General features: G+C 31.4%; 1 protein-coding gene across 1 annotated transcript; it reads left to right on the forward strand.

The window, feature by feature from the left end:
• The first annotated feature begins 4,228 nt into the window (after positions 1–4,228).
• On the forward strand, positions 4,229–59,876 carry LOC111708331 (protein kinase C-binding protein NELL2). The gene is made up of 34 exons (XM_023481663.1): positions 4,229–4,319; positions 6,854–6,945; positions 11,287–11,356; positions 16,072–16,132; positions 16,358–16,469; positions 19,592–19,639; positions 21,854–21,946; positions 22,264–22,330; positions 27,172–27,235; positions 27,443–27,468; positions 27,644–27,689; positions 31,693–31,766; positions 32,972–33,079; positions 33,525–33,566; positions 36,392–36,473; positions 37,159–37,205; positions 38,311–38,357; positions 42,495–42,655; positions 43,218–43,257; positions 44,272–44,341; positions 45,288–45,328; positions 46,918–46,963; positions 49,985–50,023; positions 50,254–50,314; positions 50,481–50,517; positions 51,352–51,400; positions 52,508–52,577; positions 54,137–54,203; positions 55,345–55,440; positions 55,705–55,780; positions 56,270–56,386; positions 56,862–56,930; positions 57,436–57,504; positions 59,129–59,876. The coding sequence occupies exons 1-34, from the start codon at positions 4,231–4,233 to the stop codon at positions 59,151–59,153; spliced, it is 2,301 nt and encodes a 766-aa protein (XP_023337431.1). The 5' UTR covers positions 4,229–4,230; the 3' UTR covers positions 59,154–59,876.
• The last annotated feature ends 1,532 nt before the right edge of the window (positions 59,877–61,408 follow it).

Raw genomic sequence — 61,408 nt, forward strand, 5'->3', positions numbered from 1 at the left:
TAAAAAGAGAGGAAAAGGCGGATTAGGTAGAAATCAAAATTGTCCACATTGGATATTCAGATCATGTGATCGGTATAAAGAATATAAATAAAGTGTTCAGCTCTGTTGGGTTGGAAATCTTGAGATCAAGCAATGATACCCTGCAGGGATTACTTTAACTATATGGGATCAACCATTTATTTTCAAACTAAAATTACTCCAATATAGAGATCAAACGATTAAGATTAACGATTTCCTAATAAAAGCTGCGAAGTCTAAGTTACCCAAATATTGAGAATATGTTTTACAGGCAAATAGAGTTGAAACGAGAGAGTAGCGCAAACCCAATGTCGTAGCCCATAGAGTTATAAAACGAAGAGGTGAAGCTCAGCTAAGATGTACACATACCGACCTCACTATTAATTTAACCATAGAGTGGTCGGTTGTATAGATCACAATATGTTTACGTATCTAACACTGTACACTTGTATGTAAAGTGATCGTATTTCTAAGGGGTGGCTTTATGTAGATATTTGAATATTAGTATTGATATTTAGATAGACACTTAATATGGATTTAAATAAAGAAAGAAAATCTAAAAATTGGTCAAATTCCATAAAATCCCTCTTAGAAATACGATCACTCTACATACAAGTGTACAGTGTTAGATACGTAAACATATCGTGATGTATACAACCGACCACTCTATTAATTAATTAATAGGGAGGTTGGTTGTGTACATCTGAGCTAAGCTTCACTTCTTCGTTTTATTACTCTATGTCGTAGACTTTACAGGGTTACATGTTTCAAACTATGTTATACAGATATAGAGATTAGTAAATTTGAGTTTGTGGCAAAGACTCCATTCCTTTGTGATTTTGAGAAAAAGAATTTTGAGTCATCTTATCCCCTTTTCCCTTATCCCCTATTTTTATGAAACTATTGTGTCATTATTAATCTTCCTCACTTCATCTTGAATTTCATAATGAACGTGCAACAAAGTAATCATTATGCTATGATGTTAAATTAGCTGTACATAATACATTATAGCACGTGTGCTATAAAGTTTTGATTGGCTCCCGGATTTTCTCCAAAGAATTTAGGATACTAGGCTTTTAGGGCGCTTCGCGCCCATTTTCTATTTAAATTGTGAACATGTTCTTTTTGTTTACATTTTAAAACAAAGAAGAAAAATTTTTTGCGGATTTTTAAAAAAAATTTCCGGATTTTCAAGAATTTAATTTTTTTTTACAAAATTAAAAACCTTTAAAACACATTTTTTCAAAAATTATTATCATATATAAACCTTCTGCTTTGTTTCAAAGCTTTTTTTATTTAAAACTTTGGCACGACGCGCTATAAAGTGTTTGGACTTAAATCTCTATATCTCGAACGGTAACCCTTAAAGTCAGTCCAGTCAACCAGAGATCGAGTTCGACATTCAAATAAACATGTAAGGGCTCGGAAGGCTATAACCCTGCTTTAGCTGAAACAGGACAGGACGGCGAGAGCTGCTTTAAGTCAAATCTACGTGAAAACTTAATATTCTCAATCTCATTACAATTGGGACTGTTAATTAAGTGATATAACATCCCGCCAATATGAGGTAATAATTAGTCACTAATGTTTTTCAGAATGAATTTAAATTGCCTACCGCCGATTCAAATTTAAATCATTTAAATCCTTAGTTTATCTTTAACTTTAAATCGGTGGTTCAAATTTGAACCGGCAATGGGTAGTTCAGCGACATAGCTCAAATTCATTAAACTCGGTCCCTGGATATGAACAAATTTGTCATGAGAAGTTAATCCGATGTTCAATATTGTCCCGGAAATAATCCTGAGTTATCTCAATAGTTTATTCCTAAACTCTATCCCCGGCCCCCCGGCCTCTATATCGGTAGAGGCTGAAGGGAGGTAGGGGGAGGGAGGGGGGGGATACCGTATGAAACCAGTCAATTCTAAGCTTTCAGAAGAACAGTTCTATTTTCTTTCTTATATTTGCATAATCGAAATGTTGATCAAAGATTGTTCAGTGTCCGAATTTAATAAATTGGAGCCGCGTCTCAAATCCCCCAAAACCGGTTTCAATTGAGCGCCGGCTTAGATCTTGAAAAATTTAATACAATTTGTTCTTTGAAATATAAAAAGTAAAAGTGGAAATAAAATTTAAAAGTTTGTGAATTTGTTCCTTCGAACCGGATTACAGAGGTTCTCAAAATAAAATGGATAATGTTTAAAAAGTGCATTAAACCCTTTTTTGTTTCTATTGCAACTACATGGTTTCTCTTGAATCAATGTTTATAAAGATTTAATTAACCATCGTACTGCATTTTCTAAAAGTAATTCGTAAACAATGCTCGGGAAGACTTTTGTTTATACTCCTACCAAGAAACATTTTTTTGTGAACAAAGTTAATTTTTTGTTGTCTTTGTGGGTATTTTTTACTCATATGATCATTATAAATACATTCCATGGCTCGAATATAAATGTTATAAAAGTAACTTAATATGCACGAGTAAATGAAGGTTAAAAAATGTTCACAACCCCCCCCCCCCACAAGGGCGAGTAATTAATAATATTTAAAGCCATCAAATGATGCATGTTTTCATTCTAATTTTCGTTAAAAAAATAATTTTTCAAATATTGTTAAATTTTGAAAATCAAATTCCGATAAAATTCCTGGAATGAACAATGTAGAATATTTTTCTGGTAAAATTTTCTAAATTTAAGCAAAAGACCTTTAAACAGACACACAGTTTTTTGGTGCGATGAAATTAAATATTTAGGAAAAATAATCCTAATAGAAGCAGACCGTTGAACAGAACCAATGTTTTTGGTGTTATAATATTTCAAAGGAGTCACCAAATTTTTCATGAATACCAATGTTAACCGTATTCCTACTGGGGGGGGGGGGCGTCAAGTTGACCCCAACCCCCTGTAGTATTTTTTACATAACTCAAAAAGTATTGGTCTGAGGCAGTTGAAATTGTCTGACTTTTCCTAAATACCCATATAGCCCTCCCTTTAGGTCTAAAACCGGGCTTTCATACTAACTGCCTGAGTCCTCAGACACACAACCTGAATGCCTACTTTTTCCTGAATCAAACTAAATCTTTATTTTTACCCACTTTCAGTTGTCAGATTTTGATCATTTTTAGCTTTTTGGAAAGCCTATGACATAAGAAAACGGATTGCAAAAGTTTTGCAAAGAAATGTTTGCGAACTGTTTGCATACAACCCGTCAAAAGAAATTTTCTCATTTTTAGTTTTTCTTAATTACACATCAGGTTTTTTAAAATTTTGCAAAATTTTTTGCAAAATTGAAATGGTATGGTCAAAGGCTTTTTAAAAATGTATATTATATCATTATTTGGACATTTTTTTGCAAAATTTTTTTACTATTTAACAGGATTTTGCAAAACAAAATACAATTTTTGAAAATTTGCAAATTTTTTGCAGATACTAAAAGTAGAGCATGAGAACTTTCCCATGATGTATCATTTGTCATATTTGGACATCATTTGGATTTAGGGGATTGGGTTCAAATTGACCCCCCCCCCCCAGTATATCCTGGTTTTCAAGTAACCCAGCAGGGATAGGGTTAAAATCAACCTGATTATATAGATATACCACTTTTTAAATTGCAATTTGCAGTTTAAAAGTTATTCACCAAAATAATTTTATCCAAGAACTTTCAAAATTAAAATGAACTTTAAAGAGAAAAATGGACGTTTCTAAAATTTTTTTTGTAACAAACATATGATGACTCAAAAACACGTGACAAAGCTAAACATCATGATTTATTTATCGTTTTAGTTTTAGACTTTTTTCGTGTGTGGCTTTTAATTCTTCTTCTGTCTATATATATTTAGCATGTCAGTTAGTTTGTTTGTACCCAGTTAACGTAAAAATGTCTAAAATTAAAGGGCCAACATTTTTTGTAAGATCCCACGTACATGACCCCAGTGAAAGTGTATTGCATGTATTATAATATAGTTTTTTTTGGAAATTCACCAATGAAAAAAGAAATTCAGCGAAATTTTGCATTTTTATTTTCTTTTAGAGTAGGAGGGTCGCGAAGTGGCCTGGAAGCCTTTTTTACTTGTGTAAACCTTCAATACATTTTTAAATGCTGCCATTATAAATTTTTAATTATGTTTTTACTACTGCACGCAATCTAACCATATAACTTTTAATGCAACTAAAAAATGAAGCAATGATTTTTTTTCGATCATTGTTTTAGATAAAAATGAAACTGTTTGTTTTAGTTTATTTTCTACAAGCTTATGCTCAGAATACTTTGGGTATTTGCAGTACCTCATTCTACCCACCTGACAGGTAGTTCCATTCTACCCACCTGCCAGGTAATTGCATTCTACCCACCTGCCAAGTTGTTGCATTCTACCCACCTCCCAAGTAGTTGCATTCTACCCACATGCCAATTAGTTGCATTCTACCCACCTGACAGGTAATTCCATTCATCCCACCTGCCAAGTAGTTGCATTCTACCCACCTGACAGGTAGTTCCATTCTAACCACCTCCCAAGTAGTTGCATTCTACCCACCTGCCAGGTAGTTCCATTCTACCCACCTGCCAGGTAGTTGCATTCTACCCACCTTAATCCTGGCAGGTGTTGCATTCTACCCACCTGAATGGTAGTTGCGCGCATTCTACCCATCTGACAAGTAGTTGCATTCTACCCACCTAACAGGTTGTTGCTTCCACCCACCTGACAGGTAGTTGCATTCTGCCCAAGTAAGTATCTGCCTATGGCTATAAGTTTGTACAATCTCTAATATTCTCAAATATTTCAAATACGATATTTATCCAATGTTTATACTTAAATATGTTATGAGTAGAAACTTGTCCCTTGGGTAAAGTAACCTATAAAGGATATATGTACAGGGTGTCCCACGAAACATGACAGTTGATTACTAGTTTAGAATGTCGTCTTCCAAATACTGGATTAGATTAATAAAGGCTTTTTGCAGTTTAGTTCCGTAAAAAAAATCTTTTACTCCAATAAATCTTAATCTGAGATCGATTTTACTAAAATAAAACTGCCATATAAAGTTTATTATTATTTTCTTTGGTATCAAACAACTTAACAAATTATGGAAGAAGACATTCTAAAATATTCAGCAACTGTCATGTTTCGTGGGACACCCTGTACATAAGCTTGAATAGCATTAGAAAAATACATAGAGAGAAAATAAAACTTGGGTGGTACCGTGGTGATAACCAGGAAACAGTGGACAAATTGTAGTCTTCTTTTCTCCTTATGATAATGAAACACAAGAAACATTAGTATTAGCAATTCAAACTAACCTAAAACTAAGGAGCTGATACATTTGGTGTATTGTCTCATTATACCCTCTGAACTATAAAATGTATTGTACAACTTTTTTATAGCTACCTTAAAATTGGTACATCACTTGAACCGAACAAACTACCAAAACCAATATAAAAAATTTATGATTAAAAGAAAGAACGAGACTGACAATCCGTCCACTGTTTTCTTGATACCACTGTATGATATGTCCAATTTAGATCGAAAGGCATTATCTCTTATGTTGCTTTGACCCAATAGCAAATTGTTGTGTGTGCATTAATATCGTGACTTGGACTAGAAACGCGCCCATTGATCATTTTAATTGCTAGGATTTTTAAATGTGATTTGTCAATATTCTTTATCGTTAAAGGGACTGTAAAGGAAAAATTAAAGGGGGTATAGGCTGAAAACTAAGTTACTTAGGAGTTAATCGAAACCCTTGCAAATTCTATCTGATGTTCCTGACTCGAGAAATTGATAAAAAACAGTGTCAAATTTATTAAATTGATAATATAATTATTACTTCCGTATCACGTGACCAGAGTTCTGGTCAAATGATACGGACGTAGTTATTATATTGCTTTGAAAGCGGAGAAAGTTAAGGATGCTCGTAAATTATGAGGAAAATCCGGGAACAGGAAAACTGGAATCCATTATTATATCTATTAGAAATAAAAAATAAAAATTACAAAATTATAATAGATGCAAACCTAAGTGACTTAGGCTCCTCTGGGATATCGTCGTTTTCAGATTGGTTGCGTATTTGCTAAATTTGATCTGTTCAATCCTAATATATTTATACAAAATTTGGTGTATACCGATTTTGGTATAAGCTAGACACAGTTTTTATCCATTTTTCTAGACAGGAACATCGGATAGAACTCGCAAGGGTTTCGACCAACTCTTAGGTTTCAGCCTATACCCCCTTTCAGTTTTCCTTTACAGTCCCTTTAAAGTTACTGGAGTCACTTTGAGTTTGTGCAAAGTTTTCCTAGAATTAATAAAAAGTTTCAAAGTCAAGAAAGCTACTCGCAGCGCCCTGAATTCTGAATTTTACCATGTTAAAGTATTTTATGGGGAAATATATATTGTTGGATCATTTAAGAATAGAATTAGTGAGGTTTATTTCACAATATCTAGAATTAAATCTTTTCTTGTAAAACCTGTTTACTCCACATAAACAACATCAATTGGAAACATTATATTTTCTGGATTTTCAAACAACGTTCAAATGAAAAGTTCAGAATTTGTACACTGTAATATAATAATCCTAGTATCTTAAGACACACAAATGCGTTTTTGATGTACTATAATTTTATAATATTTTATGATCAAACAGCAAAAGTAAAATGTTAGAACATGAGATGGTATGACATGAAACTTAGTTCGTTTCATTTAGAAATAAAATTAATTTGGAACATAATCATGGAATTTTATCGATCAATTAAAAAAAAAAACTTTTTTTGAAAATGCTGTGAACAAAATGCGAGAATTATAAAAAAATGACCGGATATAAGAGTTAAAATAAGATTTATTTAGGCGCGTTGTAAGGTCTTCAGTGGCGGTGAAAGCAGTTGTAACGGAGAAAACTCAAACAACAGCTGAACTGTGGATACTTTACGTTTACAAAGGTAGATTTCGGCATTCTTCCAAATATGGTCGTCTTCAATGATAATGTGCATTCCACCTGCTGCGTCCTCATAGGACTCTCTGGTCCCTAGATCATGCTTACAATGATAGATCACAACATTTTTCCTTTTGTGGTCGTCTTCAATTCAATGTGCGTCCTCAATGTGCGTTCTAACTATTGTGTCCAAAATGGACCCTGAATTCTAAACAATACATTTACAGTGGGAGATTGCGGTTTTCAATCAATCGTGTTCGTCTTCAATTTTATGTGCGTCTTCATTGTGATTCCTCAAGCGTGCATTCTAACTATTCCTAGTCATAAATGTGCGTCCAAAATAAGTGTCCTAATTATTTGCGCTTCAGTGCGGCATCTTCTGTAACGATATAATCATAAATTTTGGCAGCTAATATGAAAGACAATTGAGTTTCCTTTTTTCTAATCAAATTATATATTTGTTACTCAACTTTTATTCTTTAAAAGTGACCGTCATTTTTTCTGCCAATTTTTTAATAGTTACAGTAAGTTAGTAATACAAAATTATATTTTCAGCGGGTTTACCATTGAACGACTTTTTGATAATAAACCATACACCTAGAATTCCAAACTGTTGGGTTTGAGGATTTTATTTTTTTAATGAGCTTGTGTGATTAAATAAATTTTTATTTTTTTAATACACTCTGTTATAATTCAATAGATTGCAAAGGTTTCCATGCGTGTGCTAAGCTCTGCATTTCTGTCCATTTGCATAACAAGTGTGCAAAATATATTTGCATTTATGCAATTTTTATGATTTTTTCCTGAATTGGATATTCTTCGAAATCTATGAATTCTATTTCCTGGATGAGGGAGGGAAGGAATCATTTCCTTGATAGCAAAAGGAAGGCAAAAACTATTTGAGCCTCACTCACATAATGTATATGTAAAAGCCGCGGCTTAAATTCAAATTCTTTAAATTATAATAAAAAATTTAAAGCCTCTACACATTTTTAAATTATTATTTTAAGATCTTCAAACGATTTTTTTGATCTGGATTGATAAAAAATTGAAATAATAGGTTTTTTAAAAATTAAGTACAATATATACATATAAATGTATTTAAAGCAACTTATACATATGATGTGATCACAGGGGGGAAACCCTATTCCTTATTGCTAAATCTCGTATCCACTTTGGACACTTTTGATTTTCTACTTAATCCTCTCTTTTGGATATCCCTACTGTCTTTGCACCAATAAGAGTTCATTCATTTGCGCGCCATAATTTGGAAATTTCTTAGCTTCTGGTTGGCGGTTCAGTCTATACAAACAACACCTGATTTGTTGAAGTTTGGACAATATCCCGGATTTTAACGAAAGATTGAGTAAGTCTTCAGATTAACAAAAGAGTAGAAAAAGCATTGATCTCGATATCCAAAATTCTAAAGTTTTCAGCTCTGAACAAATTTCTTGTTAAAGATCGAATGTGGTGTTTACAATGCATTCATTTAAATTTCCTTAGATATATAAAGATGAAATTTTATCTTAAAGGGACTGTAAGTGTAAGTTCAAGGAATCCTTCACGCAAAGATGTTTGCAAAAGAATCGAAGAAAGCAAAGACGATTTTACAAAGAAAAGACTAAAAAGATTAAAAATAGTAAAAGATATAATTAAACATGAAGAATGTCAAAAATCGACGCGAATTAAAAATATGCTTTAAAATGCCCGTTTTGCCTAGAACCTTTATATTTTTCATAACCTATAAAGCCTATTTTAATTTTTTTTAACATTACAAATATATCATATTTATTTCTAAAAGTTGTTAGTTCATCGTCAAAAAATACTAACAATCCACCACTGGTTTGATTATAAATTAAACAATTAATATGAAACTTTCCTTTTCCTTTTCTTTCCTTTTCCGTTGAATTCCATTTTTTATTTTTTATTTTTTTATTATTTTAGAATTTGGGGGAAATATTCCCACAACCTCTATTTCGGATGTTTTTAAATATTTCCTAAAAATAATCTTTAGGAAAAAAATTCTATGAAAGAAACTTTTTTAAATTCAATATCCTGAAATATTTGGTATTTTCAATCGATTCTGGCGTTTTAGAGATTCAGCAATTTTCTTCTCATTTTGTAAATCTGAAACTGCAAGTTAAAAAAAAAGAAAAATATCGATTCCTTGATTTTTTTTACTTTTATACTTATACACTGTAATACACTTTCTGTCGATTAAAATCTTTCTTAATCGTTACCTTTCAATCAGTGGTTCAAATTTAGAACGGTAGTTCAGTGATGCAGCTCAAGTTCATTCGATTAGGTCCTTGTATTCTAAAAACCTTGGTTTATTCTAAAATTTAACAATCATATTTCTAACCTCCTTGGTTTAGTTTATTCCTAAGATTGTGCAGAAACCCTAATTCCAAATTAATTAATTAATTATATGGTTGAAAATACTCATAATCCTCCGGGCTTCCAGGGAATAGATGAGAATAATGAAAATCAAATAAAATCAGTCAAGATTTGGAATAATTTTCTATTTTTCTAAAATATTGGTAAATATATAAATCAAAATCAAGTTTCGGCTTTTTATAAAACTGGATTAAATAACCTGCTTTACCTGGAGTTTTCCTTATATAATTAAACTTACTCAACTAAGAAAGGAATTGATGATTTGCCACACACTCTGATTTTCTAATTTTATTTTCATTTCGATTGAAAAAAAAATATTTTGGTAATATCCTAATTTTTTTAAAGAAAATCCGGAATTATTCAAAACTTTTTAGCACACGTGCTTTTATGTACAGCTAATTTAACTTTATAGCACGATTCGCACGATGATTACTTTATAGCACGATGATTACTTTATGAAATTCACGATGAAGTGAGTAAGAATGATAAAGTACAAAATAGTTTCATAAAACTTATTGCTTATCTCATCTTCTTAAAAAGAAAGAATTCAAATTCCTAGTTTTATAATTACTTTTATCTTCTGCATATCATTTAGCTTAATTAGGAAAAGTTTACATCAAACATATGGTTCGATGAAACCATTGGGTTTTAATTAGTATTTAGTTTAATTTAATTTTATTCAATTTAAACTTTATTTTTAAAACTTGTTTAATTGTTAAATGTTTTTAAGGGAAGTAAATATATCTGTTTGTTTTATATATCCATGGTAAAATAAAATATTATCTAAATCCAATTTAACATTTTCTAGCTTTCTGATCTGATATGGTTAACTAACAATTTTGCTTTCATAAAACTTTCTTCTGCATTTTTATAATGATTTTAGATATGGCGAAAATTGTAAACAGAATTCATTTTGTTTTTTATCAATTGGGTTACACAACATAAAGGAGTTCAACAAACTAGACAAATTGTCCTTGATACAGTGCGAACCAGAAAACTCTGAAATAGAAAGACGTCTTTTAGAATCAAGTTTTAACTTTAAAAGTCCGAGGAGCACGAGACACAGCAATTGTGCAGTGTAAGCAGACCCATTTTATCAAATCAATGATTTAATAAGTGTCTGGCTTTGTATTGATATTTTATTGATATACTGTCGTCTTATAATTCCATTGTTTTCTGGTCACTGTAATATTGAAAATCCGGTTAATTTCAAGTACCGTGCTGGGTTTTAAACAGCTAGAGCAGGCTGTACAGTACACTAGCTGATTATACAGGGCAAGATGGGACCGTACGCCAAATGAGCCATTTATGTGTGGTTATCACTGTATCATAGTGTTTTCCATTTATGCTTACAATTTACATTCCTAACTTATTTTTGTCAGTGATGTACAAGTTTTAACCGGCCAAAACACATTGAATTGTTAAAAATACTCAAATCTTCAGCAAAAAAAACTATTTTAAAACACTTAGATAAAGTCCAAATAAAAATCTAAGAGATATATATATAAAATTGTCATCTTGATTCTATAATATTTTTCAACATTTCTGAAAGATTCTATAACATTTTTAGTTTCTGCCATTTCAAATTTTTCTTTTCTAACTTTCAGTACATCTTGTTAGGGTTTTATCGTCTTTCTGATAAAAATGGGCATAGTTTTTTTTCTTTCTTTTTTCAGAAGTCAGGCATTGTTTTTTCTTCCTTTTTATTTTAGATGTTTTAACATTTTTGGTTTAGGATGCTTCATAAAAGCAAACTTTATTGGAATACAATTTAAAAAAATGCTAGTTGTCTCAGATTTTTGTGGAGTCTTCTGAAAGTTTAAAAATCCTAAATCCTTAAAAAACGGATACGAATGCCAAACTCTAGTTTCTGATGTTATTTTATTTCCCAGATTATCTATTTATTTATTTCTATTTATTTTTGAATTTATTTATGAATATTTATTTGAAGGTGGAGACAAGTTATCTGTCTATCTGGGTCTGCCTAGCACTCACCTCTATGATGTAAGCATGCAGGATATGTAAGTAAAAATATTTGTTCAACCCCTTTTTAATATTTTTCATCTAACCCCCCTCCCCTTCTTGTATATTTTATCCCACACCACTACAGAATTTCTCTTACTTTTCGATCCAAATGTTTAGCACATTTTAAATTGCTTAATTTATTTTTTTTCAACTATATGATCTCCAAGATAGGAAATCTAGGGGGGCTTAAATTGCGCGAAGCGCAAAGTTCTAACTTTAAATTTAGTTTGAGTATCACGCACATATAAAACACTTAAAGACGGCACGTATAGTCCAAAATACCTTGAAAATGCTACTTTTTTATATCATAAAATGACTTCCTCCCCCCCCCCTGCATACGCCCTTGATGTAGCCTTTAGGTAATTGATCTTTCGCAATTTTTGAAGAAGTAATTTGTGCGGATTCTAAAGTAAAACAAATATATGCATAGAACTAAAGAAGAAACAAAAAAAGTTATCAAAATCTCTTTCCCCTCTCCTTCAGGAATAAATTTAGTTTGGTCTTGTATTTTGTTTCCTCTAGTTTATGATATATACTTCCCCAGGGACATTCTTAGAACAACTTTTGAACAAAAAAGTTAAATATTTAAATATTTAACTCAATAAAATGGAATTTTTAATTTGAATACAATTAAATACAATTTATTTGTTGTGCTCAACTGAACATTTAATCTATTAAGTTCAAAGAGCTGGTCAAGTGGATATTCAGGGGTATTTATTATTCTCTAAAAATATTCCACCCCGGTGATTTCCAAAACTCTACAGAAGATTCCGGTAACGAATGGAAAAACCGTTAATTTCGACAGAAAATAACCATTCATGAAATAAAAAAACGGAAAATAACAAAGACAAAAAATTGCATATAAAATAAAAGCGTCTACAAATTGCATAAAACCTAACGGCTGGCACAGTTAACAATTTCTAACAAATCAATCGTTAACGCCATTCAAATAGTTAAGATAGTAAACGAACGGCAACTTTCAAAGAGAACGAGAAAACTAGCTTGTTAATTGAAGGAAACATTCGTTCTTAGCTAAGAACGAACGGATACCTGAAAAGTTACTTCTTACAGTGTTTTAACCAACCGTTAACGAACGGTTTAAAAATAGGCTGAATGTGCCCTAATTTAACTCACATGGCTCTGTCCCGCTGAGAGATTGTTCATATTTTAATTCTATTTCTGCCAACAGTTTGTCAAGTATAGAAATCCAATACTATAAAAGGAACCATTGAAAGTTCTGAGAAACGTTTGGTAAAATACATGTAATCTGAAATATAAAGTTAAATATTGAACATGAAATAATTTATAAAGTATTGGAAACTTACGTGAACTTGAATATTTATATACAGTGATAACCATAAAACTCTGGAATAGGAGGACGACTTTTAGACTCAAGTTATGACTTGAATTAGTCTATTAAACACAGCAGTTGTGCAGTGTAAACAGACCCATTTTAGTTAATAAGTGATTATATAAGTATTTGCTTAGTAACACCAAAAATACACTTAACTATTGCCTTAATGTCGTCTTCCTATTCCACAGTTTTCTGGTTCTCACTGTACAAAATACAGATGAATTGTTAAAGAATGGATAACATATATGCATCCCATAAACCCTTAAAGACATTAAAATATTAAAAACACTTAGATGATATCAAATCTGTTTTTATCTACATTCACCAGGTCCACAGTATCATCTCTTGTCTTTCTCTGAAAGGAATTGAATCTCCGCCACTCAAACTTCTAATCCCTATATCTTTGCAGCCTGATGGTATATGCTTTTAATAATTCAAACTTAGATTATTTATTTTTAACAGAATTCATAGTTTCAAATCTAAGGTCTACGACACGTTGGGTTGCAAAGGAATTGAGGTTTTGGCACAAACGCAAACTTTATAATTCCTATATCTTTGCAACCTCATAGTGTAAACCATTTATATGTCAAACTGAAATTATTCAAACTAAAAGAATTCACATTTTGAAATGTCTAAGGTTTATGACATTGGGTAGCAAAGATATGGGGATTAGAAAATTAGAGTTTGTGGCAAAGACTTAATTTTAGGTTTTTCAAGTTTATACTTTTACTAAAAGAATTTTCCTAAGGGATCAAAAAAGGTGACTGGGGGGGGGGGGCGTTAAAAATTTTTGGAAATGTAGGGAGGCATCTTTAATACTGAAATTTAGATTAAATCTACCACTACAAAGAGCTAGGTGTGACGTGCTAAAAATAAGTTTACTGGACGACTATTCCGGATTAATTCCATATGGAATAATCGGCCAGTAAACTGTATTCATCATGTAGTATCTAGAGGGTAGATATGTATGGCCTCTACAGAATCAAATTAACCCGGAAGAAATAGGAAACCCCAGAGGCTAGATTTGAAGATTAATGATAGAAGTAAAATATAAAATCTAAAAAATAAGATAAAGATTCTGAATAAAACTTGGTTGCTTGGTTTGTATTGAAAATAAACTTGGACCAGGCTCCCTGAGCAAATACTCTGAACACTATATAGAACTAGTAAACTTTTAAGCAAATATGTTTCAGAGCAAATATTCAGAGCAAACCTATGGTGTCAGATCTGGATATTTCTAGTCTTGAGAAGGTTTTGTTCTAACATTAACTAAATATTCTTCTTCGAACTAAGTGCTACATTAAAAGATGATAAGAACAGCAAAATTAAATTATTTTCTGGATTCATCATTGTTTTTTGAATATATCGTTTTAGAATATCATTTCTTTATATTTGTGATGCCAATTATTTTGTCATCGGTTATAGCATAGCACTGTACACTGTGTATAAAATATATATCCAGTATCCACATGAAATAGAGAGATATTCCAAATACGTTCCAACTTCAAGTTATAGTCGACACATATTTTAATAATATTATTGTAACATTTAAACTTCTAGATTAGAAAAGATATCGGGGATTTCTTTGTTTTTCTGTCTGAATATATCAAACTAGTTTATACTCTAATTTCCCTTTTTTTCTCTGTTTTCTTGGAGGGAATGACGTGGATAGAGAAAAAAACTTAAAATTCTTTCTTATAAGATAATATTACCTACTGTCTCTTCCGTTTTAATATTTGTTTCTATGATATTTTTTTCCTTTTATTTTTTTCATTTTTTCCATCTTCGTTTATTCTCTTTTTTTCTCCTCTTTTCTTTTAATAATCCTATATGTACCTTTCAGTAATTTTTTCCCCTGTTTAGTGTATTTTCTTTTGTTTCTCCTATTTTCTCTTTTTTCCCCTTGATTCTCCTTTTTTTCTTTTTTCCTTTATTCTCCTTTTTCCCTTTTTCTCCATTTTTGCCTTGATTCTCCTTTTTCCCTTTATTCTCCTTTTTCCCTTTTTTCTCCATTTTTGCCTTTATTCTCCCTTTTTCCCTTTATTCTCCTTTTTTACCTTTATTCTCCTTTTTGCTACTTTTTTTGTAATGATAACTTTATCATGCCTACTGAGAAGAAAACCAATATCTTAAATCCTCACGCTTTATTTGATAAATCCATCTGTTTCATTTGATCAGAGCTGAAAACTTTTGAGTGAAATATCCTTAATCCTGATCGGTTAATTAATCTGGAGATTAAGAAAAAGAGGAGATCGAGCATTAGTCTCGATATCCACCATTTTAAAGTTTTCAGCTCAGTTATAAATTTTTTTATTTCATGTTTATTGAACATTCTAAGATATGTCAAATTATCATCTAACAAAATTTGTTGGAGCACCGGAGCAAAATTCAAATGAGTTTATCATTCATTAACAGTCCTTAACATTTTTAAGAATTGTGGCTCCGGTGCTGTAACAAATTTGACACTTTTTAGAGTGACATTTATCCTTATTCTAAACTTACAAACTTCTGACTTTTTTCGGTTTTAAAGTTTAACTCTTTCTTAACTCTTTCTTAATCTCATGTAAAAACTTTTTGACAACTTTTGACTAATTCTTAACTTTTTCCACTTTCAGTTACAGTTTAATGTTTTACATTCTCTTGTTCAAATATACATTAGTTTTTTTAAAGATTCCCTAATTTTTATGGAAACTCATCCATAATTTCATTCAATGAGATAAACTCATTGTCAATGAGATTAACTCATACTAAATGAATTTAACTCATTTAGATTTGAGTTAAACTTAACCATAATGAGTTAAACTCATCCTAAATGAGTTAATCTAATCCTCAATGAGTTAAACTAATCTAAATGAGTTAAACTTAACCTTAGTGATTTTTGATGAGTTAAACTCAATCAGTTAAACTCGCCAAATAATAATATCATATGATATGATATGATATCATATGATATCATGTCATATGATATGATATCATATGATATCATATCATATGATAAGATATGATATGATATAATATGATATGATATGATATGATATAACTCTAAAATTTCACGAACTGGAAAATAGTGATCATCAGTTATTATCAGCTGAAACGTTTCATTATTCACCAATCTAAAGAATCTTTTTTTTAAGATCTAGATATTTATTCATGTATCGACGTTATTTAAGAATCAATCTTTTCAATTAATCTTTTATTCAAGGTTGAGGAATTAACAAAATTATTTATAATACAATATAATTTTAACATATTTTAAATCCCTTTCCAAATTTTCTGAGGTTGGAATTTATTAACAAATGCATATCTCTTTGTCGCTATTTAGCAAATCTGGTGAGTCTTGACTTTGTTTGTTTGTAGAAGGGTGTCCGTGGATCTAGATGATGTGTGTGCGAATACGGTCCAACTTCATTCAAAACAGGTTATTCAGAGTTTTTTTATAGAATTTTGATTTTATTAGTAATTGTAATAAAAATATAAAAAGTTTAAAAGTACATCTAAGGGGGGGGGCGAGAGGAGGGAGCTTTGGTAGTTGCTCCAATGAAATCTCTTGGAGTAAGTAAGTAAATAAAAAGTTCCTCCACACAAGATACCAACTGAACAATACGTATTTTGAATCTACATAATTAATTCCATAATTTCTCAGGAGTTCATTGTTCTTCTCAAGTATCATAATGGAAAACTGAACCTTGATCCAAACCCGGGAGCTATCATCCCATACTCATCCAACCTAGACAAGAGAATATATAATCTTCTAGGTAAATATATATCTATATCTACATATATATAAACTTCTAGGTAAATATATATCTATATCTACATATATATAAACTTCTAGGTAAATATATATCTATATCTACATATATATATAAACTTCTAGGTAAATATATATCTATATCTACATATATATAAACTTCTAGGTAAATATATATCTATATCTACATATATATATGTGAATTTCTAATCTCCGTTTTTTTTGACTGTCCAATCATAACTCATGAACTCCTGGACTGATTTGCCTCAAATTTTGATTGGGGAACTTGGAACAACCACGGGAATGTACTTTGTTTACAATAAGCTGGTGCTACAGTTCTAGCTGCAGCTACTCTGAATCGCGTTAAAATAAAGAAATTGCATGTTATAACTCTTCTCAATGAATTTCTGCCGCTACTTAAATTTAAGACGAGGCTCAAATATTTTAGGTGGCGCTCAATTGAAATTGGTTTTTGGCGAATTTGAGACACGGCTTAAATTAATTAATTTCGCACTCTGGAGATCATCAATTTTTTTATTAATCTGCAGATTAATTTAATTTTTATTTGATATATACAGTACCAATAAAACAGCTAGAGTGCCGTTTACTCAAGCCAAACAGCCAATCAGAAGCTGTAACATGAAATAACTCATATTGGTCGTGTTTCGCAACTACCCTAGCTGCTTAAAATTGAATAAGGTTATATCGTGTAGTATTCCAACGGATCTTTGAATTGGAACCCTCTCTTCTAAAAGATGATCTCTCCATAATAACTCAGGATAAGTCTTCTAGGTTTATTCAAGGATTCAATCTATAAATTAATATCATATAGATCGGACACAAAATTAATACCACAGAAAAAGCTTTAAGTAAATTAATATTCAATAAACATTGTAATCGAATAAATCATAATCTACTCAGCATTAAAAACTGTGGAGAAGACTTTTAAAAGAGTAACAAAATATCAATATCATTCAATAATAATAAATATAAGGACTCACCACAGTGGCCCTCAAAATACATCACGTTTAAGCATACAAAATATCGGCAATATACCATATCTCTAGCTATGAAAGTTTTGACCATGCCAAGGAGATAATAAATAGAAGGAGGGGGCGATAGGGTTTCCGTACACTTTGCTGTGACGTTTTTGGACTGCTGAAGAACTAGTTTTTGCGTAACAATAATAACAAAGGCAGCCGATCTAATGTAAACAAACATGAGTTAGAATACGGTGAATCTTCATCTAACGCGCCAAAGATGCCAGATGTCTGTTTATCATTTGTGTTATTGTTTACAATCTTTATCATTGTTGTTACGCAAAAACTAGTTCTTCAGCAGTCCAAAAACGTCACAGCAAAGTGTACGGAAACCCTATCGCCCCCTCCTTCTATTTATTATCTCCTTGGCATGGTCAAAACTTTCATAGAGATATGGTATATTGCCGATATTTTGTATGCTTAAACGTGATGTATTTTGAGGGCCACTGTGGTGAGTCCTTATATTTATTATTATTAAATCAAAAGTGCTAGACATGCGGTTATATATATAGCGCAATGATGCAAACATTTCCATTATTCTTTTGAAATCTATAACAACTGAGACGCTGGAATGTCTTACAAATGCGATGTCTGGTTGTAGCATGCCATTTCAATTTTATGTTTGTAGAGATAAGTTATCCAGCTATATACCATCTACACACCAAGTGCAAGTGGAATTCCTAATATTAAATATATATTCATTAAAAATTACTTAAATGATTGCATATCCCAGTGACTCATCCCGACTCTATTACTTTAGTTTTTAACACCCACTTTTTGTTCCAGCCTTACACATTTTATTGTCCCGGCTGATCACTTTATCTCCCGAATTATCACTTTATTTTCCCAGCTGTATTTAAAGCATTAATGTTTCCTGGCAAATATATGTGATTAATTGTCTATGCGCAATTTTTGCTAAAGAAAGCGCAAAGGATGAGACTTCAGAGATGACTGTACGGAGTGTTTAATGTCTGTTTCCTTATAACTTGTGACCAAGGATGTAATGCAAGGAAACTTATTTCAGAAGTGTACACATCTTTTGTACTGCAGTGTACTGTCTCTGGGCGGTAATGTAAACACAAGACGGATGTCAAAGCCTGACATGGGATCCATCTTTCACATAAAAAAAACCACCCCTCCCCTTCTGCTTTCCAGGGAATATTGAAGTTTAAAATTGAAGATTCAATTTTACAGCCCATGAATTGCATTTAGCTGAGATTAGACAATTTTTCAAATTACCAGATTTTAATTCTAAACAACTTGGTTGAGAGTTTTAGAAACAACATTTTTACATCAGAAGTCAGAATTTCAAGGTCAAGCATCGATCTTCATTCATGGATTTATATAATTCTTTCATTGAAGAATCAAGCATTGATCCTTAAATTTAAAAGTGCCCACATTAGATATCAAGATCAAGCATTCAAGATTTCGACCTTAGAAGTAATTTTAAGAAATTGTTTACATAATCTAAACAACAGATATGACGCATAGCTGAATATTGGATTCAGATACAGGGTGTCCCAAAAAACATGGGAATTCAGTAACGAATTCGATATCGTCTTTGTTATGAATTGGCATTGTAATACCAAATTTCAAAAGCCATAATATTATTATGTCTGCTAGAGTTTATTTTATGAAAAGGGTAAAAGACTGTAAATATGTGTCTATAATGTCTCTGTAAGATGAACAGTGAAGACGGACAAGTTTACTCTGTTTGTAAACTGCAATTTTCTTGTTTTACTAAAACCGTATGCTGTCAAAACATAAACAAAAAAAATGTGAACATAGCAGACGGAACTCTTACAGATTACAGCTTTCTCAGTAGGTATCACTATACTAAATCAAAGAATTAGTTAAAAAGACGATATCGAATTCGTCACTGAATTCCCATGGGACACCCTGTATTTGATTATCAGATAAACTTTAAATACAGAATTAATACCATCACTATGAATTATTTCGTGAAAGAGTGATTTGGTAATTTTTATCTGTAAACTTTCATCCAATCCCTTCCATCAGCTTGTATTCAGATATCTATATATATTATTTAATTGTTTTAAATTTTATTTTTTATTTTTTATTTCAGGCTGGGAGCAGTGGGCCGACTGGACTCAATGCTCCAGCTCCTGTGGAGGTATTTTTTTTTCGATATTGAACTAAATTCCAACGTGAATTTTTGGCTTAAAAGTTTAATTTAAAAACTTAAAGAGACTGTAAGCGTAATTTTAATTGACCCTTCATGCAAAGATAGCAATGTCTGCTTAAATACGGTATCCTTGAAACCGTATTCTGATAAAAAAAATTAAGAAGAATCCGTCGTTTTTCTGACCCGAAAAGTGTTTATTTCTGCGAATTTCTCCATTGTTTCTGAGAAGCAAGAAATGCGCAACTCACTTTTTCAGAGAAACCACAAAAAAACAGTTTAAACATATCTAATTAAATACTTGATCAGACAAAGCTTTGCATGGAGGGTCATTCGGAATTAATCCAACAGGCCAATTAAAAATCATAAAATGTAACAATGGAGTTTTAAAAAATCCAATGACTGTAATAGATGCTGAACTAAACACCATGCCTGGATTTTTAAGCTTTAAAATTTCAATGCCTGAAAATGAACTCCTTTCTTGAGTGTGTTTCATATAACAAAAGAAAAGTTTTCCTAAATCTGTGAAAGCAATCCAAATGAGGGAGGGGGTGCAGGGCCGCCATGAGCCCCGCAAAATGGTCTCTAATTCTCTGTACTGGCATATGAGTATTTAAAAAACCTTGCGCTACCCCTAAATGTTAAAATAGATGTCATAGCAAAAATAAATAACATTTTTTTGTTTTTTAAAATCTTTAAATTGATATTGTGTACAGGGGCGGATACAGGATTTAAGTGTGGTTGGGGCAAGATTTTTTAGGAACAAAAAAATTCATAATTAGGAACAAAAAATCGCGCCGCATGCGAAAATTTTTTTTACTTAAAAGACTCAAAAAGAGTCAAAATTAATGACTAAAGAATAAAAAACTAGATTTTTAACTTTTCACACATTATAGAGTTTATTAAGACAGATATTTTTCCTGTTTTGCACTAGGGTTTCTTTCCCTTAAGCATGCACCCCCCCCCCTTTCACTGTCCTATTTAATGTAAACAAAAGATATAAACTTTGTGAGACTAACCAAGAAAAAATAGAAAGGATTTCACCAAATGTATTTCTTGTTTACAATTTCCTTTAATAGAAAAAACAATGTACACATATTTATTTCAATGTCACCTCTTTTATTCATAAAAATTGGATGCACAAATTGTATTTATAGATTCTAAAATATTTTTAAGCTCTTTCAACTGTGGGAAGCCCTATATATGTAACAGCAAATATTCCTACACAAGGAAAAAAATGTTCAGGAAATGAAGCAGAAATTTATTAATGTTAGTAAAAAATTGTTGAAGACTTTTCGTAGTTGGGAATTCAAAAATAATACTACAGGGTGTCCCATGAAACATGACAGTATGCAGGACGACTTGAATGTCGTCTTGATTTTTGATATAATTTGCTGCGTTTATTTGTCAACCTAATTTTAGAAGTAAATTTCTAGAGATAATAATCACAAAATTTCCCTTGTTCTGCCATTTCCAAAATGTGGTCTGCCTTTTTTGTGCTTTCAATATTGCCCGAGATATGAAGAATTTCGTTCAGATTTCGACAATTTTGCTTTTATTTAACAAAATTGAAATCTGAACCAAACTCTTTATATCTCCGGTAATATTGAAATCACAAAAAACGCAGACCACTTTTTGGAAATGCCAGGGCTAGGAGAATTATGTGATAATTGTTTCAAGAATCATACATGTTAAAGTAGATAGAAGACTAAATGTCACAAATAAATTCAAATACCAAAGACGACTTTCAAGTCGTCTTGCTATTGTCATGTTTCGTGGGACACCCTGTAGCTCCCAGTTGGAGAAATAATGCCTAACAAATACAATCCAAGAATAAAGCCAAACAATCCAGATCCAGTCCGAAATCGTTTAGCCAAACATTTCACATTTTTCACAAATTTTCGCATATTTGTATTTTTTCACGAATTTCCCTATCGTTTTCGCAATATTAATTATCGCGAAAAGTTTGCAAATTACTAAAGAAATTTTTGCGAAATTTAGCATTTTTTCGCGAAAGTTGTCTTTCGCTAGAAATCCTAGTCCTGATTCAGTTTTAGCCTGGTTCAACTGTTATTACTCAGACTCAAAGAGCTGTGAAAATGATTGAATTCGAATCATCTTAGAATGAAATTTTCACAAAGCTTAGTGAAACCGATAGGATAGCTAAAATGCCTTTTTGAAAATATTAATTGATTAATTGATTAGGTGGCGAGCAGAGGAAGACGAGAATCTGTAGAACAAGATTATGTACAGGGCATTCAGTTGAAACACGTGGTTGCAATAATTTCCCTTGCAAAGGTATACTTTAACGGAAGATCTTTGAGATCAAAGTAATTCTATAATTTGGAATCCCACGCCATGCCCATATTTACTAATAAATTGTAAAAAATAGTTAATTTACAGCAGTTTTTATCGTTCTATAATCTGCATCGTAATTCGTACGTGGGGGAAAATTGCCAAAAAATATATATTGACACAGTCATAATCTGATTTCTGAATGCGCAAATTCTTTAATCAACTTGCAGAAGCTTCTATTTTAAACCACAAATATTAAATTTAAGCAGAATTACTGAAAAAATTCTGCTAATTTTGATTTTAGCTTGGAATTTGTTTAGGTGCCCTGGACCTTTTTTCTGTACAGAAAAGTCAGTACTACAAACCCGATAAACACTCATTTAAAAAGTAAGTTTATTTGTGGCTTGGCTGTATTAGATTTTTCTTTTCTGCACATATATATTATGTAGGGGATGTGAGGCGTGTGTGATACCAATTGCCCAATATAAAAACAAATCTATCTTTTATGCATAGAACTTTCTACATTGTTATTGTATCACATATATTTGCATGTAAATGTTTAGGGCACTTTTTAATAAATAACCCTGATACAAATATCAAAACGACATACATTCAACCAATTTCTAGTTACTGCTCTGCGAACATTGTAAACTTTCCTATACTTTCCTATACTTTCCTATACTTTCCTATACTTTCCTATACTTTCCTAACTTTCCTATACTTTCCTATACTTTCCTATACTTTCCTATACTTTCCTATACTTTCCTAAAGCCACAAATTAGTATCTTCTAAAATGCCAATTAAACGCCAAATTAATTGAGTCTGCCACAGACTCAAATTGTCTAATCCCTATATCTTTGCAACTAGATGGCGTAGACCTTAGATATTTCAATCTTAGAATATTTAATCCATCAGAAATAAGTTCTACGACATCGGGTTGCAAAGAAATAAAGAGTTTGTGCAAATTTTCACCCATGGACCTTTAAACAATAAACAGAAAAAAATACTGTAAAAACTGATTAATGCAGAAAGAAAACTTTTTAAAATAATAAAAATTTTCTTGACGGTCTTAATATTATTAAAACACTCGGTCAGGTTTTTCTTTCTGTTCAGTTTTAAGAAGAAATCATTGCTTTGATGTGTTCCTAGGTTTAAGGATAAGTTTCACAAATATACATCTTAGGAAACACAAACATTCAAACTTTAAATAAATCTTTTCTTTTTTCAAAGTTAAAACTAAACTTTGCTTGGCTTCAACTTGAAATTATACTCTCGACTCACATAAATATTAGTAGTAATTTTAGACCCAAAATATTATGTGCTTCTAGCTTGAGAACCTGCAGCCTTACCCAGGGTGTTTATAATTACTCCTGTTACCCATGCTTGGTCGTAAATTACGATTTTAGCTTTTTTTGCCCTTTGCAAGTCGACCCATTTAATTTAGAATCAAAATCAAACAAAGCACATGTAACAAAATGGATATATCGTTCATATAGCACTATAATGAAATATACTTATTGTTCATAATATCCTTGCAAATATATTTGATTTCGTATGCTGACCGCTTAGATTTTGTATATCGTTGTACCTTGATAAAAGTTAGTTGTGTGCAAAACTTCTTAGCGGTAGCATCAAGTCGAGTAGATAGAGTCACTCATGTTTGTTTTGTACTTAAAGTTATTCTGAGAGTTTTTTTTATTACAAACATTTCCGTGGTTCTCTCGAGTTCCCCAATCAAAATTTGAGGGAAATCGGTCCAGGGGCTTATGATCAGACATACAAATAGACAGACAACAAGAGATTACAACTATACTAGCTTGGGAACCCAGTGATACCCAGGGGAGTCATAGTTAGTCCCACAGATTACCCGCCCCTTGTCGTAAATTACGATTGTAGAAATTTTTCCCGATAAAAGTCGACCCACTCCACTTTGAATCTTAAAACTAAGCTAATAACATGTCCGGGGGCCTAAAGAGTTTCCCAGTCAAATCGGTCCAGGGATTGCTGAGTTATGAACTGACAAACAAACAAACAAACAGGCAAACAGGCAAACAGAGATAAAGATGTTATAGCAAAATATAAATGTTGTAAAAACTTTAAGTTTTAAAAGAACACTCCCTTAACAAATATATGTTTATCCTGGAACAGTCTCTTAATGAAGATTACTCAGCTGTCACAAACAGTTGCTTTGTCTTATCAATTAATAGAGATGAGTTGGTTTAAACTTGTTGAAGATACAAAGTAGGGCTGTAGGGCCCTTCAATCTAGATATTGGGAAAACGAAAAGTTTATGCGAAATTACTGGTACAACTTTGTAACCTCGTAGCTAGGATAAAAAAGTTAGAATTTGTTTTTATCCAACATGAAAGGCACTGAAAACTAAAACTCAATTTTTAATCCTTACATTTTTGCAACCCGATGCCGTAGACCTTTGATATTTCAAGCTTTAAATTCTTCTACATTTAGCAACCAAATTTTTAGATGGTTTTCGCCGTCAAGTTGCATACATATCTTGATATATTTGTAATCTCTGTTTGTTTGTTTGGATGTCCGATCATAAATCACGAAAAATTTGACCGATTTGCCTCAAATTTTAATTGGGGAATTCGAGAGAACCACGGGAATGTTCTTAGCAAGGTTTTGAAGTTTTAAGTTAATTGGGTCCACTTGTATAGGGAAAAATCGCTAAAATCGTAATTTACGACAAAGCGCGGGTAAACGGCGGTAGTAACTACAAGTACCCTGGGCAACACCGGGTTCTGAAGCTAGCATGTTTTAAAGTTTGAACTTGTGGCAAATGTTCACTTCCTTTACTTCGATCCGTTCGGTAATAGTTTAGCCGATTCAACGGTTAGTTGAGTTAACGGTCATTTGAATTAACAGTTATTTGAATTAACAATTACTCAAATGACATGGTTAGATAGATTAACAATAGTCGAATTACTGGTTAGTTAAACTAACGGTTAGTTAAATTAAAGGGAGCTAGAGTTTACAAAAAATTCGATGGTAATTGCTACTATTATTTCTTCTTTCTATTGCGGCTATAAGGAGAAAATGGTCAAAACACGACTTTTTGAAAAGAACGTAGCGTCCATACAATCATAAGACAGTGAAACCCTTAATAACGAATACATCGAAAGATTTCATCAAATGTCGTATTCTTCACTTTCTGATAATGGAGTGTTGAAGATATTTAGTTTTTTAATTAAATGATTATATAGAACTCTTTAAAACTGTTCCCGCATATTCATGGCTATTTATTTATTTTCGCAAATACTGAAATTTACGTAATAGAGTGTAAAACTCATTGAAAAATTGTCAAGACAACATTTGATAAATTCTTCCGATGTATTCGTTATTAAGGGTTTCACTGTTCAAAATTCCTAAAACGACGATTAATTGGCCGCTAGGTGTCTCTGCTCTTGATGCTTATGAAATATTATGAAAAATCAACTACATTTACAATCTCAGTGAAATATTGCAACTCCGTGAATTTGTATAAACGCTACGTTCTTCAGTATTATCGTTGTGTTTAAATATTTTCTTTTATAGACTCAGCATACAGGGTGTTTTGAATGTCGTCTTCCATACACTGTATTAGATTTTGAAGCCTGCTTGCAGTTTATTTCGTTTAAAAAATCTTTTGCTCAAATATATTTTACTTTGAAGATAATTTTACCATAATATGACTCCTATGTAATACTTTTATTATTGTCTTTGGTATTAAACAACTTAACAAATTATGAAAGATGACATCCTTAACTATTTACAAACTGTCATGTTTCGTGGGACACCCTGTATTTGATACTAACAGATTAGTAGGAATCACCATGGAATTCGATTCGACGTTAGCCTATACCCCCTTTTATTTTTGCGAGCACTCCCTTTGATGGTTAGTTGAATTTCAGCAATGGACAGGCCTCCTGGGGAACCATACTTTTTTAACTACAAAGGAACGTTGGTCATCTTGTCACCAGAAAGGAACTGAGTTCTTCCAACAAACTCAAATTGTATAATCCATATATCTTTGCAACTTGTCTACCTCTGAAACTATCTGATCTCACAGAATTCTTAGGTTTGCTACAATTTAATGAAAGGTTTTTGATTTTATATTATGGACAGGTTAGGCATGTCTAAGTATTGACGAAGTTTTTTTTAGTTCGAAACATGTTACTAATTATTTCGTTCTATGTAATTAATTCAAATAATTTTTCATCTATTTTTGTCAAGTTATGAACTATTTAGGAAGATGGACTGTTTATTCTATAAACAAGCTTGGGAACCCAGCGTTGCCCAGTGTACTCAATACTCTATAGTTAGTCCCACCGTTAACCGGTGCTTCTAAGTAAATTCAGATTTTAGCTTTTTTCCCTAAAAAAGTTGACCCACTCAACTTAGAACCAAGCTAAGAACATTACCGTGGTTCTCTCAAATGCACCTATTAAAATGTGAGGCAAATCGGTCAAGAAGTTCATAAGTTATGATCGGACATACAAACAAACAGACAAACAGAGATTACTACTTGATATATATAATCTATAATCTATATACTTTGCTTGTGTGTCTGTCCTTTTGTGTCCAATAAACGTCAAAACGGCTGAACCGAGCGGGCCAAAAGTTTTTGTGGGACCTCACATAATCCCTGGGATTTATGGATGATAAAACTTACAAAAATTTGTATCTAAAAGTTTAAGATTTTTGTAAACTTTTGAAAATGCTCAAAAAAATATTACTAAATCCTCAAATTTTTTTGCGCTATTGTTTTTTATTGTACAAAGAGAAGATGCTCACAAACAAGGATGTAATGCAAGGAAAGTTATTTCAGAAGTGTACACATCTTTTGTACTGCAGTGTACTGTCTCTGGGCGGTAATGTAAACACAAGACGGATGTCAAAGCCTGACATGAGATCAATCTTTCACATAAAATCAATGAAATGTTCTGGTCATAGTAAACTATTTTGTGAATTATCAAAATTATTAAAATTTAATACTCGGATACTAAACGAATACTGATGCATCTATTCTTGTTTACAAATTCCGCCCAAAGAGAACTGGTTTCAATATGTACGCAGAGTATACACGACCGCAATTAACTTTCCTTGCATTACACCCTTGCTCACAGATAGAGCCAAAATTAAAGTTGAAAAAGAGGATGGGCGCAAAGCGCCCTAAAGGCCAACTATAATATATGTTATACATAAATTAATTTATGCATTATATGATATAGGATCCCTGGTAGATTAGCTGGATGGAGGTTAAAGGCTGGTTCTTATCTTCTTTATCCATTCCAGGTAGAATTTTCAATACTTGTATCCATTCCAGGTAGAATATTCAATACTTGTATCCATTCCAGGTAGAATATTCAGTACTTGTATCCATTCCAGGTAGAATATTCAGTACTTGTATATATATTCAAAACAATTTACCTAAAATTTCTTTGACAGCCCTTCTAAATCTTTTTTTTAAGTTAAATATTTTTAAATATTTATTTTTTTCAGGAAGTTTTCCGAACCATCTTTCCCAGGAATAAAATAATCTGACTTAAATTGGATTTTGTTTTGTTTGTTTGTTGCGAACAAATTAAATCATTTTGTTACGTCTTCAAAATAATCAGATTCTCACTGAATAAACCAAATCAACGTTTTTTTAATTTTGTAATAAGTTTTTAATATCCTTTTTTCAAGCATTATTTTTTAAAGTGTGTTTTCTGTTTTCCTGGTATTCAAACCGTTCACACACTCAGAGGTAAAATCAAATACTTGAAAATCAATATCGGAGCACACCGATTTCATGGCTTTTCATCTTTCTAGTTTCTTTGATGCACTAGTTCTTTCTACCTCATTCAACAGATTTACCTATCAACATTTGTCATGGTTAATTTGGAAATGTGTTAAAGGGAGTGATCGGCAATTATGGTAGTTAAACTAAAGATGCAGTTTTGTAAAGAATTTGAAACGCGAAACGGTTCGTTTGCTGCAAACCCTGTAGTTCAAATGTATTTTGTCTTACTCCGATAAGAGTGTTGATTTATTAATATTACTTTGATGTATGTTCTCCTGTTTTCTTCCGGATATTGATATTTTCTTAGAAATCTGATAAATCTACCAATACAACAATTCTTTTAGACATTAATCTTTAGGAGAACTTTTTGTTATCAACAATGGCCTTAAAGGAACTTTAAACCTTATTTTAAATGACCCACCATGTCAGATTCACAACGGTAAACTTGATTATTTGCTTTCTCTTTCTTATACTTGCGGATTTTATGCAGCAGATACAAAGAACATAATTCACAGAATTCAACAATTTTAAAGATAGAATAACCGGAATATCTTCAACATTATTACTCGTATATAGGCACTATAGTGAATCAGACATTCCGCACTTTTTATGGTCAGTGCCTGGGTCACTTTGAACCACGTGGATTAACGGTTCTGTCAATACTCCAGAAAGCTGTTACTTTCGATCCCAAAATTTGACCCATTAAACATATTTTTTAAGCATTTTTTCTTTAATACTTTTTTTGTCAGCATATGCGTTTTGAATGTTAATAGTTCAAAGATTTTTGAATCATAGACCAAAGCACGTTTTATTTCAAATAAAAGAAACCGAATGCTGCTCTGGTTAGTCCAGGGCCACCGGGGTGATACCATTTAAACTCAAACATAAATGTAATAATAGAGAAAAATGAAAAGAAATAATGACATACAGTTTAAAATAAAGAATCATATACCACTCTTATAATTGAACATAAATTAGCTTCATAACAATTTGTGGAGGAAAATTTAGAAGAAATCAATTCATACAGAAAAATTTGTTTATACCATTTTCCTTTCTTATTAGATAAATTGATTTGAACATATTTTTACATTTTGAATTTTATGTTTCAAATTCAATTTGTGATGAAAATTCAATACTGCAATATAATAAGGGTGTGGAAATATGATGTTATAGGGGTGGGGTAAATCCAAAGAGAATAGAATATATATTAGAGGGGAATTTAGACAATTTCTCTGTATGAATTTTTTCAGTCTCTTTCAGCCTGAAAGAGAGTTCAAAGTTTACAAATCATGTAAATGTTCACAAATTGTATACAGTAGAGTATATTAATACAGTATGTTCCCTAGACTATCCATTTCAATTTCGAATTTTTTAAAGCTGTTAAATATACTTTATAAAATGAATTAGGTGAATAAAAAACATCAATTGATTTTTAGTCATAACGGAAAATCATCGTTTGTAATTAGTGATAGGCATAGAGTCTATGTGAAATGATCATTGGTCAATTATGAAACCAGCCTATTTCATAATTTGGTTTTCTTTCAGTATTGGTTTTAGATTTTGTATAAAATGATATTCCAGGGCCCAAAAGGTTATATAGCACAAATATGTGAAGTACACCTGCAGTATGGAAACAGTACAACAAAATGGCCGTTTTACACTTTTTTCGAGTAAATTCCACTCTAATATATATTCTATTCTCTTTGGGTAAATCACAATGTAGTTTAAGGGTGGGGAAAGTACAATGCAGTAAGGGTGGAGAATGTAGGGGTGGGAAAAAAAATATAGAAGAGGTGTCTGGAAAATACAATGTAATATACAATGGGGAAAATGATGTTGCAGGAGTGGGGAAAATGCAGTTCAGTTTAAGGGGGGGGGAATAAAATGCAGTAAGAGTGGAGAAAAACGATGTTGTAGGAGTTGGGGAAAGTACATTGTAGGTTAAGGGTGGGGAAAATACAATGTAGTAGGGGTGGGGAAATATGATGTAGTACGGGGTGGGGGGAAATTCAATGTAGTAATGGTGGGGAAATATGATGTAGTAAAAGTGGGAAAATACAATGTAGGAAGAGTGGAGAAAATATTTTCCTATTTCCTATTCAACTTGCTTTTTAGCAATAAAAGTTATTTGAAATCAATAAATTTGCAACGAATTTCCTTTACTTACTATGGGGCAATGGATTGATTTTGCTTTTTTAAAACTTTTAATGTAACATACTTGACAAAGTTTCTTCCAATTTCCATGCAGAGCCGAGTACCCCGGCAAGGAAATGTTATCTTAAGAACTTTAATGTTGAGAAAGTGTGATTGAGGTGGGGTAGAGGGGATTAAAGATATTTATATTCCTGGAAGAACCCAGGATATATATCCTACTTCTAAACCTAGCTAATATCTTTACTAACCAGACAACAAATATATTCTGGACGGGGTAAGGAGGTTGGGAGGGACAGAGGGACAGGGCGGTATACAAAAAAAGGTAGAATGAAAAAGAAAAGGAAAAAATATTTGTTTTTAAAGTTAAAGAAAAAAGAAAGAAAGAAAGAAAGAAAGAAAAAAAGAAAGAAAGAAAAAAAGAAAGAAAGAAAGAAAGAAGGAAAGAAGGAAAGAAGGAAAGAAAGAAAGAAAGAAAAAAAGAAAGAAAAGGGAAGAAATGTAATCAAATATCTAAACTAAATTCAATTTGTCCAATTCCCATCTGTTTTGTGAGACTAAAGATATATTGACAGTTTTTCTATACTTATTCTTATTCTTCGATATTTATCATTTTCTTTCTTTCACAACAACATGCAGCATATGCTATCTTCACCATAGACTCATTGTTTAACAGATATAAAGAAAGCACATTTGGAGCTTGCCAAATTAGAATGAGAAATAGAAATAAATATTCGTTACTAAATATTTGAACCTTTCTAATGTATTGATAGTTTAAACTTTTCCTAACTGCGCAAAACAAACCTAAAAAAGTGTAATTAAAGGAATTAAAGATTAATAAAGATAACTTTTTAAGGTGAAAATATTGCATTTGTGCGAGAAAGGTGATTTAATGAGAAATGAGAAATCTTAACATTTTTGGAAATGAAATAAAATAAAATGAATAAAAGAGTGTCTTGTATCTACAAAGATTAGTTAATATGCGTGAATAGATTGAGAAAGCTAACATATACTAGTGAAAAGATTAGGAAAGCTAACATATACTAGTGAATAGATTAGGAAAGCTAACATATACTAGTGAAAAGATTAAGAAAGATAACATATATTAGTGAAAAGATTAAGAAATATAACATATACTAGTGAATAGATTTAGATTAGGAAAGCTAACATATACTAGTAAATAGATTAAGTAAGCTAAGATATATTAGTGAATAGATTAAGAAAGCTAAGATATATTAGTGAATAGATTAAGTAAGCTAAGATATATTAGTGAATAGATTAGGAAAGATAACATATTTTAGTGAATAGATTAAGTAAGCTAAGATATCTTAGTGAATAGATTAAGTAAGCTAAGACATATTAATGAATAGATTAAGTAAGCTAAGATATATTAGTGAATAGATAAGTAAACTAAGATATATTAGTGAATAGATTAAGTAAGCTAAGATATATTATAGTTAATAGATTAAGTAAGCTAAATAAGTTAAAAGATTAAGATTAAGCCAAGCTCATTGGGATAAATTATTTTTAATATATTGTCTGATTGTCTTGCACACAATTATACTAAGTTAAAATATATTCTTATTAAAAAATCTAAAACCTTAAATCGTTTTTTCATTTCAAATAAATCCCCTAGGAGGGTTTTGTTTTAAGGGTAGCCCCCGAGAGCTTATCATCTTCTCTGTTTAAAACAATATTTTATTGTCTTTGTAAATTATTAAGTTTCTGGAAGTAAAGTACAGAAAGATTATTAGATAAAATTTTTAGTTAAAATATAAAATATATTTGTGTTTCAAATATAAAATTTTGTGTTCAGGGAGTTCTGTTAAGCTTAACAAATCCACAGAAAAAAGATGAATTTATTTCTTTTGAACTCTCAACCATTTCAGGGTATGTATTTTATAATATAATCCAAAAACAAAACAAATAATAAAACTTTTAATTCTAAATTATTTTCTTATCGCAATGCATCCTTTTTTCTTCTATCTTTCTTTTACCTTTCTTCGATGTTTTTATTTTTGTTTTCAATATTTCTAAATTCAATCTCTCTCAGTCTATTATCCGTTCTTCATGTGTTTTCTATCTCTCTATCTGATAAAGATAATTAGTTTAAGATTTATAGCTGAACAATGGATCCAAATTGAAAATTCCTCTTTCTCCGGAGTATTTGATTAAATCCTGCTCAAGCTATAGTCTATATACTCTACAGTTTCATCACGGTAATTCAAAGCTTGCATGCCCTGGTGCAAAAGTCCATAAATAGCGCAGTTTACGAACAATATACTCATTTTTAACTAAAGCTAGAAACACATTAATGATTCACGGGCAGCCGTAGTACATTTGAATTTCCGAGCCGGGTCAACCTTTCCGGTCCCAGTTTGTACTGTATCGCCCGGACATTGGGCATATAAAGCAGACACTCAATAGGACCAGCTGGTGCAACAAGGTTGACGCGGTCAGACTTCATGTTGAATTTATTTTTACTAAATGGGTCAGAGTTGCGCAGATTAAGATCTAGACAACTTTGAAAGTTAGACATTAGAATTTTAAACTGCCGTGACTTTAACGTGTCGCAACGCCCTTGCCTTTGGTTTTACCTTACAAACGCACGAAAACTTTTTTGTTGCCCTAGAAAAATTACTTTTAAAATTGCAGCACGCTTATTTCTAGCTTATGTTTAAAAAGGAGTAATTAGCTAATTACCGCTCGATTTTTTTTCGTGAAAGCGTGTACATCATGGTTTGCAGTGAACAAGAGATTTGAAGTTTTAAAATTCACATGTGAGTTAGTGATTTGAGATCAAAGGCCAAGGGTTTACGCACACTGTCAACTTGTCAAGCTCGGTTCACTTGACGTACCGCGGTCTATTACATATTTGAAGATGTTACGTCACGGATTTTTTGTACCGGCCCGACCATATTAAATGGTACTGTCTCGGATCTTGTGTTTGGCCGGATTTTATTTGTGAACCGTCTCGGACAATATATTGAAGTGTCATTTATGTAATGAATTACTTCAAATACGACGCTGCAATGTCGACCCGGTCTAGAAAATTGATGCCTAATTGTTGAAGTTGTATGGATCTATGTGTTTAGGGGTAAAACGTTGGAGGTCAAGATTGTACACTCGACTGTGAATGGTACAAGGGTAGTTGGTGTACCAGCAGAGATACTGTACAACAAGTGGAACAACTTGGCTCTCAGGTTCAATCGATGATAGAATTACAGATTTGGCTTTTAAAGAGACGGGTTCCATACTTGATTCACAACGGTACCATTTAAACCTTTGGCAGGACAACAATAAATGAGTTGGTCTTGTTTTTCTATGCAGCAGAAAAAATTTAGGAAATTGAAAGAACTTTTTTCCATTTCAAAGCAAAAAAAACTATGATAACCTCCTTGGTGTTAATCCAATAAAAGGATAAGGGTACTGTTGTGAATCAGGCAATGTAACTTTTTATATTGAGGGCCTAAATTCAGAAATTCAGAAATATTCAAATAGCAAACTAGAGGCGAATGTTTAGTTCAGTGTGTGTGATTTTTACTCTGACTATCGCTTTTGGTAAAGTTTTAGTTATGGCATCCCTACGTCAGTCTGATAAGCTAACTCAATAAAATATCATAAATATCATAAATTTTTTATTTTTAGTATTGGAGAGGATACAACAATTAAAAGCTATCTAAACTGCAGGTATGATCTGGATGTATTCATCTCTTGGTTAAATTGATGGCCAGCTAGTTAGGGCCCTGGAATTTTTTGGACTGTTTTGAAAATTTACGAAGGAACCAGGGAAATCAATTGCTTGCCTTTAAAATAGTTCATTACATGAGAAGAAAATGTCCAAATATTGACAGAAAAAAAAAAGAAGTCAAGTCGATAAAGGTGGGCAACTCGTCTTTTAACCCTATGTTTAGATATACCCTGGACTAACCAGGGCAAGATACAGAGCGTCCCATATCATATTGGATTATCTCCAACTTTTAATGCCAAACTACGCACTGTATACTCAAAAAACCTGGTATTTTCTGCAAGAACATTTTTATATTATCCTAATATATTCTTTTCTAAATGATTCCCCTTTTAAAATTTTCTTATTAGTCCCTTAAATCTCAATTTATAAACGATCTAATATGATGTGGGGCACCCTGTATGTCATAATATTTACAATTATTAGATTGTATTATCTGGAGAACCCAACTGTGGGAGTTTCAATTCTTCAATTTGAATTCAATCGCGATTTAGTCAATAATTCAACAATCTTTAAACTTACAGAGTGTGGTTTTCTTCTTTTTCATTTGAAACGCGACAAAAAAGTACATAAGAGAAAAACCGATGTTAAATTGGTTAAATTGCGATCAAAAGTCAGAGCTTCATGGAATAAGGATAGAAATTTTAAATGAGCTTTGTTTGAAACCGGAAACTAGGATATCTACACCTGAGTGCGATTTTACAATATTCATTTCATGTTCAATAAAACCTATAAAATATGGAATAATATGTGGTGTTATAACGCAAACAGTTTTACCGGTAGCTAGAACATCAACTTATACTATGCAAAATGGGTCTACAATGCATACATACACTGAAAAATTTCTGTACTTAAAGGGACTGTACAGGAAAAATAAAAGGGGGTATAGACTGAAACTTGAGATTCTCATGGAGTTGAACGATACATATAAGACATCTATCTTATTTTCTTGTCTCAAGAAATTGATATAAAACTGTTTCAAAATTATACCAAAACGTAGATATGTAAGATTTTGTATCAAACAGATCATATTGAACAAATACTCAACCAATCTGAAAACAACGATATCCCAGGGGAGAAACTTAAGTTTGCTCCTATTATTATTTGAATTTCATAATTTTTCATTTTTAATAGATACAAATATAATTGATTATATTATTTATGCAATCGGAACATGTCACCAGAACTCCAACCAATGGCAGTGCAGTATTATTGTAATATGTCTCCGTCTTTATCACGTGACCATACACTGCACTGCCATTGGAGGGAGTTCTAGTCACGTAAAATGGACGTATATCTTACATATTTAGGTTTTGGTATAATTTTGACACAGTCTTATGTCAATTTCTCGAGACAGGAACATCATATAGATGTTTTATATGTCTCAATAAACTCATGAGAATCTCAGGTTTCATCCTATACCCCCTTTTATTTTTCCTTTACAGTCCCTTTAATGTTCATCAGACTATTTAGAATCATAAGTTGCGTCTAACAGTCTTCATCCTTTTTCACAATTTTATGGGTCACACTGTTTAAAATATTTTTTGCTTACCTCTGAAATGTACAATCTCCAATGTCCCTTTTATTCATAATTGAATTGAAAAACTTTTCAAATTCCATCTAATAAAATTTGATGCCAAAAATCATATTCAATTTTTGTAAATTGTATCGGATCGGCCGGAATAAATTTTGATAGGCTTACTCGCCAGTCCCGGCCCCCCAGTCCCAAAGAGAAAGGCAAAAATAGCTTTGCATTTTTTGGACTGCGTGCAGGGCTAAAAGTTAATACAATATCTAAAAATGGTGGTAGCAAGGTCGCAAAGTTGAAAAATTAATTTTTATCTAATGTCAAGGTCCAGTGTCCATGGACATCCTAATTTAAAAATCACTAATTTAAACCTAATATTAGTTTACAAATTGAAAAATTGAAATTTCAGGGAAAAAAGTAATCACCATTTTACAGAGAAAATTAATTAATTTTAAGATATTAGTTTATGAAGTTTATTAATTTACACCAAGTTTTGGATTACCAGGGCTTAATACTATGCTATGCAATGCTATAAAAAATCGTTCAAGTTATATTCTTAAAAAATTAAAAACAGAAGCACTTACTTATAAAAAAAAGAATCCCTAGAAATCAGATTTGGAACTATGAAAATGGGCTAAAGAGCCCCATGAGTCTAAATTTTAAAAGAGTTGAACGAAACGCCCGAATTTCCTTTTTGGGGTCACTACACTTTTGTTTAAGAAATCAGAAAGCAAAAAATGAATCTAAAGAAACCACATGAAATAATACAAATTATTAGTATCTACAAAACTGTCTGACCCCATTCACGAAACCGGGTTTTCGATACTGGGTTTCATTACGATACTCTGTCTTAAGCAAGGTACTAATGCAAGGAAAGTTAATTGCGGTCGCGTATACTCTGCGTACACATTGAAACCAGTTCTCTCTGGGCGGAATATGTAAACAAGAATAGATGCATTAGTGTTCATCTAGTATCCGAGGAGGTTAAAAGCAATTAATTTTGAAAATTCACATAATAGTTTCCTCTGACCAGAATATTTCATGGATTATTTTTGTGAAAATTGATTTCATGTCAGGCTGTGACATCCGTCTTGTGTTTACTTTTCCGCCCAAAGACAGTACACTGCAGTACAGAAAATATGGGAACGCCTCTGAAATAACTCTCCTTGCATTAGTACCTTGGTCTTAAGTTTCTGACTCTGCAGTTCTGTTGTATAATATTGTTGTAATGTACTGCAGATGGTTGAGTACCCAGATACTGCATGGATACCCGATACAGCCAGCAACATTCCCAGATGTTGCAATTGGATATATGTTCCAGGTTATATATTAACATAAATATATTTATACAGGGTGTCCCCAATATATATATATTCCAGGTTATATTAACATAAATATATATACAGGGTGTACCCTATATATATATGTTCCAGGTTATATATTAACATAAATATATATAAGTAAAGGGTGTCCCCAATATATATGTTTTAGGTTATATATAAACATGAATATATATATACAGGGTGTACCCAATAGAACCTTGCACTAGAGAAAACATTCTCTTACTTAATTTTTGTAATCAAGGTGTTATTAGAAAGCTACATATTTTAATATTTAAAAGATATTATTATTATTTTTTCAGACAAAAAAATCTTTTAGTCACGTCACCACCCTTTCTTAGTTAAAGTTAAAGAGTTTTGTTTTTCAAAGCAAGTTTTCGTCCTTTTTATTTTTATTTCTTCATAAAAAAAAATATCACATTTTCCTTTTACCAAGCATAAAGATTTTACATTATATTTTCTCATGAAAGTATAATGTCAGTGATAATTATTCCGTTAAGCGATGACGTTTAAGTGAAAAGTACGTTTAGAAATTACAATACCATAAGAAGTCCGGAAAAATAATATTTCAAAAAAATCTGAAATCGATAGTCTGATGATGAACATAAAAATTTTAATGAAATAATTTAATCCAATTTAATTCATTCTAAAAAATGTTTTATTTAGGGTGAAATAGAACAGGTTATTGTTTCCAGAAATCCAGAAGATGTTAGGGATTAATTCATTTATTCATTATTCTACTTATTCATTCATCCTGTCATTCACCAATCTAATATCTTCTCATTCATTTATATATAGATATATTCATCATTACATTCGCCAATCTAATATCTTCTCATGCATTTATATATTTATATATTCATCAGTTCATTCCCCAATCTAATATCTTCTCATTCATTTATATATTTATATATTCATCATTTCATTCACCAATCTAATATCTTCTCATTCATTTTTATATTTATATATTCATCAGTTCATTCCCCAATCTAATATCTTCTCATTCATTTATATATCTATATATTCATCATTTCATTCACCAATCTAATATCTTCTCATTCATTTATATATCTATATATTCATCATTTCATTCATCAATCTAATATCTTCTCATTCATTTAAATATTTATATATTCATCATTTCATTCACCAATCTAATATCTTCTCATTCATTTTTATATTTATATATTCATCATTTCATTCATCAATCTAATATCTTCTCATTCATTTAAATATTTATATATTCATCATTTCATTTCATTTTTTAAAGAGACTGTAAAATGTAATTTTAAGGGACCCTTCATGAAAAGATAGCAATACCCGATTTGCAACGTTGCTCTTGAAAAATTAATCTGATCAAAAATATGGAAGATACAGTCGTTTTTCTAACTCAAAAAGTGTTTATTTCTGTGAGTTTCTCTGTTGCTTCTTATTATAAAAAAGAAATGCGCAAGTCACTTTCACAGAGAAACCCTAACCCGCAAAGGAAAATAAACATTTTAAAGGAATAAAAACGCTGATATCTAATTCATACTTGATCAGACAAAGCTTTCAAGGGTACCGTTGTAAACATGGCATTGCCATGTTTTCATGAAGGATCACTTGAAATTAAGCTTACAATCCCATCACGGTCACTGGTCTTGACCCTTCGATTTATTGTTTTTCGGGGAAAAATTCCTTTTTAGTAAAAAGTTTTAATACGTCTACTCTACATATACCCATCAATTGATGGTTGAATAAAAGGTGGTTTTTAAGAAACAAGCAAAATTTTGAACAAAACGGAAACTATTTTGTAAGAAGTGAATGATTGATCTGTAGTGATGAATGTACAGCAGAAAAGCCTAAACATGAAACACACACAACAGGTTACATTTTATTCACTTTTAAAATATAACTTATCTAGATGCAATAATCATATCTATAGTTGCTTTATATTTTAAATCAATTATCCGCTTTTAAAATATAACTTATCTAGATGCAATCATATTTATAGTGGCTTTATATTTTAAATCAATTATCCGCTTTTAACATATAACTAATCTAGATGCAATCATATCTATCCCGCATAGAACAAGCGACGCTGTTTTAGAGTCTGAAAACGACCCGCACGACCCCCAAAACGGGCGCNATCATATCTATAGTTGCTTTATATGTTAAATCAATTATCCACTTTTGAAATATAACTTATCTAGATGCAACCATATCTATAGTTGCTTTTTATTTTAAATCAACAATTTTTGATCAAATCAAATCAAATCATATCAATTCAAATCATATAATTTTCTGCAGTATTAATAAATTATAACTCTTATTAACAAACTACTGCAGCAGGAGAGTTTTGAGAGCTTAGAGATGTTTTCACAAACAGCATTTGTTTTTGCTTTGACAAAACTAATTCCTAGCAGTCCTATTAAGTTACAATCAAATGGGTACACACACGCTATCCTCCCACCCCACCTGGCATCTGTTACGCATGGGGTGCATGTTGTACGCGGTGTATGTTTATGAACTGTTATGTTATACAATTGCTTCAAACATAAAACAATCTTTCGTGTTCCATCTTTTAATCTTTAAATAAAAGATAAGTTTATTATATCCTACATTACTGGCACGATTTTGCGACGTTGAAACTTCTCAACAGTGAGATACAATCATAGATAAAGATAGATTGCGCATAAGACGACATTTTTCATCTTGAAAGATATAAATGTACTGAGATGTTTTAAAGATATTCCTATTATATAGATTAACTATACTCGTATTGTACTGCATGCATGGAATCAATTCATCAGCCCCAAGTGCGACATTTAAAAATTTTCGCCGTATGCATCTGGCTTGCCCTGTGACTGGGATTTACAAGTATCTTGTTAACAGTAATATACGTATTTAAAAATGTCGTTCTTAAAGGGTCTGTAAACCTAATTTCAAGTGACCCTAAATTCAAAGTTGGTAATGTCGCTCGATTTACAACGGTACCCTTAAAACCTAAATCTGATCAAAAGTGTGGAAGAAACCGTCGTTTTTCTGACTCAAAAAAGTGTTAGTTTCTGTGCGTTTCTCTGTTGCTTCTTATAAACAAGGTATGCGCAATTCAGTTTCGCAGGTAACCCTAAAATGAAAAAAAGAGTTCAAAGAAACAAAAACAAGGGTACCGTTGTAAATCTGGCATTGTCATCTTTGCATGGCGGGTCAATTAAAATTAAGCTTACAATCCTTTTAACAATAATTCTGCAGAAAAAAGAAGCCTTGTTGGGAGCCAGGCAAAATTTTAACTGGACATGTGATGAGCTTTGGTTGAATGCAGTTAAGCAATTCATTCTAATAAAACAAGGTTTCAAGACCACGGTTTCAGGACCACGGTTTCAGGACCAGGGTTTCAGGACCACGGTTTCAGGACCACGGTTTCAGGACCACGGTTTCAGGACCACGGTTTATGCATACTAACTTCCCCTGAGAATCCTATTATTGGTGAAGACCTTTTATTCAATTATACGAGGACCTAAATAAACATGCTTCATCAGCCTTATATCAGTTGATAAGCAATTACAATTATCTTAAGCACAATTTATTTCTTTTACATAAATCTACAAGTTACTGTAATGGAGAACCCAACATGGAATTTTACAATTATACAAATTTTGTTCTTTGTTCTTACTTTGTTCACTAGCTAATTATCAAATTGATCTTCTGATCCAATCAGTATTTTGTAGTTTACAGAACATAAATTGTATTATAAAAATCACTGAAGTTTGTTATTTTTTAATTTTTTTTAATTTTACAGTGTTAGAAAAGAGAGGAGGGCGTCATGATTAAGCAATGAGCTTAAAAGTTTGTTTCTTAACAATAGTTTTTCTGAGTTATATCAAAAATATTATTTTTTAACGTCAAAATAATAAAAAACTCATTGAAATTAAGAGGAATATAAGAGTTTTATATAGAATTTGTGTGAGCCAAAAACATTAAAAAAATGTTTGGAATTTTTGATATTATTTTTTTATATGAAAAAAAAAACAATTTGCGCGTTTGCCGTAAAAAAAAACTTAATTAATCTATTATGCAAATAGGAAAAAAGGGTTTAAAGATTATTTAAGAACGAAAATCAATACTTTTGTAGTTCAAATTTTAAACTTGAAGTTTTCAAGATATTATAAAAGAAGATTAAAGATGAAAGTTTTAAATTCAAATTATTTTCAAGTCAACATCAATATCAAAATAGAAAAATAAAAAAAGCTCTAACTAAATAAAATGTAAAAACTTTTGATTTTAAAAAGCTATACTTTAACATTATATTACACAATATAACAATTTAAAATGAAATAATAAAATTTTTAATCGAATTTGCTGAGTATATATTTGATATTTATGAAAAACATGCAATATTGAGTGTCTGCTTTATTTATCCTATGTCCGGGCGATACAGTACAAACTGGGACTGGAAAGGTTGACCCGGCTCAGAAATTCAAATGTACTACGGCTGCCCGTGACTCCTCATATTGAAGAGGTATTGAAAAGAATAAAAATGTTTTGAATTTCTAATATTTAACCGGATAAATTTGCTTTTCTTAATCTTGTCCATAAAATTAAAACCAGAGGAGCAACGGAGTCACAAAGTCGTAACAGATAAGTCAATTGAATTTGACCTTTTCCTCCTGGTTAGTCTGCAGTGTTATCTGAGCCTTTATTAAATATTTTCATATGAAACTAATATCTCCACGTACAGGGTGACCCAGGAAACAGGACAGTTCAGAGACAGCTTGAAATTCGTTTTGAATTTTTGAAATAATTTGCGGCATTTGTTCGGTAACAGCTGATTTATTCGGCAACAGCTGCAGATGTTACAAGTAAAATTATTTTAAAGATCAAAAACGAGTTGTATCTTAACTATTATGTTTCGTGGGACATCCAGTACGTAAATATAAAATATCATTAATTTAGAAAATTTGTGGAATTTTGGAAAATATTTGGCTTTAAAATCATCATAAATGTGTAAATATATATCATATATGTATATATGTATATATTTACATGAGTTAATCTTTGGTTGAGTTAAAGCAAGAATATGCCCTGAAGATGGTTAAATAAACCGTAAATTTGGCAAAAAGAGTTTTTGTTTCACGATCTGAGAGTGTTAGATTTAAATGAATTGTATAAATATATATATATGTATATGTATATATATCATATATGTATGGGTTTATGAAAGTGGATGAAACATGGATGAATTATGAATAAAGATGAATGATGACTACTTGAACGAACAAAAGAGAACTGTCTGTTTTGTAGATAAGGTCTTATTCATTAAAGGGACTGTAAAGGAAAAATGAAAAGGGGTATAGGATGAAACCTGAGAATTTCAGGAGTTAAACGATACATATAAGACATCTATCTGATGTTCTTGTCTGGAGAAATTGATGTAAAATTGTGCCAAATTTATACGAAAATTCATATATATGCAATTTTGTGTAAAAGTTGTAGTATTAAACAGATCATTATTCAACAAATACGCAATCAATCCGAAAACGACGATATCCCACAGGAGCCTTAGACTCTCAGGTTTCCTCCTATTATAATTTATTTTATTTTGCATTTATAATAGATATAATTGACAATATTATTACATATAGTCCGTATAGTCCGTATTACGTCACCAGAACTTCAGCCAAAGGCAGTGCAGTATACTGTCACGTGATTTCCGTCTGTATCACGTGACAACGATTTACTTGATTTATTGAATTAAGACTATGTAACTGTTTTTAATAGATTAAACACTATGTACCTAAATAAAGATGATCTGCATGAAAAAAGACTATAAATCTATTTGTGTTGTGAAGATAAATCAGTATATATATATATATATATATGTATATATATATATATGTGTGTGTGTGTTTACTGTTTAGAGGATAAAGACTACCTGAATAAAGACTATAAATCAGTATATATATATATATATATATATATATATATATATATATATATGTGTGTGTGTGTTTACTGTTTAGAGGATAAAGACTACCTGGATGAAGACTATTTGGATGAAGAAGTTGTGGAATTAGAACGAAGAGGAAACGATGAAGAAAAAACTAAAAGAGGAATGAAATACGATAATCCTAAGAAAAGTGAAGAAGAATTAAGCGGAGAAGAGGGGGAGGGGAGTGGACAGGTAAGAACTAGGGTTTACGGCGAAATGGAAAAATCGTTTCGCAAAAATTACGCATTTTTCACGTAACAGATTAAAGCGAAATTTCTCATCCTATAGAAAAATTTTTTCGCAAAAAATGCTAAATTAATTTGCTAAAAAGTTTGCGAAATACGAAAGAAAATAATCGCGAATTTAGCGCTAGTTTTCGTTCGCTGGAACCCTTAGTAAGAACAATAATAAGAAAATAAAAGATAATTTGAAGAGAACGGAAAAGAAAGCCGGTATAAAACTTTAGCCACATAATCTACTTTATTCAAGAATATTAGGATATTTCAGTCATTTTCTTTTCTTTAATATTATTCATAAACTTCTATTAGTTTCCCAGTTTTCAACCAAAAAGTCTAAATTCAAAATATCAGAAAAGAAAATTCTAGAATTTAAAAATAATATGAAAAATATGCTCTAGCATAAAATTTTTAGAATTAAATCAAACAAGGATTGAAGAACCATTGTTCATAGATTAAATTTGAATTTCACAATCAATAAAATGTATTAACGGATTCTTTAAAAATCATGATTTTAGGATGATGATGATATGGAGTCCAGTGGCGACAATACTTATGGTAAATTTTGAAATTTAAATTAAAATTTTAAAATTTAAAATTTTTATTGATTTACTTTTTTATCATCATCATCATCATCATCATCATCATCATCATCATCATCATCATCATCATCATCATCATCATCATCATCATCATCATCATCATCATCATCATCATCATCATCATCATCATCATCATCATCATCATCATCATCATCATCATCATCATCATCATCATCATCATCATCATCATCATCATCATCATCATCATCATCATCATCATCATCATCATCATCATCATCATCATCATCATCATCATCATCATCATCATCATCATCATCATCATCATCATCATCATCATCATCATCATCATCATCATCATCATCATCATCATCATCATCATCATCATCATCATCATCATCATCATCATCATCATCATCATCATCATCATCATCATCATCATCATCATCATCATCATCATCATCATCATCATCATCATCATCATCATCATCATCATCATCATCATCATCATCATCATCATCATCATCATCATCATCATCATCATCATCATCATCATCATCATCATCATCATCATCATCATCATCATCATCATCATCATCATCATCATCATCATCATCATCATCATCATCATCATCATCATCATCATCATCATCATCATCATCATCATCATCATCATCATCATCATCATCATCATCATCATCATCATCATCATCATCATCATCATCATCATCATCATCATCATCATCATCATCATCATCATCATCATCATCATCATCATCATCATCATCATCATCATCATCATCATCATCATCATCATCATCATCATCATCATCATCATCATCATCATCATCATCATCATCATCATCATCATCATCATCATCATCATCATCATCATCATCATCATCATCTTCATCTTCATCTTCATCTTCATCTTCATCTTCATCTTCATCATCATCATCATCATCATCATCATCATCATCATCATCATCATCATCGTCATCTCATTGTTTAGGACTAGAATGGTCCTCCTGGACTAGCTGCAGTTCAACCTGTGGACGAGCCACACAAACCCGTGTTTCCAGGTCAATATTGGAAACTGTTTCCTCACTCAAAACTCTAGTTCACTTTAAAGTACAGTGGTTGGGGATTTTATCATTATATTGAAGAAGACTTTTTTTTAAAGTTTATATTGTTAACAAGCTTTTCCGAATTACAAGTTTACAAGTAAATAAAAAAGAGGTTTTTTTAACTGACAGCTTCTCTTTGGTTCCATGATTTTGTGTATCCATGCTATTTAAAAGCTTGATATAAATCAAATTGAAATTAAAAGTCGTCTTCATACCGTACCGCACTGACTTTTAAGCAGAACTGTATCCAATTGTAAAGTATTTGTACTGACTACAGAATAGGTTGCAGAACGTGACAGTACACTAATTGTACAGTATGCATACAGACTATAGAACAGGTTGCAGAACGTGACAGTACACTAATTGTACAGTATGCATACAGACTATAGAATAGGTGGAAGAACGTGACAGTACCCTAATTGCACAGTATACGTACAGACTATAGAACAGGTTGCAGAACGTGACAGTACCCTAATTGTACAGTATGCGTACAGACTATAGAATAGGTGGAAGAACGGGACAGTACACTAAATGTACAGTATACATACAGACTATAGAATTGGTGACACAAGGTTATAATGCAAGGAAAGTTAATTGCAGTTGCGGATATTCTGCGCACATATTGAAAACAGTTCTCTCTGGGCGGACTTTGTAAACAAAAATAGATGTATCAGTGTTCGTTAAGTATCCGAGGAGGTTAAAAGCATTAAATTTTGATAATTCACATAATAGTTTTTTATGACCAGAATATTTAATTGATTTTTCATTAAAGATCACACACGTACAACTCTACCAAAACACTTATAACTTGGATATTAAAATATTATTTAGATAAAGTTTTATTTTTAGAAAAATTTGCATTATTGTTAATGCCCAAATTGTTTGAAATTACAATTTTCAGATGTCTTGACTCTGAGAGAATGATGGATTGTATTGGAGAGGGTGAGTTTACAAATGATCGACAAGCTGAAGTATAAACTGGATTCGATCACATTGATCCAGGCTGCTATGAAAACTTGCATACATTTTTAGGGCTGGGTTTACTTTAAAGTGTTGCAATGCCTTTTTCTTTGATTTGCCCTCACTACCCCACTTATACGTTTATTACATCCCTAGAGCCATGTACAATTAAGAACTTTACATCACTTGGGGTCAGCTTTAGTGTTAACAACGTATTTAGCAAAACTCTCTAATAGACGAATTCTCTGAACTACAGGGTTATCCACAAAATATGAGACTACAATGACGACCCAATACTCTTGAATAGGACGATCTGAATGTAAAATTTGAAGTTCTGTCTTCAATATAGTCTTTCAATGTTTTATTTAATGGTTTTGTAAGGAAAAAAGCTTGTTTCACTTGCAAGGAAGCACGGATGTCAGAAAAGAACTCAATAAATTCCGTACAGTCGTCTCTAATGTCTCCTCCTTAGTGGATAACCCTGTACCAGAACATCCACCTTATTCATAAATATTCAATTTAGATATTTTTTTATTATTTCCAATTTTCCACCGTAAAACGGAGAAAATGTTGTATGTCGATAAAACTGTAAAGAATATTTATATTCTCTTTTATAGAAATCAATTGAAAATTTTTCAAATTTTCAGTTTTTATAAAATTTCAATTATCCTTTGAAGTAAAAGAAAGAAAGCAATTTACTAAAAAAAAATATACCAAACAGTATTTTAAATCAAGATATCAAGATATCAAGATTTCAAGATATCAAGATATCAAGATATCAAGATATCATGATATCATGATATCATGATATCAAGATATCAAGATATCAATATAAGGAAAAAATGAGTTTTTTTCTATAAAGTTATTCACCAAGAGATGGAGTCTTTGCCACAAACTCTGAATTTCTAATGTCTATGTCTATGTGCAACCCAACATCATAACTAGTATACCTTTATAGCGATTTAAAACTATGAATCCTGATAAATCATATAATCCAAGTTTCAACTATCACAGGTTTCCACAATCAGTTTGTAAAGATATCGGGATTAGAAAATTAGAGTTTGTGGCAAAGACAATAGTATAAAATGATCACTATATAATTTTGTCTGATACTGAAAGTATGTCAGGTGACGTAAATACAGCTTTGTACTGAATGTATACGTTATACAGGGTGTCCCACGAAACATGACAGTTGGTGAATTTGTTTAGAATGTCTTCTTCCATAATTTGTAAAGTTGATTAATACCAATAATATAAATATTATATGTGAGTCATATTATAGTAAAATTGATTTCAAAGTAAAATATATTTGTACAAAAGAAATAAACCATGCAAAAAGCCTTTAATATCATAATACAGGATATGTAAGACGACACTAAAAACTATTTATCAACTGTTTCGTGGGACACCCTGCATATATTCAATACTCCATGTTCTAAATTATTAATTCATAGTTTTGAATAGTTTAGTCTGATTTCTCCAATAAAAAGTGAAAAAGTGAACCTGGATATATATTCATGACACATCAATCGATTAAAATGCTCGAAACACATCAGATTTTGTTTTTACAGGGTTGGAGAGAAAAGTAACTAGAGCTTGTTCCTTACCACCCTGTAGGTCAGTACAATTTTAAACTTTTTTGTGTTTTTGTCCCTTAATAAAATGATTCATGATTGTATCAATTCAATGATCTCATTCCTTCGTTTAAGAATTCATTTTTTTTAAAATTAATAATACAATACTATCTTATAAGACTGCTTAAAAAAAAACATTATAAAATGAAAATTATTTTTGTAAACCAAACTGATTCTGATCAAACTTCCTTAATAATTAATTTTAATTTTAATTAATGTTAAAATATTACAAGGGTTTACTAAACGACCATATTCATACTGGTACTGCAACACTTAAACCTCAGTCCTGTTTTTTTATCTATAGCTATAGTATATCTTTCCTGCATGGGGAGGAAGTTAGTCCCCCCCCCTATCTCCTTTTTTCTAGAAGAATTTGCGTCGTAAATTTTCCAATTTTGGAGTCAAAGCCCAGTCTGGGAACTGTAAAAGAAAGATGGCTTTATCATCCGCATGATGTTGCATATTCTAGAATATTTGCACTTTGTCACAAAAATGTAAAATCACCAAATTTATTCAAAGTTTTCTCTTTTAACTGTTCAATTCTGAACTGCAGGTAGACAATATAACTTTAAATATTATAACACATTATTTAAAGCTTGATCTACAATTTACAGGGCTAACCAGAAAAGATGAGATTAAAATGTCGACCTGAAAGACCAAAAAGATAATTCATGAATTTAAGAAAAAACCCTGAGTAATGTCTTTTTTTTAGAGTATATTTTTTCCTCAACAGGATTTATTAAATCTAATTGGAGAGCTGGATACAAAACCTGAAACAAGCCTAAAAATAACTTGATCCGGATCTATGATCTCTTTGGATAGATTATATCATGCAAAGAATGATTGAAGGATTCCCTAACAGTGTTTTTTTAATTCTACTTTTTTATTTTTACCTTGTTGTTGCCAATTTTATTTTTTGTTTTTTAGAACAAAATTAATTAGCATTGTCTGGTATTATCAGGTATTATCTGGTATTATCAGGTATTATCTGGTATTATCAGGTATTATCTGGTATTGTCAGGTATTGTCTGGTCTTGTCTGGTATTGTCTTGTATTTTCCAGTATTGTCTGGTGTTGACTGGTAGTGTTCGGTATTCTCTGGTATTGTCTGGTATTGTCTGGTATTGTCAGATATTGTCAAGTTTGGAGTTCCCTAGGGATCAATTTCTCCTGCACCACCATTTCAAGTTTATATTATACAAGTCTAGAAAACTTATTTCTTCAATTCCCAAAAAAAATAAAACAATTTAGAAAAAAAATCTAGTTTTCACTGAGATGAAAAGAATTGAGAGCAATCAAAACAAAGCTCATGTTTGAAGCTCTGAAGAAAATGTTTAGTAGCTCTATAGTTCATGTTTAATAGCTCTATAGTTCATGTTTAATAGCTCTATCGTCTATAGTTTATGTTTACACCTCTAAAAGGTTTATGTTTATTGCTCTAAAGTTAATGTTTATAACTCTACAGTAAATATTTATACCTCTAAAGTTCATGTTTCTAGCGCTAAAGTTCGGTTTAAAACTCTAAATATCGTGATTAAAGCACTAAAGATCATGTTTAAAGCTCTAAACATAATGTTTTAAGCTCTTAACATCATGTTTAAAGCTCTCAATATCATGATTAAAGCTATAAACATCATGTTTAAAGCTTTAAATATCATGACTCAAGCTCTAGATATTATGATTAAAGCTCTAAAGATCATGATTAAAGCTTTAAGTTTATACCTCTAATTTTCATTTTTATAGCTCTATAGTTCATGTTCAAAGCTCTAAAGATCATGTTTAAAGCTCTAAATATTATGATTAAAGCTCTATGGATCATGTTTAAAGCTCTACTTATTATGATTAAAGCTCTAAAGATCATGTTCAAAGCTCTAAAGATCATGTTTAAAGCTCTAAATATCATGATTAAAGCTCTATGGATCATGTTGAAAGCTCTAAAGTCAAGTTTAAAGCTCTAAAGATCAAGTCTATACCACTAAAGTTCATGTTTACCTCTATCAATTAACAAATGAAATTCGAGGCAACATAATATAACATAGATACATTTCAATATATTATTCAAAAAATATTAACTCAATATTTAAATTTTTGAATAGAACTTCAAAATAAAAAATTTAATAAATTCAAAACTTTGCTGATAAATAAAAATCTAATTTCCTCTACCTACATTCAGACACAGTTCAATATTGTATTAAAAAATATAAAATAAGCTAAATGCCCGATGTTTCTCGACACCTATGTTATCCTTTATTAAAACCAATACAGAGATGTAATTTCAATTTCAATTGACCTTTCATAAAAAAGGGCATGCCCAATTTACTGAATTCTGAATTCCGACCTATGAATCTGAATTACGACCTCTGAATCTGAAATACGACCTCTGAATCTGAATTACGACCTCTGAATCTGAATTACGACCTCTGAATCTGAATTCCTACCTATAAATCTTAATCCCGACCTCTGAATCTGAATTCCGATCTCTGGATCTGAATTTCGACCTCTGAATCTGAATCCCGACCTCTGAATCTGAATCCCGACCTCTAGATCTGAATTCCGACCTCTGGATTTAAATTCCGACCTCTGATTCTGAATTCCGACCTCTGAATCTGAATTCCGACCTCTGAATCTGAATATCGACCTCTGAATCTGAAATCTGACCTCTGGATCTTAATTCCGACCTCTGCATCTAAATTCCGACCTCTGCATCTAAATTCCGACCTCTGAATCTGAATTCTGACCTCTGAATCTAAATTCCGACCTCTGAATCTGAATTCCGACCTCTGAATCTGAATATCGACCTCTGAATCTGAAATCTGACCTCTGGATCTGAATTCTGACCTCTGCATCTAAATTCCGACCTCTGAATCTGAAATACGACCTCTGAATCTGAATTCCGACCTCTGAATGCTTTTCAAAAATTACCAAGAACCTCGAAATGTGGGATAAACTTAATATTTTAAAATCAAAAGAAAATCTGGCATTCAATTCAATTTTTTTATTTTAGAGTTGAAACAAGCGCATACAGTCCCTTTAAACCCGAGAGGTACACGTCAGAATATTCGAATATAAATTAATATTTGAAAAAAAATGATTCTTCTAGAATTTAAAGTTTTCAAAAAGGTTCAAATTTAATATTTTTCAAATTAAAACTAATTTTGAAAGTTAATTTCAATACTTATTGTACTTTCGTAAACATTATGCAATTATCGTACAAAATATAGTTTTTTAACATAAATGTAATCTTTTTTTGAACAAATTTGTTTTCTTATCCAGTCACATCACCAACGAGGATATTCAGCTGTTTAATAACAGGTTTAGGACTTCGTCTGCACAGGTCAGTGTGACGCCATTTTAATTCCGCCTTATTAGAAAACTGAATAATTATAAAACGTAAAATTTTGATATTAAAATCACAAGTTTTAGTTTGATTTGAAAAATTGAAATTATTTGTTAATTTTCAATATACTTTATTTATTTTCTTCAAAAATCATTAATTCCAGGCGAATGAAACTTATTCAGTAAAGCAAGAAAATCCAGGTAAAATCTTCTTCACTGTACGAGAGTTTTTAAAGAGCATCTTAACAACATGATATTTAGTAAAAATTATACAAATGGTCAGGTTCAAATTTCAAGAAGGTAGTCTTACAGAGTCCTGAAAATATCAGGAATCTATTAGTGTTGACCGAAAAAATATTGATCTAGTAAATAGATAAATACTAACGTTATCTTTATTTTATAAAAGTTTCATTATCATCTATTACGCTTAAAATATAGGGCTACCCATAAAGGATGAGAAACTCACCTAACACGACGTTTTCTATGTTAATCTGCCTTAATACGGTGGTAGGCGATTATATCAATATAATGAAGACGACTTTCTATTTCAATTTTGATTTATAGCAAGCTGTTAAACAGCATGGGATACACATAAACATGGAAACAAAGAAAATCTGTCAAGTAAAAAAGGTTCTTTTTATTTACTTGTAAACTTGTAATTCAACCAAAGCTTGTTAACAATTAAAAATATTAAATAAAAAGTCGTCTTCATTATATCGATATAATTGACTGCCTCCGTATGTATTCTCGTAATGGTTTATTCTATAATTTGGCAACATAAGACACAAGTTTACAGTTGCAGGGTATCGTGAATAAAAGGAAACAGACGGTATTAATTCTTTGGTATTGTAATTTCAATGATTTAAAAAATGTTTATTGTTACTTACTTTGTACACATTTCGTGAAAAAAGCACAGAGTTTTTATTATTTTTTTATAAATAAATATTTAAATTTAAAAAAAAAGTTTAGTAAACTTGCTAGGTTTACACTCTAGTCATAATCAATAAATAAGAATAAGATTTTTTTTATATTTAGCTCTTTCTTGTGGCTGCGGTAACAATGGACACTGCACAGCAAATTCAAGGTAAAATTAAAAACAATCCTGGAGAAAAAAGAAAATTTTATTTGAAAATCTTTTAATATTTAATTTCTCTGAAAAAATTATCAGAAAGAATGAAAAAGTTTTGACGTAGGATTCCATTAAATCTAATCAATTATGATATTATATGATTAAAAGAGAAAAAAGAAGAGCAGTTGTGACTTCTGACTAGATTAATATAAATTATTTTTCTAATATTGTTGATTGTATCAAGATTATTCTAGATATATATTTCTATCTGATTGGGTCGCATGTTTGTAATCAGTAATCATCAATCAGTATACACGTGATTCAGAGCTTCCTTACCTCCTCTCTGCTTTCAATCCCCCTCCCCTTTTTTCTTAAAATCCTTTCACCCTTCCGAATTTCCCTAAATAGGTATTTTTAAAACTGCAGTTTTTGAGAGATACAGTGCGTCCTACATCATTGGATTTTATTATAACGGATTCATTTCTATGGATGACGACATTGCTTTATCTCAGTACAAAAACACTTGGCGTGTGTCTGCTTATTTACATTCTTATTATTGATATTGATTTTATTATTCCAGTATTAATGCCTCTTGAGTCGTGACATTTTTTCTCGCGGAAAACGTGGATTTAAAGTTTGCTCTCGCAGAGACAAATTGTTGAAGATCTTCTAGACTTCTAGATCTCTAAGTAACTGACGGTAGAACGGAGAATAGGAAGATTTGTTGTCTGCCATTTTAGAGAGTCTTTTCGTCCTGTTTTTTAAATATGAAATCACTCGCATGAAATATAATTACAAACAATTTTTTAAGTTCATTTGGATAATAAGTTTTTCACTCGATTTTTTAATTAGATAAATACAGACAGAATTCTATGTCATCCGTGATCTGTCAAAGGTTTAAACAGTCCATATGCAGTTTTCCATTCTTACTATCTTTTTCACTTCTTTCCTTAATTTTATTCACATTTTGCGAAATATTTAAAGTTTGAAGTAAAAAAAGTCATATATACAATTCTAAAGTGAAAGTGAAAGATGGGCCCCAGCTAACAAAAGTGGAGAGAAGAACTAGAAATTTCAATTTATAATATTCCTAATTTGTTATGTACATTGTGTACTGTACAGTTGTGAATGTAATGATGGTTGGACTGGTCCTGACTGCAGTACACCAATCTGTACACCAAACTGTGAACAGGTTACATTTTTGCAGATATAATTGCTCCAAATTTACTTGTTTTTAACCCATTTACTGGAAAATAAGCAGACACTAATTGATATTCAATTATAACACTTTTTTGGTGCATTTTACCTTTTTTTTACTGTGCACCTCTCTTTTTAAGTTCAAGCTGTTAAATGTAGAAAAATCCAGTTTCTATGAAATAATTTTTTAACAAACACGCTTCAAAGTTCAAACAATCTTACCTGCAGCGGATATAGATATATAACATGTTTTAGAACAAATGTTATACAATGCACAATGTTAGATAAGATAAGATCATATAAAGTTTATTGCTAAATACGTGTATCTGTCTAGTGTTTACAAAACGAGTTTACAATTACAAATTGATGATTATATTAACAGTACAAGTATAAAGCAATTAGGTGGAAAATAGCTCTTGGCTGTTTTGATTATTTTTTCCACCTAATTTTAATAATGATAACAACACATTTCATTTAAATAGTTTTAAGGAGAGCTATTAGAGATCAGGCTGCGAATTTATCTTCTGCAAAATAGTTTATACATTAATTCGAATAACTAGAGTTTAAAGTAATTTTCTGACATGTACAGAACAAATATCAAAGCATATTAAAACATATCTAATTAGTTAATAGCAATTCGGTTTATAACACATTGTAATGTAATTTTCAAAAAGAGAATTTAGTAGTCTATTTTTAAATATACTTAGAGAGTTGCTTCTTTTTAAGTCAAGAGGCAGGTTATTCCACATCTTAAGAAGAGAGCTTGATGGTAAATACTGTAATGAGCACATTTTGAGAATGTCAAGTTGATAGTTAAGAGATCTTTCAAAGTTTCCAAGCTTTTTAAAAATGTTTTCAAAAGATGCAGGAAGAAGTTTTCTATAAATGATCGAAATAAAGAGTTACATTAAAAATAACATAATTAGGTGTCAGCATAGTTAAACGTCAATTATTACATAATCTTGAAATGTCGAACTACTTGTTACATTGAGCTATTGAACAAAGGTTGTTTATTAAGGTTATACTCTGGTTGAACTCCAATCCAATGTACGGAAAATGTCGTCTCCAAAGCAATGGTCCAATGGACACTTTAAAGCCTTATGCAAGGTAACGTAACAGGATTTTCTCCGCTTTTTGCATTTGACAAACGGAGATAATCCCTCCCCCCTCCTCTCACCCAAACGTTGTCCCATTTTCTTCCACCAATACTAAGTTAGGTCATATGATGATTTTGACTGTCTGTTGCTAGGAAGACGACATTGCTCATACATTGGAGCGCATCTAGAGTACAGGGTGTCCCACATCATATTAGATCGTCAATCGGTCTAAATTACGATTTTTGGGACTAATCAGAAAATTTAAGAAGAATGAATCATTTTGAAAAATTGAATAAGGTTAATATAAGAATTTTCTTGAGGAAAATGATAGGTTTTTCGAGTATTATGGGTTTATTTTGGTGTTGAAACTTGGAGATAATCTAATATGATATGGGACGCTCTGTATCTAACCTAACCTTGATTAACAACCTTGTATTGTACACAGTACACTGTACAGGGTAAATGTGTACAACCGGATGTATGCGGATGTAATTCTGGGTATACAGGAGCCAGATGCAAGACAGGTGAATCAAACATTAATGAAAAATATTTACAAAGTGTAAACTGAAATATATTTACAAAAACATACAATATAAATAGATTACTCAACGTACAATATAAATAGAATAGATGTTGTACATTTCATTAACAAAGAAGTCCGAATCTATGGGAATTGTTTTCTCTATGAAGATTACTGCAGCTATAATTTTTAAATTGTATTATTACATTATCTCTTTATATATCGGTTTCTGCTCGATTTCTATTCAGATATTTGCGTATACGCAAATACGCATATTTAGGTTTTTTGTATAATTTAAAATTTTGAAGGAACTTATTTATTAAAATTGCTTTTCTGTGTGCAAAATAGCTTCAATGGAATGTCCTGTCTATGAAATTCCGTTTTTACAAAATTTCCTATCTGTGAAATGTCCTATCTATAAAATGTCCAGTTATGAAGTGTCATATCGAGAATTGTCCTGTCATGAATTGTCATGAAATGTCCTGTCCATAAAATGTCCTATTTATGAAATGTCCTGTCTATGAAATGTCCTGTCCATGAAATGTCCTGTCTATGAAATGTCCTGTCTATGAAATGTCCTGTCCATGAAATGTCCTGTCCATGAAATGTCCTGTCTATATAAAATGTCCTGTCTATGAATTGTCCTGTCCATGAAATGTCCTGTCTATATGAAATGTCCTGTCTATGAAATATCCTGTCCATGAAATGTCCTGTCTGTATGAAATGTCCTGTCCATGAAATGTCCTGTCTGTATGAAATGTCCTGTCTATGAAATGTCCTGTCCATGAAATGTCCTGTCTATATGAAATGTCCTGTCTATGAATTGTCCTGTCCATGAAATGTCCTGTCTATATGAAATGTCCTGTCTATGAAATGTCCTGTCCATGAAATGTCCTGTCTATGAAATGTCCTGTCTATGAATTGTCCAGTCTATGAAATGTCCTGTCTATGAATTGTCCTGTCTATGAAATGTCCTGTCTATGAATTGTCCAGTCTATGAAATGTCCTGTCTATTATGACATGTCTATCGAACTATGGCATGCCCCAACACTATAATTTTGCCTTTAAGAAATATACTAATATGTTCTTTTTATTTTAATCAAAAATCAAAATTACTAATTTTATGATTTTAAATTTGTGTTCAGCCTTTTGCCATCCAGCCTGCCAGAACGGAGGTGGATGTTCAGCACCTTTTATCTGTACCTGTGCACCAGGATTCACAGGAAACTTCTGTCAAAAAAGTAGGAATTTTAATTAAAAGAAAAATTTAATCAAAATGTTTCTCAGATTTTGTAAACAATAGAAAAAAATTCAATAAATTTTTTGTGATATCTAACAATAATTTTTTATATTATAAATATATATTCTAATCTATTCCAATCAATATCGTTCATACTTGAACACTATAAGGACATTCTAACACTGAAAGTCTGAATTNCCCACCTCCATTAGATCTGGTAAAAGTTTGGTTTGGTTTAATCAAGAAATTAATTATTTATTGTCAGGTTTGTGCCAGAAATCTTGTAAAAACGGAGGAACATGTATTAGAGAGAATATGTGCGCTTGTTTACACGGGTTCAGGTAATATTTATGTACACTGCAGTACACCATATTCATTTATGTACACTGTACGCCATAATCATTCATGTGCACTACACACTACACAGTGTATACTGTGTATACTTTATAAATAAACTGAAAGCAATAACCATTCGTGTACATTTTACACAACATCCAATCCATACAGTATGTGTACTATTCATATAAAGTGTACACTGTATAGACATTCATGTACAGTGTACTTAATAGCCCTTCCTCTCATACATTGTGCACCATGGCCATTACCGTTTTCTTATCTTCTGCTGCTGCTGCAGCGTGATAAATAGGTTTATAATGTTCTCCTCTGACAAATCAACACAAAAATGTCCGTTTAAGTTTAATTTGCTTTTCATTTATGATAATTTTAATAACAAATTAAGTAGATTAATGAACAATAATCAAATGTTCAGCAATATTTTATTTTCCGAAATTTTTCTGAGATTATGAAATGATAAAAATGTCATATTCTAGTGGTGTGGACTGCGGAGACACCACGTGTACACGAAAATGCCGCAACGGAGGAGTGTGTACATCTGCTAACAAATGTACATGCCAAGCTGGATTCTACGGAGAGCTCTGTCAGAAAAGGTCATTTTAGTTTTTATTAAGTAAGTGGCAAAATTCGCATAGATATTTGCACGACAGCTTTCAACCATTGGATCGCTAAGTTCAACAAAGAATTAAAATTGTTAAATACGAAAAACCTAGATTTTATTGTTGAAAATGGTATTAAAAGTAGAGTATGTCTGATTACTTAAACATTAAATCTAGATTACCATAATCTGCATTTATATTTCATTCCTTTTTTCTCTGAAAATTTGAACAAAATGAGCTTTACAGACAGTTTCGCAGTTTTATGGATTTTTTAATTATTATTTTCTCATCATAAATTTTGCTCTTTTTCTTATACAGTTTGCACAAGCTAATTAAAGCAAAAAACAAATACTGGATTATACAGTCATTGTATTGTAAAGATATAGAGATTAGAAAATCAGAGTTTGTGACAAAAACTCAATTCTTAAAAGCAGAAAAAAATAGTTTCTAACATTAATCAAATATTCAGGATCTGTGAGAAGTACAGTAAAGTAAAAGAACCCGTGAGACAAGCTTACAAAAGAGTTGTGACCGTCAGGTAAACAAGGGACTTAAAGGGACTTAATTTGGACTTAAAGGGACTTAATTTGGACTTAAAGGGAATTAATTTGGACTTAAAGGGACTTAATTTGGACTTAAAGGGACTTAATTTCAAGTGTATTTTTACAGTGACATGTCAGATTCTTCACAGTACCCATTAAACTCCTCTATCTGAATAACAACTAGTAATAAATTGACGGTTTTCTCTCTGAATAAATATTGAAAATCTGTTAATTTCTTTCTGTGTTTCTAAAAATCTGTTAATTTCATTCTGTGTTTCTAAAGCATTTATTCTCAAGTCACATAGAAAAAACGCGATTGAAAAAAACTATTTTCATTTCGATAAATAAGGATTTCTTACTCATCCTTGATCAGAGAAAGGTTGAAAGGGTCCCGTTGTGAATCGGACATGCCACTTTATAACTTAAGGGTCACAGGAAATCACGTCTACAGTCCCTATTTAAACATTTTTTTATTTAAATTAAATTAAATTTTTTTTTTAGCTCTGTTGTTGCTCCCTTAGTTCCTGTTTATAAAACCTTCTATAGAACAACATACAGAACCACTCTCAGGTCCAATAGTATGCTTTGTAAACCGACCTTAGTTCCATTAATAGTATGCTTTGTAAACTGACCCTAGGTCCATTAATAGTATGCTTTGTAAACTGACCCTATAGGTCCATTAATAGGATGCTTTGAAAACTTACCTTTGGTCCATTAATAGCATTTTTTGTAAACGAACCTTTGGTCCATTAATAGTATGCTTTGTATACCAACCTTAGGTCCATTAATAGTATTCTTTGTAAACCGACCCTAGGTCCATTAATAGTATGCTTTGTAAACCGACCCTTGGTCCATTAATACTATGCTGTGTAAATCGACCTTAGGTTTATTAAAAGAATGCAGTGTAGTTTGACCTTAGGTCCATTAATAGTATTCTTTGTAAACCGACCTTAGGTCCATTTATAGTATGCTTTGTAAACTGACCTTAGGTCCATTAATAGTATGCTTTGTAAACCGACCTAACGTCCATTAATGGTATTTTTGAAAAGCGAACTTAAAAGTCAATTAATAGTATGCTTTTTAAACCGACCTTAGGTCCATTAATAATATGCTTTGTATACCGACCTTAGATCCATTAAAAGTATGCTTTGTAAACTGACCTTAGGTTTATTATTAGGATGCTTTGGTAGCCGACCTTAGGTCTATATATAGGAATGCTGTGTATACCGACCTTACGTCTATATATAGGATGCTGTGTATACCGACCTTAGGTCTATATATAGGATGCTGTGTATACCGACCTTAGGTCTATATATAGGATGCTGTGTATACCGACCTTAGGTCTATAAATCTGAAGAAAAAAAATTTTAAAAATTATTAATGATGCTTAAAGGAGTATAGCGGAAAATGACTCAAGTTATGATTATAATTAGTACATAAAACACATCATTTGTGCAGTGCACTGTACACTGTACAGTGAATACCCTGTACACTGTACAGTGAATACCCTGTAAATAGAACCATTTCACTTGGTTTCAAGTTACTTCAAAAAATATTTGCTACAGGTTTACCCACAAAAGATGAGACTTCAAAGACGATTTTACTGAATTTGTTTAGTTCGTTTTCACGCTTTCCGGCTTCTTTGTAGGCCAAAAATGGTTTATATTTTGCTTATTCGTTTAGTAAACCATCAACATACTCAATTAAATGCAGAAACCAAAAATCAAGCTTCGAATCGTCATAAATTAGAGTTTTGGGTTCGTCTTTGCAGTCTCAATCTTTGTGGGTGCCTGAAATTGATACTTATATCGTCTTCCTATTATATGGGTGTTATATATGGGTCGTCTTCCTATTTATGTTAAATATGTCTCACTGTAGCTGTGAGAAATAAACATAAATAGAATTCCTTGGAAAATATATATTTTTTCTTAAAGAAGAAAGAAAGCTTGGGAATAAATATAAACCAATAAAGCAGAATGTACAGATCATTTATAAACTCCGGTTTCCAATTCTACAATTTTATAAAAAAGCTTATGTCTAAAATTGGTGTAATTTTTAACATGGGGTAAGTTCATCATTTTCTTTTTGAAAGTTTTATGTAAAATTGATTCAATATTGATCATTTTTCTTATCAGATTTCTACAATAAAGGGGTTTGAAAAGATTTATGAAATTAATTAATTTTTTATTTTCAGGTGTATTGATCCTGTTCTTCACTAAGAAACTTGTTGTCTTATATCAAAGGAGAAAAAATGTCTAAACAAAAGAAAAAATGGCTGCCCTCACTAACAAAATGGTTGCCCTCACGAACAAAATGGCTGCCATGAACATTCTGAAAGAAAGAAAACTATGTCATTTTTGGTTCAAAATCTAATTTGTTTTTAAGGAGAAATTAGGAACAAAGTCTATAATAAGACAAGTTTTTCCACAAAATATAAATAGAAAATAGATAAACTAGTATCTATGCTGCTACTCATCTGAAAATATAGAAATTACCTCTCTGTAATCCTTAAAGTTGTGAACAAAGTTATGATATAACAGCTAAAAGCTGTGAAAGTTTTGCAGAAAATGATATAAAAACAGCCGATATTGATGGATATTGATATATGTACATCTCTCCACAGTATATTTATTAACCCTAATATTAAATGTACAGTGGTGACCAGAATACATTGGAAAGATTGTCGTCTTCTTTTGTATGTTATAAATGTTGCCAATTATTGTGTATTTTTTAACTAAATATCTAAAAAATTCCGAATCCATGAGCAATTCTGAAATAAAAGAAAGTACGAAGACGACTGCATAAATCCTCTGTTTTAAGATGACCACTATATGGTAGTAGTTTATTCAGAAATTTTCATTAGAAAACCAGCTAAGAAAAAAAACGTTGTTTTAAAATGTATTTCTAATGGAATAAAAATAATTTGTTGTCATTTTATAAAATATAAACCATGACTAAAAAGTACATAGACTCTAGGACTAAGTCCATTCACTACTATGGTCGGTAGCTCCTGGTTCTTCATTGCTCACAGTCACAACTGGCTCATAAAGCCCTTCACCCATTAAACTTAAACAAGACTCAATTACTTTCCTAAAATGATCATCCTAGGTTTTACGTGTCTTGTACTTCATATGGAATATATAATCTAAGAAAAACCAAAATTCAAAATATAAAATGTCAAAAAAAAAAAAAAAAATTGTAAAAATTAAGTTATAAATGAGCCAGTGCTTTGCCGTGCAACATCTGGAAACTCAATATTTATCAAATTTTCGATTGCTTCCAGATGGGTAAAAATTGCATCATGACTGGTTGAAACTGATCCCACTTTACAAATTGCATTAGTCTGTTTTTTCCAAAAGTCCAAAAATGTCCCTTTGTTATAAACTAAAATTGTAGTAACTACAGGGTGTCCCACGAGACATGACAGTTGGTGAATACACGGGCAGCTATAGTACATTTTAATTTTCGAGCCGGGTCAATCTTTCCGGTCCCAGTTTGTACTGTACCTAGCTCTAGGGCCAGGACTAGCCGGTGCAACAAGGTTGACGTGGTCAGACTTTATGCTTCATATAGGTTGAATTTACTCTTACTACTACAGGGGCAGAGGTGCGTGAATAATTTTAAATGTCGAACTTCCATAATTTCTTGTCTTGTTTAATATCTAGGAGAATAATAAAACATATTATATGGCCGTAAAATAAATTTCAAAGTAAAATATATACGAGTGGAAGAATTTTTTACAACGAAATAAACTGCAAAAGGTTTTAATATCTAATACAGTATATTAAAGAAGACATTCAAATAATTGACCAACTTTCGTGGGACACCCTGTATGATCCGGAACATTTTAGCTTCCCGGATTTGGTTTCGAATCGAAGGGGCAAAACGTCAACCTCTCAATACACAAATTCTCAAATGTTCACCATTAAGTTGTTACCAAAAACAACCTATTTTCCGAAAGTGTAATTTGTTCGTCATTTTCGAAAAAAATAGTAATTGTTGATTTCATGTTGATGAGCTTGATCCAGATAAAAATGGAATGGATTCTAAGACTTGTAAACCATGTTTACAAAGAGAAGTTAGCTTCGAGTACGGGAAAAGTCTCGTTGGCATTGATAGATAAAATCCTCATATGACGTCACTCTCGCCTCTATAATCAGTGAAATCATCTAAGAATTTAATTTATCTATGCTTAGGAGACATTTGCTGTAAATTGGAGTTATTTTTAAAGTTAAAACTTGACTCTAAAAGTCGTCTTCCAAGTCCAGAGCTCTCTAGTTATCACTGTAAGTAAATTTGTTAAGAGAAAAACTGATTTTATTTTTATTTATGCAACCATACTGAATATTCATTGACATTATTTAACTATTTACAAAACAATTAAGATTCAAATCAAATCAAATCAGACTCTCAGGGTGTCCTACTTCTAGTCCTCCAAACTTGAAGTAAATAATACTAAATCACGTCTGAAGAA

Source organism: Eurytemora carolleeae, unplaced genomic scaffold, assembly GCF_000591075.1.
Source record: "Eurytemora carolleeae unplaced genomic scaffold, Eaff_2.0 scaffold774, whole genome shotgun sequence".
In the NCBI taxonomy this organism is placed as follows: Eukaryota; Metazoa; Arthropoda; class Copepoda; order Calanoida; family Temoridae; genus Eurytemora; species Eurytemora carolleeae.

Coding starts and splice junctions, on each gene's coding strand:
- LOC111708331 (XM_023481663.1), top strand. CDS start 4,231: ATGAAACTGTTTGTTTTAGTTTATTTTCTACAAGCTTATGCTCAGAAT. Junction 27,236..27,442: donor ATCTTCTTTATCCATTCCAG/GTAGAATTTTCA, acceptor TATTTTTTTCAG/GAAGTTTTCCGAACCATCTT. Junction 52,578..54,136: donor GTACACCAAACTGTGAACAG/GTTACATTTTTG, acceptor TACACTGTACAG/GGTAAATGTGTACAACCGGA.